This window comes from Hyperoodon ampullatus, assembly GCF_949752795.1.
Source record: "Hyperoodon ampullatus genome assembly, chromosome: 2".
Taxonomy (NCBI): domain Eukaryota; kingdom Metazoa; phylum Chordata; class Mammalia; order Artiodactyla; family Ziphiidae; genus Hyperoodon; species Hyperoodon ampullatus.
The window spans coordinates 58,853,928-58,926,016 of NC_136915.1; the positions used below are offsets into that span (position 1 = coordinate 58,853,928).

Consider the following 72,089-nt stretch of genomic DNA (forward strand, 5'->3'; position numbering starts at 1 on the left):
GAAATCTTCTAAATTTAGATCTTCAGCTCAAACTCTCTCAAGTTTACCCATGTCTCCAATATCCTACCAGTCTTCTCTGAACATGCTGTAAGCTCCTCCATATCACCATGATCTGAACCAAATTCATTACTTCCCCACCCTCACTCCTCCTTTTGTGTGCTCAGTTAATGCTGTTATCTGCTGAGTCAGCAAAAGTAGCCACAGAGCCAATCCTTAAGCTCCCAAATTCTTAGCCCCACACAGCGTTGTTCACTGCACAGCTGTTGAATCGGCCTCCACAGAGCTCTCAGGTGTGTTTCCTCCTCTCAGTTCTCACTGCCTTTGCTTTGCCTTAGGCTTTCATCAGACTTTGGTTTTCCATAGCCTCCTAACTGGACTCTACCCTCATTCAGTTCTCCACACAGTAATTAGAATTATCTTTCTAAAAATCCAACTTGATTATGTATTTCTCTGCCTAACAATCTTTGCTATCTCTGACACTTTCTGATAAAGGAAGTTGGGGTTTTTTTGTTGTTGTTTTGGTTTTTTTTCAGCTGTGTAGCCTGACAAGCAACGGCTAGGTGGCTATGTGCACCTGGGTGAATGGGAGGACGGACAGGAATACACAGGAATACAAAGCCCATTACATTCTGCAACTGACCTAATTTTCCAGCTCAAATCCTTTTCCCTTCAACCTGGAGAAACAACCTGCAAGTCCCAAACAATTTACTTGCACCTTCTGTTCTTGGTATGTGAAATGTTTTCCCATACCCTCGCCTTCACAGTTTAGAAAATTGTTACTGGTGATTAAAACCCAGTTGATAGTCAAAGACACTCTTATTCGTGTATTCCAGTGGTCCTCAGCCCTGGCTGTTCCTTGTAACTACCAGGAGAGGCTCTTTAAAAATATCGATGCACAAACAACCATTCACAGAAATTCTGATTTCATTGGGTACAATAAATTTGAGCATAGGAATGTTTTAAATATTCCCCCAGAGTATTCTAATGTGCTAGGTACTAAAGATATAAAAAATAAAAAGACAGTATGGAGTTTCTAACTTCAAGAAATTCACTGTGGAGGAAATGAATAAATTAATTGTCATTTACAATATAAAGGAGTACAAAGAGTGAAAAGATATTCATGTAGAATAAATAAGGAGGCAAGAAAAAGTGTGTCGCAGAAGTCTCCTGGTGATGTTTACTATAAACCAACCAAATAATTTGATAATTATTTTATTTGGTCGTAGGATCCTGCTAAACCATGAACAATAGATCAAAGCCACTAATCTGTAATTTTGTCATGTAAACAATACAATAAAGCAGATTTTCTGTGATTAATCACCATTATATCTTTAATGCCCCGAACAATACCTGGCACATATTAGATGCTCAAAAATGTTTGTTAAATAAATGAATGGTCAACAGTAGCATTTAAACTTTCTTTTCTTAAGAAATGGGTTTATAATGGATATCAGTGTTGGTTGCAAATGAAAACTAAGTATCATATCTTTGGTGTCAAAGATTTTGATAGATAAAGCATATATATGTGTTCTACTTCTTGGATGAGACAGATTATTTTAAATTAAGATGAGGAAAAAAAAGTACTGACAAAGCAGTTCACTTTCAGTAATCTGGGTTTTCCCAAATAGTGACATAAGAGCCAGTCATTTTGAATTGGACGGTTTGAGTTCCTCTTTGAGAATCTGAAATGTAGGTCGGTGCTTTGCTGATTTTTTCCATTTGCCTCATCACTGAAAACCTGAAGTGATCGTTGACAGGCAGGCAGTGAGGAAAGAAGATGTGACACAGGCGACAGCCTGGCTCTGAAGTGGAATTATGTGCTTCAAACACGTTGAAAGGTAAAGAGACAACGATCATCTAAATACTCAAAAAACAGCTATATTTTCTTTTGGAAATACATGGGCCAAGTTGTCTTCTCTTATAAGTTCTTGTGATATTTCATACAGTGGTCACTGATGGAAGTTGAATCTGTAATATTGTCTATCACATCACTTTAAATAATATTGCATATATTCTATTAGGTGAGTAGTTAACTCCTAACTAGGAACATTTTAGGGTTTGTTTTGCCTATTATTTATAAAGTGAAGACCTACTATTGTTAACAAACTATGAAAGGGATCCTTATATTCATAAGTCACGGGGACCCCAGTTTTTAAAAGTGTTATCAGATATCTTGTGCTATTTGATGAGTCATGAGTTTTGTTGTTTTACATGAAAGGCTCAGATTTTACTAAAGAGATAAAAATAACTGAATAATGTTGATTATTGAATAATTTATTCAATAATGTAGGTAACTGATTAACTGAATAATGTAACTCCAGTTGTAAACTAATGGCAATATTGTTTGGAATTTCTATAAGGTATTTCTTTTGAACTCTCTACAGATAAAAGGGCTTTCTGTAGATTTAACTGGTGATAGCACATAAGCCTTTGTCTCACTTTCTCTTTCTTCATTTTGAATGCTTTTTTTTCTGGAAGTTCTGACATTTTTGGCTTTTCCTGAGTTTTACTTATCAAAGACTAATATTTCTGGAGCTTGATAGGCATGTAAACCTGGTCAGGAAAAGAACTGAGCATCAGGGGTTAGAGCAGAAAGAGATTTCTGATAAGAGAGACAAGATTAGGAGGAATTATATTTTATCAAGGGCCAAAATGTCCTACTAAGGTAATTCATAGTGATTTTTGGAGGGTATAAAATTCCGTACTTTTGCTTTACTCCTCGACCTGTATTCTACCTCCTCGCACTCCAGTAACTCTTCTTTGCCCTGTTTCCTTTACCTCCCTCTTCCTTCCTTTTTTTCTTCCTAATTAAAGATTCTCATCACAAACAACTGTTAGAAAAAATGTTATGCCTTTTAGTATTTTATTGTTATTTTATTAAAATATTACAATTTAAACCTTTTTCATATTTTTTCTAGAGGGCGACAAAGAGCTCTTTCCTGCTTTCAGGCATGAATCAGGTCACAATTCAATGGGACGTGGCAATAGCTCTTTACATATTCTTCAATTGGTGTCATGGAGGTAGAGTGTTTTGAGTACCTATTGCTATTTTTTATTCAAATAAAATATTGAGTGTTTATTATGCTCATGGCATTATGCTAGGATCTCTGAAGAATAAAAACTTATTATGTTCAAAAAAATTATAAGCATATAAAATTATGTGGAATGAAATAAAGTCCAACCTCCCTCCTAATGCAGGATTCATTTATCAAGCATCCTAACAGACAGACGTCTAATTCTTATACCAACATTTCCATGAAGGAGCTTATTGTTTTGAGTTGGCATATTCTATCTTTGAACATATTTTTGTTTGTTTTTTGTTTTTTTTGTTTGTTTTTTTGTTTGTTTTTTTTTTTGCGGTATGTGGGCCTCTCACTGTTGTGGCCACTCCCGTTGCAGAGCACAGGCTCTGGACACGCAGGCTCAGCGGCCATGGCTCATAGGCCCAGCCGCTCTGCGGCATGTGGGATCTTCCCGGACCGGGGCATGAACCCGTGTCCCCTGCATCGGCAGGCGGACTCTCAACCACTGCACCACCAGGGAAGCCCTATCTTTGAACATTTTTAACTTATACGATAACTCATCAAACATTTCAACTTAATTCAATTCCACAAACCATTTATTGACGGTTACCGTGTGTCAGCTGCTGTGCTAAGCCTTGTATTCCTTTGTGCAGTAGTATTATGTGCTATTATTATTCCTATTTTGTAACTCACACAAACATCTGGCATTATGACAAAGGCATACACAGATTTTAGGAGTCCAGGAGAGAGATCATCAGAAGTTCAGGCAGGGCAGCCATCAGCATTTGAGAGTTTCTGCATAGCATCCTGGGCAGGCGACAGGGATTCATTTACTAGGAGATAAGCAACACCAAGGCAGGGTCCTAGACCTTGAAGGAAACTTTGCAAATCATGAAAGTTACTCAGAATAGTGACAAAAGCAAAACTGTCTTCTGTAGGTTGGGACACATTATATTAGAGATATAGAAGTACCCCACCTTGAGAACTAGAATCCTTCCAGCAGGATACTGGACACTTCCAGAGTCAGATCAACAGCTATCCAAGAAGATTTAGTAAAAATAAGACACCAGCTACTTTTTCCAGCTTCTGGAAATATGCAAATGATAAGTAGGACTTCTGTTTATATATCCAAGTGATTAATATAAAGCATAGAGAAATAAGACAAGCCCGTGTCATGTGGCATTAGAGACCTACCAGCTGTCCATTAAAAAATATTTTATATATTATTGTTCAATCTGCTATGAATATTTTTAATATCATCCAGACTATCTTTTCCACGTTTTCTACTAGAACAATATTTTACCCCTTTTTAACAGCTTTGCTGAATAAAAAATATACTATGTTTAGCATTCTTCTGACCAATCTAAAAAAAAGAAGAAATTAATGTTTTATATGACTTATTTTAACATATTAAAAAGAGAAATTGACAATTTTTCATATTTTTTTTTTTTTTTTTTGCGGTACGCGGGCCTCTCACTGTTGTGGCCTCTCCCATTGCGGAGCACAGGCTCTGGACGCTCAGACTCAGCGGCCATGGCTCACGGGCCCAGCCGCTCCGCGGCACGTGGGATCCTCCCGGACCGGGGCACGAACCCGTGTTCTCTGCATCAGCAGGCGGACTCTCAACCACTGCGCCACCAGGGGAGCCCTGACTTATTCTTATATAATCCATGTTGATTCCTGCTGATTACTGATTTTCTTCTATGTACTGAAAAATGATCAACTTACTAATTCATTCTTGAATATTGTGAAGCTCAGAGGTCCAGTGTTTCTGGGGTTCTTCTTTATTCCACTTTTGAAAACCAGGAGAATATTTGTCCAAATCTGAAGTCTTCTGACATTTTTGATATTTTCTGTATATTCTCAAACACTACTCGCAATGGTTTCATGAAAGTATTCACAGATTTTTTAGGGTGCTCAAGATGCAGTTTGTCTGAACTTGAATTGTTGAACTTATTTAAAGCAGTCAGATGCTTTCTTAAAACGTCTTTTCACGTCTTTGCCTTCAATTCCCTATTGATAATGATGGAATTATTTTTATCATTACTTCAACATTTAAATATTTATAACTTATATGTAAATGTTCATTACACAAATGGCCATATTCAATTATGTTTATATTATTAAAAAGTTAATTCTTTAAGTTTTGAATTCCAAAGATAAGAACCCTTAAAAATCAAATACTGACCTTTAATTATCACTATTTTGATAAGGTTTTAAGATATTCTGATACAGGTATTTCCAGAAAAAGCCTACAATAAATTTTCCTTGATGTGAATTTAATTGATATTGCATTGCATTGTCATTCAAGTTTATGAAGATGACTTTATTGTCTTTTGGTTATAAAAATAATACGTTATTATATAATTTTTAAAACACAGAAATATACAATTAAAAATAAAAAATTACTCTAACACACAGAGATTATCATTGTTAATATCTTAGTGTATTTCTTTTTAATTCATTCATCGAGTTATTTTTAACATTGAGCCTCCATTAAATATGTTGTTTTGAAACTTGCATTTCAACTTAAAAATGATGAATTTTAAGTGGTTGTCAAGCAATAAATTTTTGCAGTTAGTAATTAGTACTGATTTTACTCATTAAGCTCATAGTTTTCTGTTAAAAGTAGCCTTTATCGGGCTTCCCTGGTGGCGCAGTGGTTGAGAGTCCGCCTGCCGATGCAGGGGAAACGGGTTCGTGCCCCGGTCTGGGAAGATCCCACATGCCGCGGAGCGGCTGGGCCCATGACCCATGGCCGCTGGGCCTGTGCGTCCGGAGCCTGTGCTCCGCAATGGGAGAAGCCACAACAGTGAGAGGCCCACATACCACAAAAAAAAAAAAAAAAAAAAAAAAAAGTAGCCTTTATCAAAGAGTGAAAGATTGAGTAGCTGGTGAATGGGGTTTGGATTCTGCAGTGCCAATTCTTATTCCTAATGTTACCTTTGAAAAATGAGGTAGACTCAAAATGTCTCAGTCCTCACCTTTAAAATAGGAGAGCTAATCATATTTGCTCTTTAGATGCTAGAGAAACTTAAAGGCTGAAAGCTGATTCTAGTCTTGTGTCATGCTGATGAACATCAACAGAACACGGTAAAAACACACTTTGCTAAACTAAACAAATGATACTCTGAGTCCTAAAACTCTTTTCCAATGGAAATTATTCAATTAATCAAAAAATTTTTTTAAATACAATAGCACATTCTTCTGAATCTCTGGTTTTAATGCTTTACATGGAATTTTTAATTTTATCTATTTGTTTTCCAGGAATTACAAATATAAACTGCTCTGGACGCATCTGGGTAGAACCAGCCACAATTTTTAAGATGGGTATGAATATCTCTATATATTGCCAAGCAGCAATTAAGAACTGCCAACCAAGGAGACTTTATTTTTATAAAAATGGCATCAAAGAAAGATTTCAAATCACAAGAATTAATAAAACAACAGCTCGCCTTTGGTATAACAACTTTCTGGAGCCACAAGCCTTTATGTACTGTACTGCTGAATGTCCCGGATATTTTCAAGAGACACTGATATGTGGAAAAGACATTTCTTCTGGATGTAAGTGTTGAGGTGCATTCAAAATCCAAAAGAAAGTTAGTCTAACAATTAACTGGTAATTACCAATCTTGTCTAAAAATAGAGGCAAATTAATATAGTTCACTTCTTGTATTAGTTTAATGTAGGAATTGCAAATTCAAATGTCTCCAGGGGCCAGGCTGGTGAAATGTGTGAGTTAAGGAGGCTGGTGGGATCCTTGCAGAGAGGAAAGCACAGAGATGGTCTACTGGGCTCAGCCACTGCCCAGCTTCAGCATCTATGAGGGCCCAGTATCCCTAGATCTTTGGACACTTCAAAAGAAGACAGAAGTGTAAATTTTCAATGTGAACTCTACAAACTTTAAATGTTTGTATGCCAACGCACTCAAAAAATAATTTTCCAACACTAGTCTGGCCAAACACAGCATATGTGAAGGGCAGCATCCTCAGATTTTCACTGTTGCTCTTTTCATCTGTTTTTTACTTAACATCGTTATCTAAACTATTCAATAATATCAACCTTGAAGCAGTTCCCATTGAAAAATGTTGAGGCTAAGATTTAGGAAGGAAAAAAACATTTGCAACATTAGCTTTGTGTCCCTGCTATACTTCTTACCAGCTGTGTGACCTTGGGCAAGTTGCTTAACTAGTCTGAGGCTTAATTCCATGTCTGTAAAATGAGGCTAATTATATTGGCTATGTATGGTAAGCATCAAATTTCAATAATTTATTTGAAAGCATATTATACACTTTAAACTACAACTTTTTTTTATTAGTTTCTGCTTTATAACAAAGTGAATCAGTCATACATATACATCCGTTCCCACATCCCTTCCCTCATGCATCTCCCTCCCTCCCACCCTCCCCATCCCACCCCTCCAGGCGGTCACAAAGCACCGAGCTGATCTACAACATTAATGTGCCTAAACCCTTTTAAATGCATCCTTTTGATAAAACATGGGGAGATTCTGATACAATTCCCTGCTCCTAATGTCACTGCCCCAATTGTGAATAATTGTGTTTATTATAATTATTAAGAAAAAAATTAATTAAGTTAATTTTTTAAATATTTGGTAAGTTCAATTTGTGTTCATGGTATTCTGAAGGTGTTTAAGTTACTATAGTAATATGGGCTGGCTTGTATAATTATATACTTAACTCTTGGTTCTACTATTATGAAGGAAAAATCAGTTAAGTTCAGCATGGTTTTAACACAGAGGTTCATTCCCTACAGCATCTGGGCCCATTTTCAGTGAAAGATAGAGGGCTTTGGGTTTTTGTCATGCTCCCTTTCTCCATACTTTTGAGAATCAAATCTGAGTTCTTCCTCATCTCCAGTCCTCAGCTAGACAGAGCAAGCCCACCTGGCCACCTCCACCTGCCCCTTGAGGGGATGTCTGAGAAGCAGGAGGCTTCCTTGTTCTCAAGTAAGGCTATCGTCCTGCTGGGCTCCTGATCTCTGTGATTTTCAAGAGAGAAGAGCCGTGGGAAGCAGTAGAGGTGAACTAAGGAAGGAAATTAGTAGGTTTTGGAGTCAAAGAAAAAATTTATGCCTTAAAATAATACTAACATGCTAAACTTGCCCTAAATTGTAGGAACTGAAACCACAAGTAGACATCTTATCTGATGTCTAAGGACTTCTTAGCTTGTCCACATCCTCAGGAAACAGAAATAACCCTTCATGCTTCAATACTTTCCTATTTATTCTTTGGGGCTGTGGTGGGGTGTTGAGAGAATATTTCTTTAGAGGGCAAATGAGTAACTTTCACAGTTGTGTGGAAAGGTTAGTTTTTAATTAAAGCCAGAGTAAGAAAGGAGGCAAAAGAAGTACGCCTCCTTCCCTCTGTTGCAGTTTGGGTGACAGGTTATTGCCAACCGCTCTCCCTGTGTTGCCTGAGGCCCTCTGCCCTCAAACACAACCACCAGGCGATGTTTAGGGCCAGGGAATGGCCTTTTCTCCCCTTCTAGGACAACATATTAGAAGCACTTACACTTTTTGCTGATGGCTGCTTAGAAAGAACATCACCCTTTCCACTTATTTACTTTGTGAGTTGGAACTTCTTACATAGACCTCTGGTTATGAGCGTGAAATTGTAACTGCCATGTAAGGGTGTACTCAAACTCCTGGATTCAAGAACCCCTGTGTTCTCAGGCTCTGCACTCTTAGCAAACAGAACTTTCTATTTAAGTAGGTCAAGCAAAGGTTTTTGAGGGGTTTTGTGGTATTCTAGAAATCACACTGCTTTCACTGGATCACTTTGATTACAGGATATTCATCCTGTGAGCTTTACTGTGTCAACTTATCATCACTGTTCTGAACAAAATGATTATGTGTATTTTTTAAACTGGAGACAAATCATAAAAGACAAAGAGAAGATAAATGAGTCGTTGCTGTTCCTAAAAAGATATCTAAACATATTAAAAAGGTTCTGTACCTTAATGTGTAATTTGTGAAATACAAACTATTATTATCACAGTTTTCATTTTTAGCCATAATCTTAAAAACTTCCTAGATTCTTATCTGTGATTAAATACATGCATATTATGAAAAGTGTTCTATCAGAGTCACACCAATCACGGAATAAAATACTATGTCTTTATTCGTTTAAAAACACCAGATTAAACTATTCATGAAAGTCATATTTCCACATAATCATTTATTTAAAAGTTTAAATATCTTTGCCTTAAATTTTAACCATCTTTGATCTCTACTTGTCATCATGTTATCTAGTAGAAGGCACTGAATATTCGTCTTTAACATTGCTACTGAGTCTCATTAGTGACACAATAGGCTAGTCTGTGTGCTCCTTAGGTAAGGAATTATGGAGTGATCTTTGCCAGAAGTATTGACTTTCTTTTAATTTAATTTAATTTAATTTAATTTTATTTTATTTTTTATTATTTTTTTTTTTTGCGGTACGTGGGCCTCTCACTGTTGTGGCCACTCCCGTTGCAGAGCACAGGCTCCGGACGCGCAGGCTCAGCGGCCATGGCTCACGGGCCCAGCCGCTCCGCGGCATGTGGGATCTTCCCAGACCGGGGCACGAACCCGTATCCCCTGCATCGGCAGGCGGACTCTCAACCACTGCGCCACCAGGGAAGCCCCTCTTTTAATTTTAAATTCTTCTCATTGTCATTTTATTAATCAAGCCAATCAAGTCATGAAATAAACTTTACTAAGTGGTTGGTATGCACCAAAAATGTGTTAAACGATAGAAATTCAGAGAAGAGGGGATCACAGACAGTGTCTTCAAGAAGCTCACAGTAGAAAATGATACTTGGCTAAACTCTGAATTAACAAGAAACCTGGCCTGTGAATAGTGAGGGACCCAATGGTAGGGGAGAGGTGCAATTAGTAGGAGAGAGCAGAGTGTTTTTTGCTATCTGGCTGTACAGAAGGTTTTTATCCATGGACATTTAATAACCTGGCAATGAGATCTAAAAACAATTCGGTCTTATTCTTATAACCATATTCACATTCCCTTCTTTACATAGCTTCACATTAACAAATAGTGTGTATATTTGCATGTGTGTATATAATCCATTTGATCTTTTGCAAAGTTAATTAGTTACCAGACACTTCAGAGAGAATGCTGTGGAATAACATAGCCCAAAAGACTGACAGTTGTCTTTTAGGATGGCCAAGTCAGTGATACTCTGTCTGAAACCAGAGGGAAAAAATAACTTCAGCACAGATCACTGAGGCACCCCAACTCAATCAATATCCAAAATGATTTAAATTTATGTTTTCACAGCTACCTCCTTCAAGGCTCAAAGAAAAGTTAAAGATTTCTTTTATCCTACTTGGAGTCCAGTTTCTCCCCATTGTAACTTGATACTACAACTCACCAAAATATTCTAAATTATTTTAGTGTGTTCTTGCTGTTTGAAAACACCTTTTTTTTTCTTTTTTTTCTGAGAAGGCCAAGTTAAAGTTTTATTTTTATTTCTTTTAACATCTTTATCGGAGTATAATTGCCTTACAATGGTGTGTTAGTTTCTGTTTTATAACAAAGTAAATCAGCTATACATATACATATATCCCCATATCTCCTTGAAAATGTTTTTTAATTGTAAAATCAAATTGTATTCATGCAGAAAGTTTTTAAAATTTTGGACCAACAAAAAAGAAATACTCATAATTTCTATATTCCCATAATCTCACTACTAACAGACTCCCTCTTTAATAATTTGGAATATGTCTTTTTCAGTTTCAGTCTTTTTCTCTCTCTCCCCTTCTCTATCTCTCTGTTTGTCTCTCACATGAGACCACTATACTATACTATTTTTTTCACTTTATCATATGGCCAGTACTTACTTAATTAATTAAACATATTTCTAGTGCCTTCCAAAGGCCATATACTTAAACTGTCTTCTATAACTTTGTTTTTGGATGTATTTTAGGAGTGTATTTTGGGGTGTTAAGGTGGTCTCCAATACTTCCATTATTAGGAACAACACTTTAAGAGGCAAACCCTTTTTAGCCAAATATTTTTGTATATCTATGAACATTTCAATAAGGTTGCATTCCTAGATTTAAAATTGCTGGGTCACAAGATATTACTCCCACTTTTAAAGATTGTGATATGTAAAGTGCTCTCCATAAAGGTTGTATCAATTTGCATTCCCACCAGCAGTGTGTTAGAGGATTTCCCTGAGTTCATTCCAATACTGTGGATTAACATTTTTCAAAATCCTTGCCAATTTGATAGATCTAAATGACATCTATTATTGGTTTAATTTGCAATGAGGACAAATTTTTCACATATTTATTTCTTCTTTTATAAGTAGTATTCTTGGTAGATGATTTATTTACAGATGAAGTGCAAGAACATATTTGTATTTAAGATAAAGCTTTGGGCATAACTTCAGGTGCATAAATGTCTGTATTTTTATCCTTTCTGAGCCCCCATCCTTTCCTTTTTTTTTTTAATGGGAAAGAATTATCATTTTCTTTCTTTTTTTCCCCCCCTTTTTTTTCGGACGCACAGTGAGGCATGTGGGATCTTAGTTCCTCGAGCAGGGATCGAACCCGTGCCCCCTGAAGTGGAAGTGTGGAGTCTTAACCACTGGACTGCCAGGGAAATCCCTCTTGTCATTTTTTGAGTCGTCAAGTTTCCCAGGCAGTATTGCAAATGTAGGCCCAAGCTGAAAAGTGAACATATGGTAAACACTCAGTATTTCCATACTTCTTTTTTTATCTTGAGTCTTGGTAATTTATTATTGGATGATGCATCTGAAATTCCAGATGCAGTTCTACAGTTGCTGGGGTTTCATAGGTTTCAGAGGTTCCAAGGGCTCAAATGATGTCATTAGAACTCGCTCATCTTTTCTCATTTCTTGGGTTTTGTTTTCCCCTGTGTTGGCTTCATTCTTTTTTTTTTTTAATTATTATTTATTTATTTATTTTTATTTATTTATGGCTGTGTTGGGTCTTCGTTTCTGTGCGAGGGCTTTCTCTAGTTGTGGCAAGTGGGGGCCACTCCTCATCGTGGTGCGCGGGCCTCTCACTATCGCGGCCTCTCTTGTTGCGGAGCACAGGCTCCAGACGCGCAGGCTCAGTAATTGTGGCTCACGGGGCCAGCTGCTCCGTGGCATGTGGGATCTTCCCAGACCAGGACTCGAACCCGTGTGCCCTGCATTGGAAGGCGGACTCTCAACCACTGCGCCACCAGGGAAGCCTTGGCTTCATTCTTAAATAGACTGTTTCACTATGACAGCAAGATGGCCATCAACAACTCACAGCTCACGTATTACTCAGAGATAGCAGTTTCAGCAGGGGAGAAGCACCTCTTTTACAATGGCTCCAGAAGAAGATCCTTGGATAACTCTGATTGGTTCATCTTGAGTCATGTGTTCATTCCCAAGGGAAATACTCTGATTAGTTAGCCTAGGTCAAGGGTACACTTCTGTGTGATTGACAGCCCTTGGCATAGGGGTGGAGTGGGGATGAGGTTGGGAGTGAGGGAGATGTCAATTCTCAAAGGGAAAGATGGTAGCAGACAAAAACTAACAATATTCCCCATAATAGGGTCACTCAGAGAAAGAGTTGAGGGCATGGGAGAAGGGAAAAAGAGAGAGAAACCAGAAATAGAATTCTGTGAATGCCAGAAATTTTTAATCTTTTTTTATTGTAGTAAAATGTACCATTTTAACTATTCTTAAGTGCACAGTTCTGTGGCATTAAGCATATTGTACATTAACATCACTGTGTAACCATCACCTCCATCCATTTCCAGAACCTTTTTCATCTTGCAAACCCAAAACTCTGTACCCATTAAACAACAACTCCCCATATCCCCCATCTCCCCAGCCACCATCATTCTACTTTCAGTCTCTGTGTGTTTGACTGTTCTAGATACCTCCTATAAGTGGAATCATATAGTGTTTGCACTTCCATGTCTGGCTTATTTTATTCAGCATAATGTCCTCAAGGTTCATCCATGTTGTAGCATGCCAGAATTCCCTTTCTTTTAAAGGCTCAGTAATACTCCATTGTATGTATGAACACCAAACTTTTAAAGTGGGTAGTGGAATAGGTGCTGGAGAAGTAGATAGTTGCCAGAGTAGAAGAAAAACACCATGGAGAACCCTTTCACAAGAGCCAAAAGGCAGAGAGATTTCAAGGTGGGAGTGACCAAAATAGCAAATGCTGCAGAGGTCAAGCTCAATGATGACTTCACAGAAATCATGGGATTTGTGGACTAGAAAGTCACGATGACCTTAACAACAGTGGTTCTTGTGGAATTGCTGGTCTGAATCTTCATTGTTTGGGGTTCAAGAGTAAATGGGAGTTGAGGAAAAAGACCAGTATAATGGACTTTTTAAAAAAAAAGCTATTATGAAAAGGAGAAAGATACGTTGGCAGCTGAGGGGAGACAATTTGGAGAGGAATTTTCTTTTTGGATGGGAGGAACTTGATCACCTTAGTATCCCCATAGGAGAGGAGAATATAGTAAAGTATATGGAGGAAAGTAGCAATGTTTGAGGGCAAAGTGGGTTGCAAGGTGAGCTGGTAGGGATGGAATGGGGCAGGTGTTGTGTACCAATTGGCCTGGTTTTCCAAATAAAATGGAAAGTTTATCAACTAACTATAAAAATCTTTATGTTTCTATGCTCCTAAGTGATATATTTTGTTGCAGATCCACCAGATGTCCCTGACAAAGTAACCTGTGTCATTTATGAATATTCAGGCAACATGACTTGTACCTGGAACCCTGGGAGGCCCACCTACATAGACACCAAGTATGTGGTGTACGTGCAGAGGTAGGTTCCCTCCTAACAGTCTAACCTGAGCAATTCCACTCCAGTCCAGCCCATGCTGTGCCTCCAGCAGAGATCCAAGAAATCAACTTTAAATATTAAATGCATCCTTTTTATCACCAACTCCCTAATTATGATCAAGGAAGCTACCAAAACCCTTTTCAGGCCATTAATATTTTCACTCTGTGGGACAATGTTTTCCATAATCTTTCTACTCTTTTTACTCATTGGAGGTAATTGGGGGCAAGGGCCTGATGGGATACAGCACAGCACAGTTTTAAAAGGATCTTTGCTCAAATCCCAGCTCCATTCTTCTTCTAGGGTTTAGGCAATTTTAATCTCTCCAAATTGCCATTTCTTTATCTTTAAAATGGGTTTAAAAATAAAACCTAATGCACAAGGTAATTTTAATTGTTTAAGTGGAATTTGGCTTCTTAATTGTGTATCACTGTGCCAGGTCCATAGTCAGCACTATATTCATGGAAGCTATTATTATTAATAATGACCCCCAAATCTTAAATTTGGTGTCTGTGTAGGCTGACCATCTTCCCTGGTTTGCCTGAGACTAAGGGAGCTATCAGGACACAGGACTTTCAATTTTAAAACTGAAAGTAATAATTGAATGAAAGTAATAATTTTCTAATTGGAGTTGAGGAGGGCTTTGTGGAAATGCTCTTTTGTTACATTCTAATAATAACCAGACTTCAGGAGCCAGACAACCATGCAGCCAAAATCTCTTAAGTTTTATGCTTAAAGACAAATAATTGATCATAAAAGTTATATTACTTCATACTAAATTAAATTGGGAGAAATGTGTCTTTAGTTTCTGCTATTCAGAAACTGCAAAATAGGAAAAGGTTGATGTGAAAAAAATATTTTCCTTCCTGAATGTACATAGTTCAAATGTTTCACTGTTAGAGCAGTTCCTCAGAGCTACTGAGGCTATCACCTGGGCTATAGTCCTCAGTTTGGCTTGAATAAAACTCTCTTTTATCCCTTAAAAAAAAAAATGTTTCACTGTTACATCTAAACTATATCCACGTATGTCAGTCTGTGTTGGACTCCTTTGCTAGTGTTAAAGATGGAAATAATACCATTAATTTGGGGGAAAAATTGTGGGCAAACTGGGCTACGTTGGTCACCCTATCCTTGCTTTGTTTCATTTATTTATTTTTTTTAAAGAATATCTTTAGGGCTTCCCTGGTGGCGCAGTGGTTGAGAGCCCACCTGCCGATGCAGGGGACACGGGTTCGTGCCCCGGTCCGGGAGGATCCCACGTGCCGTGGAGCGGCTGGGCCCGTGAGCCATGGCCGCTGGGCCTGCGCGTCCGGAGCCTGTGCTCCACAGCGGGAGAGGCCACAACAGTGAGAGGCCCGTGTACAGCAAAAAAAAAAAAGAATGTCTTTAGTTTTGTACAATTGATCCTTGAAAAACGCAGGGGTTGGGGTGCTGACCCCTTCGTGTAACTTTTGACTCTCCCAAAACTTAGCTACTAATAGTCAACTGTTGACCAGAAACCTTACTGATAACATAAACAGTTGATTGACATATTTTGTATGTTATATGTCTTATATACTGTATTCTTACAATAAAGTAAGCTAGAGAAAAGAATATGTTATTAAGAAAATCATAAGGAAGACAAAATACATTTATAATACTGTACTGTATTTCTTGATACTCTAAGTTAATGTTGTCTGTTTACAAGATTAATCATCTCTTACTACTGACATCAAAAATGAAAAGATCATGTGAAAAAGAAATTCATGTTTATTTACAGGTGTCACAATTCATGCACTGATAGGGAAGAAGCAGCAATATGATTGCTTTATAATAGCCTAGTATAACTGATATGATTGCTTCATAGTAGCCTAGCCTATACACTAATGAATGAATCATCATAAAATTTTTATGGCATACAATATTGCAGTCATATTCATAATACAGCATTGGAAACTGTTACATTTTTTAAAAAAACACTTACCTGTGAATGATAGGCCGATACGCAGTTTCTCTGATTAGGAAAAACAGGCATACTGTACGGTAATGTAATTCTTTGAAAGCAAAGTTATAGAACAGTAAGAAAGTAACACATTATTAATTTTATATTAAATATCACTCACTTTATGCCTATGTAAGGATAGACTAGTATCTACTAGCATCTACAAATATTTTATGCATTTATGACATACCTAAGTTTTTCTTAATTTTTTGATATCTCTAGGCTATGCAGTTCATCTGTGAGTTTTTTCAAATTGTCACAAATCTCCTAAAATTTTTCCAATATATTTATTGAAAATAATCCACCTATAAGTGGACCTGCGCAGTTCAAACCCATGTTGTTCAAGGGTCAACTGTATTTGAAGTACACGTTTTCTCTAGTAATTCTCAAAAGTTTCACAAACTACTTTTTCTTTTATACTTAAAAAAATTATTTATTGGACTCCTACTGTTTGCCAAGCACTGGGCCAAAAGCTTTATATGTGCTACCTCATTTAATCCCCTATACAACCTTGTGTGGTACATATGATTATTTTTCCGATTTTTGTAGACAGGTGACTGAGGCTTAGCGAGGTTAGGTGGTGCATCCAGGGCCACGCAGCTATGAGAGGGAGAGGTGGGATTTAAATCTGGGGTGGCCTGACTGCTTTCTTCCTAGTTTAGTCTTTTCTGCTGAAGGTGCATGGGAACCCAGATCACAGGGCATAGTTGAGAGATGCTATCCAGGTCTCATCATTATGGGAAAGAATAACCTTCCAATCTTGCTCTCTCTCTCCAGTTGTTAGGTACTCAGAATAACTTTGATTAAGTGAAACATAAAAAGTAACACCTCTATGTTCCAGACATTTTGGGTAAAAACTAGACAGATTTTATGAATACATTGCTAAGCCTGGGGTTACTGGCTACATGTCATGGGCAAGAAGCTCACATCTTTCGCTAAGTAGAGGTATGGTCAGGTAGCAAAGGGATGATGGAAACACTGAGATCAGTGATGGGTTGTGTTGTCAAATATATAATATACTAAGCACTGCGCTCCATACTTCATGTGCCTTACATCTGCAATCCTCAGCTTAACCTTGCTCAGTAACTATTAGAATTGTCCCCTTTACAGAGCTTATGTTACTTCCCCTTAGACATAAGGGAGCCAGGGTTCTAACAGGTGTCCAAGACTTAACCAATCCTCCTTGCCTCTGGGATAAAGTAGTCCCCTTGAGATGAAAAGAGTCCATGAGGACAAGAATCTCATTGCAAAGGCAACTTTAGGAACGTGAAAATGAGGGCAGTATGGGAACAAACACCACAGTTTAAGCTCAAAGAAAAGTAAGGTAGTGCCAGATTGACAGAGAATGCCTAAGTTTTGCTATATCCTGCAGCTTTTACTATCTCATGGATCCACTGATCTTGATTAGTTGGTTAATTCTTTTTCTTTTAATATAACAGCTTTATTGAGTATAATTCACATACCATACAATTCACCTTATTTAAAGTGCACAATTCAATGATTTTAGTATATTCAAAGAGTTGTGCAACCATTACCACAATATTAGCACATTTTCTTCATGCCAGAAAGAAACCCCATCTCCATTAGCAGTTGCTCCCCATCTCCCCCCAACCCTCCCAGCCCTAGGCATCCTCTGTGCATTTGCTTACTCTGGACATTTTATATAAAAGGAATCATACAATTTCTGGTCTTCATGACTAGCTTCTTTCACTTAGTATAAGGTTTTCAGGGTTCATCCATGGTGTAGCATGTATCAGAACTTCATTCCTTTTTATGGCTGACTAATGTTCCATTATTGTATGAATATATCACATTTATCTATTCATTAGTTGATGGACATTTGGGTTGTTTCTATTTTTGGGGTTACTATGAATAATGCTCTACTAACATTCATGTACAAGATTATGTATAGACATATGTTTTCATTTTGCTTGAGCATATATTGATACTTAGGAATAGAATTGCTAGGTCATATGGTAACCCAGTTTAAACTTTTGAGGAACTGCCATACTGCTTTTTTTAATTGAAGTATAGTTGATTTACAATATTATGTTAGTTTCTGGTGTACAACATAATGATTCAATATTTTTATAGGTCATATTCCCTTTAAAGTTATTGCAAAATAATAGCTGTGTTTCCCAGTGCTGTACAATATATTTTTGTTGCTTATTTATTTTATAAATAATAGTTTGTATCTCCTAATCTCATACACCTATCTTGCCCCCCCCACTAGTAACCACTAGTTTGTTTTCTATATCTGTGAGTCTGTTTCTGTTTTGTTACATACATTTGTTTTATTTTTTAGAGTCCACATATAAGTGATAACAGAGTATTTGTCTTTCTCTGACTTATTTCACTAAGCATAATACTCTCTAGGTCCATCCATGTTGTTACAAATGGCATAGTTTCGGGCTTCCCTGGTGGCGCAGTGGTTGGGAGTCCGCCTGCCGATGCAGGGGACACGGGTTCATGCCCCGGTCCGGGAAGATCCCACATGCCGCGGAGCGGCTGGGCCCGTGAGCCATGGCCACTGAGCCTGCACGTCCGGAGCCTGTGCTCTGCAATGGGAGAGGCCACGGCAGTGAGAGGCCCATGTACAGCAAAAAAAAAAAAAAAAAAAAAAAAAAACCCAAATGGCATAGTTTCATTCTTTTTTGTGTCTGAGTAATATTCCATTGTGTGTGTATATATATATATATATATATATATATATATATATATATATATATATATGTATGTATGTATATATACCACATCTTCTTTGTCCATTCATCCGTTGATGGATACTTAGGTTGCTTCCATATCTTGGCTATTGTAAATAATGCTGTTATGAACATTGGAATGCACGTCTCTTTTTGAATTAGTGTTTTCACTTGCTTCTGATATATACTCAGCAGTGGAATTGCTGGATCATATGGTAGTTCTATTTTTAGTTTTTTGAGGAACCTCCATACTGTTCTCCATAGTGGCTGCACCAATTTTCAATCCCATCAACGGTGTACTAGGGTTTCCTTTTCTCCACATCCTTGCCAACATTTGTTATTTGTAGACTTTTTGATAATAACCATTCTGACACGTGTGAGGTGGTATCTCATTGTTTTGTTCTGTTTTGTTTTGGCCATGCCGCACATCTTGTGGGATCTCAGTTCCCTGACCAGGGATTGAACTCAGGCCCTCGGCAATGAGAGCGCGTAGTCCTAACAACTGGACTGCCAGGGCCCCTCTCATTGTTGTTTTGATTTGCATTTCTCTAATGATTAGCAATGTTGAGCATTTTTTCACGTGCCTGTTGGCGATCTGTTGGCTACCCCTAATTTCCTATTTAGTATCATAAAAATGTTCTCCTAATATTTTATAAGATTATTATATATCTCTTTTAAAAGCTATTAACACATTAACAATTATATCTGTCTAAATTATTTACACATGGTTTTTGAGGGACACATCTTCTTTATCAAGTGAGGAATACTTGCAGTAGTTATGAGTACTGAAATTGTTCTCAGTACCCAAAAAGTCACTTTGAAAGTCTTAAGAATAGATTTATTAAAGAGCAAACTGTCAGAAATATCCATTGGAAAGAGTGCAGGCTTCAGAGTTTTATGTCTGAATTCCAGTTCTGAGACTTATCATTTAGATGTCTTTTATGGTACAAATATCTGAAAACCCAAGTGCAGTGACTTAAACAGACAAGGCCATAGTGGAAGGTAGTACAGAGCTAGCATGTTAATTTAATGATACCCCAAGGAACCAGGCTCTTTCCACCTTTCTCCTCTGCAGCCTTAGTGTGTTGGCCTTAATCCTCAGATGCTACACATCCAGGCTTCTCATCCAAGTTTCAGGAAGGAAAGAGGTGAAGGGAAAAGGACATTCTCCCATGGACTTCCACTTGCATTTCATTGGCCAGAATTGAGTTACATGTCTACTCTGTCAGGATGGGAACCTCAGAGAGGAGTGTTATGGGTGAAGTTCAGTACTGTCATCTAATAGTATCTGCCACAATTGCTAGCTGAGGGATCTTGGTAAATTTGTTTAGCTTTGCTAAGCCTCAGCCTCCTGAGAAATGAGTATAAGTAATACCATACTGAGTGTTATAAAACTTACAAGAAAGCAAATTATAAGAAAAGGCTCACAAATAGGAAATGCTTAGAAACTGACAAAAAGGCGATGTTAGAATATTAGAACATTAGGGTGAAACTCAAGGCTGGTTCTCTAGATTTGTTTGATTTGTTCCTAAATCAAAACCTAACTGATTTGGGAGACAAGATTAATGTAAAGCCATAAAAAATGATCACTTACAGGATATTATACACAATAACTTTATTTATGTTATTTTCTAGTAACAGTAATTTTGGACAGATGACTATCTAGGAAGATTGTTAAATGTGCTCTAATAAGTAAGACTAATTTTCTAGCTGTTGTACATATGTCAGTAGTAAAGTCACTCATTTATTCAAACTAGAAATGTAAACCCAATGTGGGCAAGAATTTTTGTTTGTTTTGTTCATTGCTATATTGCTTGAGCCCAGGATGAGGCCTGGCGCATAGTAAGCGCTCAATAAACACTCGTTGAGTGATTATTCTGATAACTAGAAATAAACATTTCCTGCATCCTCCCTTCACAATCTAGTTAACTAATAATACTACAAGGTCCTATATATTAAAAAAAAGTCTTTTACTGGCTTTTCTGAAGCCAAGAGCAAATTATAGCCAAACTCAGGCAAACCTAACCCAAATTCTGACTTGACTGAGTCCAGATTAATGGAATTTTATCATTTTTTAAAAAACTTTATCATATGTTATCAGAAAAGATGTGAAGGGTTACCATAAAAACAAATGTTCTCCTCTAGCAAATTCAAAGAATGAGCTCCTATAAGCACAGAAAAATTGGAAAAGAAAATGAACATCTGTTTGTCTTACAATTAATTAAAACTGCACCCACGAGTTGAGAAAAATTAGAGAAATCCATTTTTCTAACTTATGGTTAAGAAGGCCTTTCCCCCTAAGAAAAAGGTGAGTTATAATGAATTTTGTGGTTGAAGTGGTATCAGATTTTAAAAACCTTTTCTAGATCCTGGGTTCTCAGGGTATTTTCCACTTGGGCAGATATGTAGAGATCAGCATTTGCAAGGTTTCACTTCCAACTCATGTGGTTCTGTTTTCCAGTAAAATCACGTATAGAGAGAGGCATTTCACCTAAGCCCACCCACTTGTTTCCACAGTGGCAGAAAGATGGCATTCCCTCTATGGCAGCATAGGGGCCATCAGGGCCTCCGTCTGGTGTTGGATTGAAGTTGTAAAGTAGAGGAATTGTGTCTGTGTTGCTTCAAGAGTCTTCTTTCTCCCCAGAACCTTTGTGGTGACCCCAGCAGCAGAGCTACATGTCCATTCACATACACTCCTCAACCCCTTTGTATTTTGCTATGTACCAGTGGGTGGTGATAGAAAAAAAAAAAAAAGAATCTCTGCTAATAAATATCTACTTACTGTTGTCCCATTATGCTCAATAGCTTCATGTAAATATGTTCTTTCTTTATCTTGGATACTCTTACAATGTCTGGCACAGTACCGTCTACTCAACAAATAACTTGTTGAATGAAAATAAGTGCATGATGGCCCTTCATTCTATTTTATTCAAGTCAATTTAACAAATATTTATTTAGTATTTCATGTCTTCTTGGAACTATGTTAAATGCTGGACAATTTTTTAAAATATGCAACATGTCTGTGCATGACAAGTTTATAAACTGTTTAGAACAGCACCAATGGTAGAATTTTCAGGTACTATGAAAGACCAATAGGGTCTTTTAGTTTTAATGAGACCCCTAAAAACAACTGCCTACTCTTCCAGTTCATAAGGCCTGCTTGTTTTTGCCACATCTCCCTCTCCATATGCATATTCATTATAACCAGAGTTCTTAGATATAATTCCAAATATATTTGAGGCTGTGATGTTATATTTCTACTGAGTTCAATAACCAGTTCATATGTTAAAATCCCTCTCCTCACTGATTCTGCACCAGTGCTAGGAGAGCTAATTGTGGCTGGGGACAAACACAAACTTACTGACTGATATTACTTTATATTCATGACCACTCACCTCAACTGGACCCAGGTATCCACCCAGTAGTCCTACTACACTTCACTGGCCAAGTCACTCCCCCACTAACCGGGTAATTATTTCATTACTCTTTATCTCATCTCTGGTCTCTAACATCTTCTCGCCTTCTTCACTCTATTGATGACCTGCTTTCTATTTCATTGAGAAAATAGGAGTAATGAGAAATACCACAGCCTCCCTCATCTGCTGACACACTGACATCTGTACCCACATACTTGGTCTTCCCTTCTAGTACTGTGGATGAACTACCATTGCCCTGATGCCAGCTCTCCACTGTGTACTAGATCTTACCCTGCCTGCCTACTAGAGGACATTGTTCCAACAATACTCCTCTCTTTCTTCTATATCATCACCTTTTCTATCTTTACTGGATCTCCTCATCAGCTTTCAAAGATGATGTAGCATCTGCTCTCTTGAAAATACAACCCTCCCTTGGTCCTTGCCTTCCACTAATCTATTTCTCTGCTCCTTCTATGGCAAACTCCTCAAAAAAGTTGTTTGTACTTTCTGCCTGTACTTCCTCTCTTTTCATTGTCTCTTTAATCTAGTCAAGTTTTTGCCCTTCACCTCCAGGTGTTAGCAGTGTCACTAATGACTTCCCCATTGCCAGATGCAATGGTTTATTCTCAGTCCCCACCCTCCTTATCAGGAGGATTTACTATCAGGAACATTTAACTTAGCTTTTTACTTCCTTCTTTTGGCTTCCAGGACAGCACTCCCTTTTGGTTCTCCTCCTACCTTCCTGGATGCTTTTTCTCAGTCTCTTTTGCCAATTCCCCTCTATTCCAGTAAAGTAATGGTGACCCAGAGCTCTATCCTAGGACCTCTTATTATCTCTATCTACACTCATTACCTAAAAGATCTCACCCAAATTTATGGTGTAAAACTCCCTAATCTATATCTCCAGTCCAGATATCTCTCCTGAAATGCAGCCATCATTTATTTAACATCTTACTCAATATTTCCTCTTAGATGTCCAAAAGGTATTTTCAAGCTAACACTTTCAAAACCAAATACCCAGTTTCCTTTCCCCAGACTCACATTCCCTATCTCAGTAAGTGGTAACACCATCCTTTGCAGTATTCAGGTTAAAATCATTGGAGTCCTCCTGGATTCCTCTCTAACACGCCCCCCATTCAACTGATCAGCAAAACCTATTGGATCTGTCTTTAAAAAACTGACTTCTCGGGCTTCCCTGGTGGTGCAGTGGTTGAGAGTCCGCCTGCCGTTGCAGGGGACATGGGTTCGTGCCCCGGTCCGGGAAGACCCCACATGCCGTGGAGCGGCTGGGCCCATGAGCCATGGCCGCTGAGCCTGCGCGTCCGGAGCCTGTGCTCCGCAACGGGAGAGGCCACAATAGTGAGAGGCCCGCGTACGGCAAAAAAAAAAAAAAAAAAAAAAAAAACAACTTTGTAACATACAGTTGTATGCAAAAATTGTCCTAAAGTATATAGTCAGTCATTACAATTACATTCTTCATCTAAAATAGTGCTTTGTGGTCTAGGTGCTGATATGAGGGGTAGACTTTAAAAGAAGAATTAAATTGCCTAGTAGCTATGGTTAATGTCGGTTTGAGAATACACTTACATTTTGACTTGTGGTCTCAATACGTGTGATAAAAGAATTAGCCACAAACAAATTAACAACATGTATGTGGTTTTCTCTAACTGGAAAATATTCAAAGATGCCCTACTTACTACTTACACATAGTTGCCATTCTCTTATTTTCACATTTGAATACTTATTTACCATGAAGTTAGCATTCCTTATTACAAAGTCCTTGCATGGAACCCCTGTGCAATGCTCCTTCTCAGAGGGAGCTCATTTACTTCAAGCCATGTCCACAGCTGCCCTTCCCAAAGAGGTACAGTAGGCACAGTACCCAGGGCTCACTATACTTTCAGGAGTCTACAAGATGTTTAACTGCATTTAAAATCACAGGAAAAAATGAACAATTAGGTCAAAGAAAATGGTTTAATATGTGATATTAATATAGTTGCTTTTATATCAGCAGTTGTGAAACATAATCTATATGAATATATGTGTGTGTGTGTGTATATATATATATATATATATATATATATATATATATAAACATAAACATACCTACACACATATAAACTTTTTTATGTTAATGGAAGAAGGGGTCTATGAAGGCAAAAGTGCTTAGGGCCCATGAAAGTCATACTGTGGCCCTGGATGGTCTTGACTTTGTTTTAAAAAATTCTAAAAGTGAAACCAATTCTGATTCATTTTTAAGTAAAAGGTTGCCTTCTGAAAGCTAGCTAAAAAGATAGCATCAAAAAAATTGAGGAATAATGAATTCAAACCAACATAACTGGTGATCATAATCTTTTTTTTAAGTTTAGAGACAGAAGAAGAGCAAGAGTATCTCACTTCAAGTTATATTAACATCTCCACTGATTCATTGCCAGGCGGCAAGAAGTATTTGGTTTGGGTCCAAGCTTCAAATGTACTGGGCACGGAGAAGTCAAAACAAGTGCAAATTCACCTGGATGATATAGGTAAAGAATAAGAAATTCTGTAATGGCTTTACAAATAAACAACTAATTTGTTCTGACCTAATCAAATGAAGTTGAGATCTGAAAAAAGTATCCCTAAAATTCCTGAAGATCATGATACAGAAAACAAGAATTACCCATAAACCATTGCCTGAGACAAGCCAAAGATAAGTAAGGCTGCCATTGTGTTGTATATTCTTCCAGTCTTATTTCTACATGGGGTATGTCTCACAATATTTACTGAGAACTTCTTATGTTTAACCATTGTTCTAAGGGCTAGGGAGAATGAGATAGACAAGGAAGATGCTTCCTGTCCTAAATATCTTGCAATCTACCAGGGAAGAGGGAAAGAAATAAGGATTATAATAAAGTGTGATGAGTCTTATGTTGTGAGAAGTACAGCATACTAAAGCATTCTACTGTATATGCTATTTTGGAAGTTATGTTTTTGTTTGATGTTGTTTGAAAAGTTCTACAAAAAACATAGAAAATTGTGGAGAATTATGTAGACATCTCTATATACACCAGCCAGATTCAACAAAAGTTAACACTTTTTGCTTCAGGTATTTTAGAACTTGCCTTTTAAAAAAATAATAATATAGAATACATATTTCTATTAATTTAATCTATAATCTTATTTTTAATTAATATCTTTAATTAGTCCCTTATTATTCTTCTCAATGCTTCACCATCATAAACTACACTTCCATGGACAACCTTTTGGCTGAATTTTTGCATAGTAGTTGTTTTTTTCCTTAAGATAACTTCCAAAAAGTGATCGCCCTTGAGTCTTTTACAACTATATCCTAGTCCTAAAGCCAGAGTACAGCCAAAGAGCACCAAGTGTGAATCACCTTCTCTTTGGAGATTCTAGTGCCAATTATTCCTGTTTTTATTATTAAAGATGATTTAAGTAGCTAACATTTATGGCACACTTTGTTCAGTGCTAACTGCTTTTACATACATTATCTTATTTAACCCTCACAACAGTCTTATTTTGTAGAAGAGATTATAATTTACACATGAGGAAACCAAGGCTAGGTGGCATTAGAAGTTGAGTTTGCAGAGCTAGGAAGCCTCTAGTTCTAGTATCCTCAACTCCTATCCTCAGTCTTTATTTAAAGCACACTGCAATGTGTCTGACAACTTTCCTGCTGATTAATGTTCTAGGGGATGTGACACCTCTTGGGGCACAACACGGGTATCCTTTGGGGACTACTGGGGTCTTCTATTGGAACTAATATCTCAACGTCTCAACTAAACTGAACTATCTCAACTAATAAGATTGGTCTAAAAATCTGTCCTTATGCTATGAATATTGGCTTTGAAAACAAACACCGCTGACTATGGTGATGAATAGTAACTCCATGGTACTGTATATTCTTGGAGTTATAGTTCTCCACATTTTTGTAAGTTTACATTTTGAGGTAGGATATAGCCATAACATGCCCTTATCTTAAAAACAGGTTCCCCTCAATGGATTAATGACGTTTAAAGGCTATCGTGTTCAGTATCATTTTGGCAGTATCATTTTTAGGAACTAGATTATTACTCTTAGTATTACTGCTATTATTACCATTGTTATCTTATTATGATCTTAGTGTCATTGCATCCATTTATTGAACACCTATAGTGTTCCAGACAATTAACATGCAAATCACATTTAATTCTGAAAACAATCATGCATGGTACTACTGTGCTCATTTTATAGACGAAGAAAGAGATAAAATAATTTGCTCAAAGCACATAGCTAGTAAGGAGGAGAGCCAGATGTCATCTCAGACTTGCCGGCTTGCTGTAGTTAACCACCACCCCACCTCCCATAAAGGGAAAATCTCATCTGGCTGTCACCTCCAAATCTGCTTTCCACACTGAACCAGGGAGCCTCTTGTTTAGAGTTACTCCACCTCCTCCTCTTCCTCCTTTCTCAGTATCCCAAAATAGACTCTTAGAAACTCAGGTTGAAAAGCACAGGTTGACAGTGTAGGAGGCTACTTCCAGCAGAGCCCCTAGGTTATTAACGGATGAACTATATTCATTTCTGGCACTTTAAGAATGAGAAATTGCAAGTTAGATATACGAACTGTTCTACGAAACTGAAGACAGAGGACTCTGCTGGGAGCAATTTCCACATAACGGGCTTTAATTAAGTTAGGAAGATATGCTGAAAGGCAGGGCTGAATTAATAGTGCAGTAACACTGCCAAAATGACATGTGAGAGGAATGCTTAAACCTCTCTTATAGAGAAATAAGTTTCAATACGGAAAACGCAGTGCCTTCTGGCTGCCATTTTGAACATTAGTTATCCCCACTGAATAATTATAAGTAAATACATGTTGTTAGAAAGACACCAAAGAACTACAATATGGTTCTTTATTTCAATATAAGTGGAAACTAAAGATATGGCATCTACGATGGAATTGATGGTTTTTTAAAAAAATGTAAGATCTAATGGGAATGTATGAAACCAAAGCAATGAGAGCAAAAATTCAACATTCTGAGTCTTGTGTAACAAACTAATGTTCAAGTACATATTACATAACATGTTTTTATTTGAAAGATATAAGCTCATTCAAACCTAAACCGTCAGGTCTCTATTGCATTGATCTGCTCTGTGCTAAGACTCTATCTTAAACCCAACTTACTGTTCTATCTGCGTTTCTCATAGGACTAAGCAGACTTTTGCTTCCTCCCCAGAATATTTCTTTCTGCAGAAGGGTCTTGGAATGCTTGTGCTGTTACATCTGTGGCAGGTCACACTCAGAGGTGGGAGACAGGAGGGAGTAGGTAATTTGTAGCCTTGAGGGTGCTTAAATGGTCCCAAGTGGTTTCAGAGCCCTGGAGATCCACTTCCTTGACTCTAGAAATCTCTGAATTCTGATTCTCATTACAAGAAGCTTAAACTAGCAAAAGGAAACCACCTATGGAATTCAGATGATAAAACTTCAGTATGGTAAGCTCTTTAATTAGATTAACCCTGCTACTACTACTTATGTTCTATACTGGGTTTAGCCCAAGGATTTTATTTTAGGTCAGTGCTACTAGAAAGCAAATCTTAAATTTTTATATTTTTCTATAAATCATATATCTGTGCACATAATTTTAGATAATATTATTCATTGAAAATAAAACAAATTTCCCAAAGAATACTTTATAAACTTAGAATAAACAAAAAGGAAACTAATTCATAGAGAATATTAAGCTGTAATAATGGCCTCTAAAAACACACATACAGGTTCTTGAGTTCTTTGTTAAGTAATACATCTAACAAAGTTATAGGTTTTCGCTGTTCTACTATGCATATAGGAGAAATGGTAAGTGCCCGTGATTTTATTCTGTTCAGACAGAACAAATTTACAAGAATTTACACAGTTTAGAAATACAGAGCTTCCAGTTACACCATTACACCTAGTACAAAAAATAACTAGTAAGATAACCAATCAGAATGTCAATTTCCTTTTGAAAATCATAATCATAGAACACAGCAATAATTTGTAAAGTGTTAGAGTCTTCTGAGACTCCTTGTTCAAATCATACTTTCAAGTACAGATTTATTTTAATAGATAACGAAACAAGTTAGCAATAGATATAAATATTCATACAAGTTGCCCTATGACACAAGAGAATAAAAATATTATTGTGAGCGATCTTAAATTTACATCTTACCAAATTAGATTCTCTGAACTAAATTTAGGATGCAAAACATCATTTCTCCCTAAACAGATGTGGGAAAGAAGAGATAGCTTCTTTACCTCCTTTTTACATTCTTTTGTTAATAAGCCAGGCTTCAGAATTTCATTAGTTCGGAATACAGGAGAGTATGAGGTGGGAAAGGACAAGATTTTAAGATTCTCCATTTAACAGAAATGGAGAATGGGTGGAATAGAATTTTACTTAAGAACAGCAGTTTTCTCCTACATAATAGATTAGAAAACAAGAAAAATTTCACGTTAATTAGACCATGAGATTTTTTTTTTTTGGTACTTTGAGTTTTAACATGTCTAAATATTGATGAAAAAATATTGATTTCTCCCTAGGCAAGTTTTAAGCTGCTGTATTTCTGTTTTTGTTTTTCTTTAGTGATACCTTCTGCATCCATTATTTCCAGGGCTGAGGATATAAATACTACAGTGCCCAAAACCGTAATCCACTGGAATAGTCAAACATCAATTGAAAAGGTTTCCTGTGAAATGAGATACAAGGCTACAACAAACCAAACTTGGAACGTAAGCTAACTTTCACTATTCTTTTGCATGTAAGTGAGTGATAGAAAAGCCAGCCAATAGTCAGTGACCACAGTGGATGTATAATGATCTATTTTACATGTTTTTATCTGATTGTTCATGTAATATTCAAACCACTCTACTTTTAATAATGATGCTTCCAAATAGAGAGGTGTTTCCTGAAAAGGTCTCTTGCCTTTTGTAAACTGCTAAATAGACAAATGTCCAACTAGGACGGATTCATCTCTTTCATCTCTTTAGCTCCTTGTAATTCACTGTCTCTTAGGGTGAAATTTATATCAGTGATTATGAATATAAAATGTAAGTATTCTGAAATTTAACAGCCACCCAGGGAAATAAAATCTGTTCAAAAAGCTTCAGATTTAGGGGTGTCTCTTTTTAAATGAAAAATGTGCAATCCAAAATGTAAAATTTGTTACTATAGTAGTCTTAGATGAGCATAAGGTAAAAAGTGAATGTCTAGGCAAACTAACCATCCTTAAATACCAATGGTAAGTTAGTAAGCATCTTAGGAGAGGCATAGGTACAAGGTTCATTAATAAAATCACATCACATGACAGCACCTGTGGACATTATAATAAAAACTCACTAATTTGAACTACAGGGTAACACTAGCCTGGCTGAAGAAAAAGTACCAGTTTTACTGTATTTGAAAACAAATGCCATTTTATTATTTTTAAGTCCAATGAACTGCCATTTAGTCAAAATAATTAAGGAATGGAGTTTATGGCTTTGCTTAATTAATAGTTATGTGTCATGTATGAATTTACCAGTTTTCAGAGAGTTAAGTGAAATGATATGTATTTATTCTCTGGTGATTAGCATGGCTCCAAAGTCTTCATCATTCTGAACATGAACAATATTGGCTTTGCTGTAGAACCATATGTTTAAAGAGTGTCAAGAAAATGAGGGTAAAACTATACTGATTTCATGACATACTCTAAAGACTGCTCTTTAAAAAGAAATCCCAGATGCCAAGTTGTTTATTTACCCTTGTTAATGTACATGAGAAATGTGACCTTTTAGTTGTTTAGATTACACTTGGATGCAAGTCCGTGTTCTGCAACATTTGGTCAGTAACCAAATGAAGATCCTGCTGGACTCGTTGACTAAATAACTGCGGCATTTGTGTGCACAGCAACCCCATGCTTGAAGCCTAAGACAAGCAAGATTAAAAACTTCACAGCCAATCTTTTGCATATGTGGAATTTAGGTAAATTTGAAAACAACCCAAATGAAACTCTCATCCTAGATTTTGAGTGGATGAGGCTTTACTCTAATAAGACACCTGGGTAGTGTCAGGGTCATAGGATGATATTGAGAATACGAAATTTCTTTATTTGGCATAATTAGGAGGAAGTAATAAGCTATAAGAATGTTTAGAAAATAGAAAGGAGTTACAGTATCAGTATCTCTGAATAGATTTTCAGAAACCAACTGTTTTCTTGTTGAAATTCTTGTTCTCTGCTCCCCTTGGTGGTGCTACATATGCCACTGTGAGACTTGGTAACTCAGAGGTAAATCTGAGCTCCCTTTTCAAAACCTTCTCTTTATCAGAAGCAGGCAAATGAAGGAGCTGAATTTCATCTTCATGACAATCTTTTGTGATAGGTAGTATCAGCTCCATCATCGAAATGAGGACATAGGGCTTGAAAAGAGCTTAAGCCAGGTTCTCCAAGCTTACAGCGCTAGTAACTTAGTGCCTCTTACAGACCCTACATCACTTTGGGCACCCCAAAAATGTTTGGAAAATGAAGAAACCAGTTTCAATTCAAAATCTGTATCCTATCCCTTTTACCATGATTCCTCCAAATGTAATTACTCACACAGATGACTCAAGTCCAGTTGGTAACAGCCAGAATGATGCTTTGTTTTTTACATTTGTTACCCATCAGTTTCATCTGGATCATGCATAAAATGTTGCCTTTACCTCCTTGTAAGGAGACAGGAAGCGAGAGTCATGAAGAGTGGGCAGACACAAAGGACTACTGATTTGCTCTTCCACCTCAGCTCTGCCTGCATCAGATAACTGATGGAGGGAAGCTCTTCACTTCAAAGTGGCAGACAGCTATGCAGAAAGCCTTGTGGCTAAGCACATAGGCTCTGGAGTTCAAAGCCTGGCTCTACCACTTTCTGGTTGTGCAGCCTTGGGCAAGTTCCCTAGCTTCTCTGGGCCTCATTATTACCACACCTAAAAGAGGGATAAGATAAGCACCTACCTCATATGGTTTGAGGGATGATCAAATGATGGAAGAAGCTAGCCCAGAGCCTGGAATAGAGTTAATGTTCAGCAAATGCTGGCTGTTACTGTTCCTCTTCATCTTAACCTCCAGGAGAGCCATGCAGCAGGTGTGGTCGAGCCAAGGATGCCCACCTGAAAATCAAAATCAGTGCATTGAGGGTGTTTTCAGCTGTTTTTAGCTAAGCTGCATATAAATTATGAGGTATCAGCCAGTCCTTCAGGTGAATCTGCAAGGCTGACACCATGGGGAGAATATCTACTTGTTGGTTATATTCATGGACTGTCTCCCTACCTCCCTGGCATCCTTGCCCACTTCTGTGGACCTTATCTCAGGAACATTTGCCATGTTGTTTGTATTTACCTGTTTACACATGTATTTTCCCATCCTTTAACTATGAGCCCCTAGAAGACAGGACTGTTCCATAATCATTTTTGTATTTCCATTGATATTTATAATGTCTGGTACACACAGATAATATTTTGACACATTAGCTATTAGTATTATTATTATTTGCCTTTAATGGTGCCAACAGCAGTGATAGTAAAGTAGGGAAAGCTTGACTAGAAGTTCAGGTGAATGGATTAACATTGACTCGAGTCTCTGATTAAGCTAGACCAGGGTACTGGCAAACTTTTTATTCAGGGGCCAAATAGTAAACAATTTAGGCTTTGCAGGCCATAAGATCTCTGTCCCAACTATTCAACTCTGCATTTGTATCATGAAAGTAGCCATAGACAATATGTAAATGAATGGACATTGTTGTGTTCCAGTAAAATTTTACTTTTGGACACTGAAATTTGAATTTTATATCATTTCCATGCATCATTGAAATAGTCTTCTTTGGACTTTCTTTCAACAATTTAAAAAATGTAAAAACTCTTCTTAGCTCATGGGCTGCACAAAACCAAGCATTCACTTTTTTTCCTGGAATGGCTAATAGAACAGCAGGCAGATAGCCAAGGTTCAAATCCTTGGCCTTTGCATTTCAAAAGTGTAAATGCTAGTATAGGACAGAAGACTTGTAAGAACATGTGATTAGTCATGACTGGCTTTCTCAATCCCCATCCCCCTTCCCTCTCACACCAAAGACTAGATAAAGATTTCTGAGCAGAGAGAGGGGGAAATGGGTGAGGGGAAGAGGTTGGTAAGGGGGAAGAACAAAAAGAGTTTAGACTTGGGTGGTTACTGAGCAGGACCCCTCATCTGGGCCATGCCCCAGGTTAGGAGTCAGAGGAAGTTGGGATTATAGAACTCTGAATAGGTTGAGATTTTCCCCTTCACCCAAGGATGCTCCCAGAAATTTAGGTGTAACCCTAAGAAAAGAGGTACCTCAAAATGATGGAGATTAAGTTTCCAGGCCTCATGCCTTCAGAATTGAGGCTCTAAAAAGAAAGCAGCTGCTATAAAAATAAAGTTATATCTCTGGCCCTTGAGGCCATACCCTCTGCATAGGAACACAGTTAGGTCCAGCTCTCTCAATGTCCATTGTAGCCTCTGAAAGTATCATTTTGAAGGTACCATCTTCAGCTTGCAAGGCCCTAAGCAGGCACCTGGTTGGCCTCTTAGTAGAAACAACTGTTAACAGTTCCATAAAATTCTTCTATTTTAGAACTCTGGCTGTACTTTAGGGTATTTCTCTTCTTAGAGGACTTATCTATAAACATAATGGCAGGAGACATATTGGAGATCAGCAACTCCCCTACAAAAGAAGCTCATATGAAGCAGGGTGCATATGGAAGTCAAACTTTTGGCACTAATAAAATCTCTCCTGGCACAGGGAGATCAGCTTGGTGCTTTGTGACCACCTAGAGGGGTGGGATAGGGAGAGTGGGAGGGAGGGAGATGCAAGAGGGAAGAGATATGAGAACATATGTATATGTATAACTGATTCACTTTGTTATAAAGCAGAAACTAACACACCATTGTAAAGCAATTATACTCCAATAAAGAGGTTAAAAAAAAAAATCTCTCCTGGATCCCAGTAGACTCTAGGGGCCTTCAGTCATATTTAGAAAAGCAGAAAATTTCAAGGGCCGTGGGTAGAAATGTGGCTTATGGAAACTCTGAATGATATCTTTCAGGAAACGCGATATCCAAAAACATATTTTTATGATTTTTACATTTTCAATGCATGGCAAGTTTTAAAGATTTATGTTAAGACTGGGTTTTAACATTAGAATCTCTAAATGACGTGTATACCTTGTTGTTTGTGTGTGTGTGTGTGTGTGTGTGTGTGTTTTAATTGTGATAGTTTTAACTTTCTCTTTCGTGGTGACTGTTTTCTCCCAGTTGCTGAATAAATGCATTTCTAGACTTTTTTTTTGTTTACGTTTCAATTGTGCTTCACTTTTTTCAGTAGATCCACTATTACAACACACTAAGGCACTGTGTAAATGCCTTGGTTTTTCTCTCCCATCTGAACCAGCTTGTCTGGGGGTCCTTTTTCATTATATTATATAGCAGGTTGTAGTCCCAGAAAAATGATTTTTAAGTTTATCTCTGAGCTATTTTCTTGCTTATCTTCCATTGGATTTTCACATTTCAACAGTCTTAAATGTTTTGTTTTTTCATATATATATGAGAAAGGATATATATATCCTTGTAGAATGCATAGATCTGCAATAAGGACCAATTTAACAGCTTAGTTTGTAGGTAATTTTTTCCAAAAGCCATCATTCACAAGTGAAATTATTTCATCATTCAGGAAGAATTATTGATCTAAATATGCAACTGCAGAGAGAGAGAGAGAGGAGGGAAGACTGAATTCAAACAATTGCTAATTATGTCCCCTTCTCCCATCCTATTAAAATCAGCTGTTCCAAAATTAAGAATATATTACATTTTGGAATTTCTTGATATTTAAAAGCTTGAAAGAGTTGTCAAACACTAAGCAACATTTATTTCACTTTTAAGGTTAAATAACATGTATTTGATTATCTTTGGCCTTCTTTTATACAAAGTAGCCTATTCCTCTCTGTCTTCCCAGGGTCCTGGAACATAATAAGTGTTCCATACATTTCTGCTAAATGGAATAATTGTTTTAAAAGCATGCCGCATCATTTCTTTATGGTATTTCACTATGGTTATTCATCCATTTTAGGTTAAAGAATTTGACACCAATTTTACATACGTGCAACGGTCAGAATTCTACTTGCAGCCAAACACTAAGTACGTATTTCAAGTAAGATGTCAAGAAAAAGCTAAAAGGTACTGGCAGCCCTGGAGTTCACCCTTTTTTCATAAAACTCCTGAAATAGGTGAGTGTATTTATATATTTAATCTCTTAGGCTTCTCTTTTGACTTCTGTCTCTTTTCTAAGTATATATTTGTTTCTCCTTAATTTCTATCAAAATCGACAAAACTATTTTAGGGCAGGTGATAACATTTAAATTGTCATTTTCCTATGATTTTGTTAAGGCTGACCACAATTTATGTAATGGTTCTCAAACATTCCAGGGCATAAAAACCAATAAAAACCACCTGGGGGTGCTTGTTTAGTATGCATGGGATTACATAATTCTCTTCTCAATAAAATCTAGCTGAGCTATTATCTTTAGGTATTTTCCTGCTCTTAATATTATTCGTTTAATTTTCTAGTCATTTACACATCGTTCAATAAAAGCCAAATAGACTCAATTGTAAGCAAATAATAAAATAAATCTATAGTAATTTTCATAATACTCCATAGTGGCCCCATTATCCTGAAGATGTCTCCTTACTGCAGGTAGCTTATACACTAGATTAAAATTTTTTTTTCAGAACTGAAGTACTTAATTGTAATCACAGCATTATTAATATCATTCTTACTATAATACAACATCTTGGAATTGTGTTTTATGTTTTCAAAACACTTTGACATACATTATAAATATTGATGGACACCAAATAAGTAGAAGATGCCAAGAGCCAGACAAGCTAAGAAGTTCTTTTGGTGCCCCCTACTGCCAAAATCTCAGAAACACATTATTAAGGGAATCATTTACAATACTGGTTATCAGTTCTCTTTTTTTAAAGTAATTTTTAAATTTAAGGTATTCTGTTTTAAGTTGATATTTTTAAAATTCTTAGGACTTTAGATGCCATTTTAGAATAGTCAGAATTTAGTTGATAATCTATTTTAATGAAATCTAGAATTGTTTAGCAAGATTATTCAAATTGATAATTAACATTTACTTACCACTTACAAAGTACTACTATATATAAGCTTGTTTGACCTTTACATTAGTCATATTTGGTAGTGTAATTGGCATCATTTTACAAATGAGGAAACTGAAGCATGATTTGTTTCATTGCTAGTGCGTAAACAGCAGTTAAAGGAGAACACGAGTTTTCTTACTCACCACCAGCCCTCAGTAATCTCATCAATTTCTTTCTTTAACCAATTACAGTTGACCCTTTAACAACATGGGTTTGAACTCTGCAGATTCACTTATACACAGATTTTTGTCAATAAATGCTACAGTACTACACAATCTGTGGTTGGTTGAATCCATGGGTGCAAAACTGGGATGCAGAGGAACCAAGAGTACTGAGGGCCAACTATAAATTATACGGGGATTTTTGGCTGTGTGGAGGGTGAGCACCCCAACCTCTGTGTTGTTCTAGGGTCAACTATACATCAAAGTGGAGGAACAGCTTACTAAAATATCCTACAGGTTAAGTACAGTCAGCTCTCCATATTCATGGGTTCCACATCCACAGATTCAACCAACCATAGATAGAAAATATTTGGGGAAAAAAAGTCTGGAAAGTTCCAAAAGCAAAGCTTGAATTTGCCTCACACCAGCAACTATTTCCGTAGCACGTACATTGTATTTACAACTATTTATATAGCATTTACATTGTATTGGGCATTATAAATAATCTAGAGATGATTTAAAGTATATGGAAGGATGTGCATAAGTTATGGGAAAATACTACTCCATTTTAATTACGGGACTGAAGCTTCCTCGGATTTTTGTATCTGCGGTGGGGGGGTCCTGGAACTAATCCCCCATAGATACCAAGGGACTACTGTATAGGACCACAAATGTTCTCCTTTAAAAGTAAAGGCCGTAAACCTCACATAGAAGGAACAGGAACATCAGCTACCCTGCAACAATTCTAAATGTAAAGTCTTTGTTTCCTAAGGGGGAGAAAACCACTTAAGAGGCAAAAATGCCAGTTAAAATGAAATATCCCTGAAAGCTTGCATCCATGTTTAACATGTTAGCTAAGAGGAACCATAAACTATTCTCTTGGTACAAATTCCTTTCTAAGACACACTAAAGAAGAAACAGGAAAAGTGTGTTAGGGAAAGTGCTAGTATTAAATCTTTTCAAAAATTTATCTCTTTTTTTCTATTTGTAAAAGCAATGCAAGTCTGTTGTAATATGCAACCTAGAAATAAGTGTTGTTAACATTTTAATGGATTTAATACTAGTTTTTTTCCTATGCACATATTTTTAAATGGTTGATGCTGTGGTATATGTACTGTTTTATATCCTGATTTTCTTACTTAATCTACCTTGTTGAATTTAAAAACCTATTAATGGGTGCATTCCAGTTTATGGATGTAGTATAATTTAATCATTTCTCTATTTAAACAATATCTAGGTTATTGCATTTTTTCCGTTACCAATAAACTTCTTTGAATAGCTTTGTATATGAACTCTCCTTATGTCTTTAGGTCTTTTTGGATCAAGAGTTAAGCACATTTAAAGATGTTTGATGCAAGTTGCCAAACTGCTTTTCAGTAAATCTTTAATATCAATTTCTTTTTAAAAAGGTATCCATGAAAAGACAGTAATTCATTTAAGTTGTTCATGAAGTATTCATATATCCTCTACCATGCACCAGACACTTGCTAGGTACTTGTAGAACCTCAGTGAGCAAAGGAGACAAAGATCCCTTAATTCTAGAGAAGATAGTCAATACAAAAGTATAATAAAAAGTATATAACATTATAAATATAGAAATCAAGCAGTAAGAATCAAACCTCACAACTGAAGTTTGAATTGTTTCATAACCAACTTGTTTAATAATGGGATTTTTTGGCTAAACTTTCCCAGTAATTAAGGTTTATTTATTTATGAAGAAACACAGCCCAGGCAATACTTCACCCTCCATGCAGGAATTTCCTGTTTTTGTTCTCTAAAATTCTCATATGTGTATCAGTAAATTGATTCATCCTGAAACAATGTGTTTTCAAAATTATGCCCAGATGGCACAGCAGGACAAATCATGAAGTAGGTATGGCTTTTCCTGCAGGCCCCTAGCATTCTTCTGTATCACTTTCCCTCTGGATAGTGCCCTTCCTTGGTCTTTAAAAACCTGGTCTCCAAAAGAAACCAAAGGAACTCAATTATAATAAGGGTTAAATGATGTATTATCTTTTCCTTCCTTAGAGTATTTAGACTTCAATGGAAAACAAAGCCTTACACAGTAGTCCCCCCTTACAGGTGGGAGATATATTCCAAGCCCCCCAGTGGATGCCTGAAACCATGGATAGTATCGAACCTTATATATGTTATATTTTTTTTCCAGTACATACACACTTATGATAAAGTTTAATTTCTAAATTAGGCACAGCAAGAGATTAACAACAATAGCTAGTAATAAAATAGAACAATTATAATAATATACTATAGTAAAAGTTATGTGAATGTAGTCTCTTTCAAAATATATTGTGGAAATTTAATGCCTTTTGCATCTTAACTAAGCACTTATCACACTCTATAGCTGTAACTTTTGCAGTTTCAGGTATGACAGCAAAACTAGCACAAATTTCTTTTTCCCTCCTCACAATTTCAAGGATAGAACATACATTCTTACCGTACAAGTTAGCAACCTCAGCATAGGATTATTTTTCCTTCCTTAATAAGTCGAGAACTTGCATCTTTTCACTTCCTTTTCACTTAAAGGAAGCACTTTACAGCTTCTGTTTGGCATATCCAAATTGCTGGCATCACTGCACTTGTATTTTGGGCCATTATTATGTAAAATAAGGGTCACTTGAACACAAGCACTATGATAACCAAGACGTGTTCTGATAACCAAGAGAGCTACTAAGTGACTAACAGGCCAGATCCGTGGATGATTCCCATCTGGGGCGGGACAGAGCTGGACAACGTGAGATTTCATCACACTACTCAGAATGGTATGCAATTTAAAACTTAAGAATTATTTCTGGAATTTTCCATTTAATATTTTTGGACCCAGTTGACCAAGGTAACACCCCAAGGAAAGCAAAACGTTGGATAAGGGGGGACTCCTGTACTAAAAAAGAAAAAAAAAAATCAACCTTAGTTGATTACTTCCTCTTGGGCTTTAACAATCCCATAGGAGAAATTTCTCTAGATTAGAGACTCACATTTTTCTATACTGGTATAATAACAAGAGGCTAATTCAGTGACTGAATCCAGGTGACTTCAGGATAATAAATAATATAGCTAACATTTACTGGATGCTTATTGGGAGTTGGGCACTGCGATAAGGATTTTACTCATCACTGCAGCCCTATAAAACTGTTATTCCAACTGTGCAGATGAAGAGATGAGGCTCAGGGAGGTTAAGCAGTTAGCTGAACATTATAAAGCTGGTAAATGGTAGGGCCAGGGCATAGCTCAGGCTGTAGGATTCCAGCACTCACCCTGTAGCTCTACTGGTCTCCTTCCTAAGAGACCTAGGAGGGTCCCATGTCAACCTTCCCTGGGCCACCTAACCATATTCTCCTCTACACATTAGCTAATATGCCAACATAACTTCATTTAATGTAATGCTTGTTATGAAATGCAAATAAATGAGAGAAGAGGGAACTGTAAGATGCTATCAACTATTTCTACTTTGGCAATGAATACAAGATGTGGAAGCACATTTGGATTAAAGTGATGAGAATGAAACAATAGAAACCTTGGGATAGGATAGTGCAGTCTGAGATGAGGACAAAGTATAGATGGGAAAGGTGACCTTGCCCAAGACAAGGCACCACAGGGAAAAGCATAGTGTGTTTTTCCAGCTGGCCCTGGCTCAGGAAAATGTCTTGAAAGCAATGCTTCTCAGAGCGGGGTCTGTGGACCATCTACATCAGAAATGCTTGGTACTAGTTTAAAATACAGATTCCTCAGCCTCTAGTCAAGTGATACTTCTGCAGCGAAGTGTAAGAACCAGTGTTCTGGAAGTTGGACACACCCTTTAAGAGGGAGAAGTGTCATGAAGGGTGTGGGTAGGAAATGTGGACAGAAAGGGGGAGAACAGAGTGCCCAAGTCATTGCCTTGGTAAGAGTGGTTCTGGGGGCGAGAAAAGGGTGGGTACATGAGAGTCTCAGGCCACTCTCTCTAGTACTGTCCGGTTCCCTCTCTATTCCTTTTCCTCCTGCCCACCGCTTCCTCAGTCACTGGGCACCCCAACTCTCTTGACAGCCCAGGATCCCAAGAAGCACGGGATGCAGGACCTAGGCTCCAGTAAACCATCACATCCCACATTACCCCCTCTGCCTACACCCTCCCCTGCCTCTGGGTGTGAGGTTTCAGCAGAGGCTCTGAAAACCTCCAGGGGCTGCTGAAATGGCAGCTTCTAGACCACCAACCTGGATAGTCACTGTAAAAATTTCTGGGGTCTTTAAGCAGTACAGAAAGAGCCCCAAAGGGGAAAAGATGGTTTGTCAGCATAAAAAACCAACACTGAAAATGTGAACATGAATTCCCTACTACCAATATGAGAAGAGGTCTTCCAGGCAGGAATGTTTTTCAATTCTGCATTGTAATACAGATCCCTTTGTAATGAAGAAAAGGTAGAGGCTTCTCTAATCCCTTTAAAGACAAGTCAGAAGCCTGAGGGAAGGGCAGTCACATTTCATAATGACTAATTAACTTGCTTGAATTGCAACTTTCAGTAGAAAAGTTTCCCAGAGAAATCATATTCTTTTTTTTTTTGACAATTCTCCAGAGGAAAGCAAGTATAAGCAAGATATTAAACCACATCGTACTTTGTTCTCACAAAATACTGTTTGTTGTTGCATTACCAGTGACTCAAAGATTCTCATTAATTTTCCAGGACTTTTAGTGGCTTTTTAGCCACTAAAACAAATGTTATATCAATGGAACCAAATATAGGTGGTATTAAATATAATGCAAATTAGAAGTGGCACACAGAATGGACTCTTGCAAAACTTCTGTTATTTGTAACTAGAGATTTCTGATTCATTCATATTGAGATGGATTATAAATTTGTAGATTTGTGGTTACTAAACTGGGTTAAACATATACACAATGTTCCTTGAAATACTAATCATTTTAGACACTTCATCTGGATTTATTTAATCTTTGGGTCCTGTCCCTAATAAACCACCAGGGTTTTGTAGAATAAAAAGCAATTCATAAGAGTTTCACAATTTCTCTGAGGTTTGCAATCCGGTAATAGAGAATAAAGATTATGCTTTTTCATGAGGAAGTAATAATCTCCTGTATTAGTTTCCTATTGCTTCTGTAAAATGTTAGCATAAATTCAGTAACTTAAAACAATACAAAGGTATTATCTAGTAGTTATGGAGGTGAGAAATCCAAAATAAATATCACTGAGCCAAAACCAAGGCATCAGCAGGACTGTGTTCCTTCTGGAAGCTCTAGGAGAGAGTCAGTTTCAGTGCGCTTTCCAGACTCCAGAGGCTGCCTGTATTTCTTGGCTTGCAGCCTCATCTTTCATCTTCAAAGCCAGAAGTATAGCATCTGCCAATCTCTTTCTCTGACTCTGACCCTCCTGCCTCCTTCTTATAAAGACCCTTGAAATTTCATCCCTGTAATTTAGGATAATCTCTCCATCTCAAATCCCTTTTGCCATATAAGGTAATCTATACACAAATTCCAGGGATTAGAGCATGGTCATCTTTGTGGGGTCATTATTGTCCTACCATGTCTCCTCACCTAACCACCCACTACCAACAATTGCAATTTTTACCAACTACGCAAGTTTTCACTGCGATTAGGTGCAAGCAAAAGAAATAAAATCTGGTTCTCTTAAGCAGAAAGAGAATTATGGGAAAGATAGCTGGAAAGTAGTAGAAAGGCTGGCAAAATGATCACAAGCAGGATCCAAGGGCTGCAGGAACTAGAACCACAGCCAAAATCCCAGCCTAGGAAGAATCTGGTGAGAACTCTGCAGCTGGCACCGTGGTCACTGCCACTGCCTGCCCTGTGCCCTGGACACTCCACTGGTGTTGCTGTTACCAGACCCTGGATATAGCTGTTGCACCCATATTGGATTTTAAGCGATTTCCTGGAGCTGTGTGTCCTGTGCGAGGTGGGGAGGAGGGCATCTGATGAACTAGGCTCAGGTCATCTGCTTGCAGCTACTTGCTGGCTGTGGGGAGAGGGGGCCTCTGCTCCATTGAGGCTACCACAGTGGGAAGCCCTACCGGCCTCCTACCTACCCTAGGATGCCCACAGAGTAAGTCCTGGTGCTGGGCAACTGAAAAATGGCAAATGTCCACTAGACTGTTCAGACTCAGGAACAGGTACATGCTGGCTTGACAGCAAGGTTGCATCTTTGAAGAATCCTAAACCACTGGGTAAAACTTGGAAGCTGCCTATTCTTGCACATAGAATTTTGCTACACTTTGGCATCAGACCCTCACCTCTGTGTGGTCCATGTCACTCAAGAAAATGTCTAGATGGCTGCTGCTCTTTACCGTTTCCTTCTCTTATTCTTTCTCTTTAACAATATGATTGCCATATACATATTTCTTACCTTCTTTACTCTCTGTGTACCAAGTACTTACAGCCTAGGAATATAAGCATGAAGACGGTCCCTTGAATATGCCTAGGCATGACCTCCTATCATTAATATACAAGGATAACATGGTAACTCATGAAATGATTCATCGTTTGACTTGTTTTTCGAGGTGTGATAAAGAGTTTGTTCTGATGTATTGTTTTCTCTGCCCTGGGCTTCTGGTGCATATTTGATAGGTCTGGCCACTGTCTTTTGCTTTGCCAGCTGACATGGACGGGGGTCAAATCTTCAGCCTTGGCCCAATAATGTTGAATTCCAACCACAGAGCTAAATTGGCCTAGGGAGATAGCATGTAAATGCTGTGAATAGCTGAGATTATTAGAAGGAGAATAGAAAGAAATCAAAAGGAGATGTTTATGTTTTAAGAAAAACAAGATGGAAAAGAAACCTTCACTTACTTGAAAAACACACCTTTAATATGGCTCCTCTTTCTTAAATATCTAGAAACTTCTGAAAGAGAAAGGTCTAGAAAGGTCCCTGTGTCAGCTCTGGTCAAACATCTAAGATACAGGCCTTGATTAGTGTGGCTCTGACACCAAGACTGGCAAGGACAAAAATAAACAAAGGAGCATTATAAATGTCCATACCCTTTGGCCCAGTAATTCCACTTATAGAAATCTAGCCTTAGGAAATAAGCAGAGCTATGGAAAGGAGTCTTATGTACAATTATATTTATTTAAAAGCTAATTATAAAAGTAAGAATTTGGTAACAATCTTAAAGTCCAATCATAGCAATAGCTAACGCTTATTAAGCTTTTAATTTGTATAAGGCATGGTACTAAGTGCTTTGTATGAACTATCTCATCAAACCTCATGAATGAAGTGCTGTTATTACCCAATTTTACAAATGAAGATACTGAGTCACAAAGCAGTTAAGCAACTTGTCCAGGGCCAAGCAACTCCAAGTGGTAGAGCCAGGATTTGGACTGAGTATCATCTGAATCCAAAGCTGGTATTTGAAATCACCAAGCCATACACTTTCTCAATGGGGGATGATTGAATAAACACAGTACAAACATCATGAAATATTAACTTGCCATTAGTATGATGATTTTGCACAATTTTTAATAAAATTTAATTTTATTAAATTTTTAATATTAAATTTAAATTTAATATTAAATTAAAAAATCCCAGACACAACATTTAGTAAAGAGCATGATCTCAACTAGGGTACAGATATACACAAAAGACTGTTAACAAATGTAAAAAAATGATTGTTTCTAGTTTGTGAACAAATGTAAAATTGTATTTTCTTTTTCATACTCTTCTATACTTTTCAAGCATCCTACAGTTAGCAAGTATTGCTTGTATAAAAGGGAAGTAGTTGGTGTTCAGAAGAAGATAACTCTAGGCTGGAAGAGTCTGAGAATCAGTGCTCAATGGGTTAGCCCAACCATCGTCCATTGTGGTGGGTTCCAAGCCCTACAAGGCCAGGCAGCTCTAACACACTGGCCAGCCCACAGGGAGCAATGGCTAAGTCTCAGCATGGGAGCACTGCTCGCACGGCTGACTCAGCTGCCCCATCTGGAGCCATCCTGCTACAAAAGTGAGATTATTAATTAATGGAGCCAGTGACCAGCACAAATTACATGCCAGAACCAGGTAGGAATTTTCACTCTTGGACCTCTACCTAGGTGACTTTGGACAAGTCACTTATCCTTTTTATGCCTTTGTTTCCTCATCCATAAAATGAGGACAATAGTACTATCTACCTGATTGGGTTGTTGTAAGGATTAAATGAGAGAAAGCATGTAAAGTCTAGTACAGTATCTGGAACATAATTAGTACTCAATAAATCATCACTTTAAAAGAATAACAAAACACACTTTGCCCCATGGTAGACGTAGAGGGAAAGGCTGAGGAGACTGATTTGACATTATCCCTAAGAAACAGATGGAATACATTATTGCTAAAACTAATTCCTTTTGAGTGGATTTGATTAAATTAAGCTGGTATTGGGTAGGCCAAAGAATGTAGTTATGCTTCGAGTTTTGTCCAAGAACAAGAAACTACATTTTTTTTTAAAACCATTCTAAACTCCCTATAAACATACTGCCTTCTGTTAAGACTAACTCTAGTGTCCAATGTCAGTGTGTATAAGTTATATAAAAATTCTTACCAAATTAGAGATGATTTGGGGTTTCTGAGTATACTCAAATATATGCTGTGAGAGTAATAAAGCATAATTTAATATTCCGCTGCAGGGACAGAAGCGTCTCTTTACAGACATAACATTGCAGATATTAAATAAATAACAAAAATACCATGAGATTTTTTTTCTAGCATTTTAGGCAATACACTGATGATTAGAGTTGATATAAACAATGTTTTTCAGTCATGGCAGGTGGATTAAGGGGATGTATTAGAGTTTTTTCCCCTCTCTCTTTTATTTTTCTTATTAAAATTATTTTTTCCTATTATAGTTACTGCTTTTATAATGAAAAATATTAAGTATGATTTAAGAAGAAATGACCTAGCCACTTGGTGGCAGTATGTCATGAAGATAATAGTCTATATGGCTTCATTTCAGTCCTTCGCGTAAAAATTTTGTCATTGACATATATACACTACCATGTATAAAATAGGTAACTAATGAGAACCTGCTGAATAGCACAGGGAACTCTACTCAATGATCTATGGTGACCTAAATGGAGAGGAAATCTAAAAAGAGTGGATATAGGTACAGCGTATATACGTATAACTGATTCACTTTGCTGCACAGCAGAAACTGACACAACATTGTAAAGCAATTATACTCCAATAAACATTAATTAAAAAAATTAGTCATTGGCTTGATTTCTTCTCTGACAGTTTTGTTTATAAATTGTCTTACTTCAGATATCTGATTCTTTGTGAAATTACCCTCTTACAATTAAGCATGTCTTTAAATGACTTTAATTTAATCTAATTTAAATTAATACACGTGGTTGATTTGAAACTATGATAACAAAAAGACTCTAAAGGAAGATTATGTTTATTCTCTATTAGGGCTAATAAAGCCCTAGTCAGATATGAAAATTATTTTTATGTGATGCAAATTAATAACTGACGTTTCATGCCAAATAACCACCTGTAGTTTATACAACAGAATTATATTAACCTGTATTAAAAGCCAACAGCACCATATATTTTTTTAAATAAAAATGCTAATTTTAAAATAATAAAGGTGAAAACAAAAATAATCCAGCAACATATGTTATAAACCCATGATTTTGCAAAATTGAAAGTTGTGTTACATTTTAATGTAATATTTTTCTTAAAATTGTAAACTAATGTAGATGCAGACTCCTGCTTGGGCTCCCTGAGAATGAACATAAGCCTGTAAAATACTAATTTAGATGAAAAAACCTGGCTGTTGACCACTGGGGATGGAACCACATGCTTAGGGAAAAAAGAGACGTAGTGAAGCATTGAGGAGCCAGAAAGAGCTTCTGATTTGTCACAATCCACAGTGAAACATTTCCCTCTTGCTGTGGAGAAGTGAGAATAAAAACACAGGAAAGAACTTTTGGCTTTTCTGATGTTTTCATCTTCTAAAATTCCCTACCCATTGTTCTTAGAACACTACTCTTCAATCGAGCCTGTGTTTGCACCCAGATCAGCCTTTTTAAAACATTTCCAAAGACCCATAGGAATCTTTTTATCAGAACTCTGTGATATTTTTCTCAAAGAGAGTTGCCCTGGCCACATAGCTTGTTATACAAGCCTATGATATCTCCGTAGCAGTTAAGGACACCTCAAATTGTGATTTCTCCCTGGCCCCCAAAGTGATTCTTTTAATAGAAGAATTTGAACACTGAAATCAGAATGACTGAATAAATAGGGCTTGAGGCCCTCTTGGAGATCCAGAGCTTAGAACCATTTTCAGGAATATCTTCTGTCAGCTGGGAGAATTGTGCCCTTGAAGTCACCTCTGGCAGCTTTTAATTATCAGGAGGGAGGAGGTGGGTAAGGAAACTCCAGGACTCTTTTTTTTTCTTTTATAAATTTATTTATTTTATTTTATTATTATCATTATTATTTTTTTGGCTGCATTGGGTCTTCGTTGAGGTGAGGTGCGCGGGCTTCTCATTTGGTGGCTCCTCTTGTTGCAGAGCACGGGCTCTAGGCATACGGCCTTCAGTAGTTGTGGTGCACAGGCTTCAGTAGTTGTGGTACGTGGGCTCAGTAGTTGTGGCTCACGGGCTTAGTTGCTCCGCGGCATGTGGGATCTTCCCCGACCAGGGCTCAAACCCGTGTCCCCTGCATTGGCAGGCGGATTCTTAACCACTGAGCCACCAGGGAAGCCCATCCAGGACTCTTCTGAGTTCAGGCTGAAAACAAGTTAGCTACCAAGGCAGCTGACCCCACCCTGGTCAGAAGATTTCATTAGCAGTGTTCTGACAGGATTTACGGGTAGACAGGGCTGGCCAGGGTCCTTGCCCGCCGGGAAGGAGCAGAGGAAAGTCATTAATGGCATTCCACCCTTATGTTATAACCTCAAAGTGTCTGCTAATCAAAACTGGGCTTCTTATATGAAGCCAAGAGGCTGTTCACGAACAGCATCTCTAAGACCGTGCAAAGGCAAAAGTGACATATCTTGGAGGCTCTTAAGGAAACCTAAACTTTATTGCATCATCTATTGGAAGGAATCAAGTAGAGACCAGTTGTGTGTTTTTTTCTGGCTCGGTGAATGAAATAAACCTCCTTGGAATTTGTTGCCTAGAAGCCTCATGAAATTAGTGGACACAGCTTCAAGTCTTACAAACCCTAGGTAGTTTTATTGTCCTTTGAATGTTTCCTCCTTTAGGATTTACCCAATTTAATAAAAAGAAGAAGACACACACACACACACATACACACACACACACACAGAGGTTTTTGCTTTTACTCCATCTTTCCAGCCTATTAAAGTTACTGGTTTACTTTAATCATCTCCAAACAAGTGAAGAAACTCTCTTAGGAAATTGGGTAACCTGAGTGCAAAAAATAAAAAGCTGACACTATTTTCTTTTTGTTTAAGTTCCCCAGGTCACACTGAAATCATTTCAACATGATACTCAGAATTCTGGGCTTCTAATTGCTTCCATCTTTGAAGGACACCTTACTTCTGGTAAGAAAATACTGCTTAGGTTTGTTGAGTAGTCTTTACTAATCATCCATTTGAATGCTCCATACTGAAAAACCATTGTCAGGCATAAGTTTCTTGACAGTAAGATATGCCACATGCTTTCCACAGGAAAATAATCAAACAAAAATCTGCTTAAAATTTAATTTAAGGAGTGGTTTAGGTAGATTTTGCCAGCTTTGCTCTGGGTTAGATACATGTTCAGTTCAATTGGTGCTGGGGCTCAAGACCTCAAAAATTCTTCCTAGAAAATACCATTATTTGAGTGTCTACCATGTGCTAGGAATTTCATATACATCATCTTTTTCAATCTTCAAAATCTTCATCAATCTTCAAAACAACCTGTTGAGGTAAGTGCTATGTATCTATTTTACAGATGGGAAAACTGGAGCTCAGAGAGGTTGAGGAACTTGTTTGGACTAAAATTTAAATCCAATTTTCAAATCCTGAAGTCTGTGCTCTTTCTTTATACAAACCAGCTCCCATTTTATTTGTTAGTATGACTTTGTATTTTCCATTGATAAGCATATCTAAATGTTTTAGGCATAAAAAAGATATTAGATCAGGTTGTAGAGCATTTATCTCCTTGCATAGAAATCTGGCAAGAATAGTATAAAAACTTTGGCAGGTGATATTGACATTCTTTGGACTCCTGTTTATTTATTCAAAAAATATTCTATGTTGCCAGGCACATATTTTATGTGCCAGGCACTATTCTGAGTACTGGGGAATCAGCAGTGAAAAAGATGAACAAAGCCCCTGTCTTCATGGAGCTTCCATTCCAGATAGACAGGGTGGGGTGGGAGTGGGGGAAACCACAAACAGAAAAAGAAAAGGAAGGTAGCAGCAAGTGTTATAAAGGAAACGAAGCAATGTAAGGATACTCTGAACTTGTGTTATGTGAATCAATTATGGGCCAAGTGTTTAGGTTCAGCACAGATCCCTAATTACAAATGCCTGCACAGACCTGCACCTTGATGTTTCTGTGGGAATTGTGGAGGCTAGGAACTCATGGCTGCTCTGTTAGATAGGTATTATTTTACAGTAGAGGAAACTTGAGCTTCAGCAAGTTAATTATTATGCTCTGATGTTACAGAGCTGATAAGCGGCAGCATCTAGTTTGAACCCAGGTATCTCAGGTTATTCTCTTGGTGACTCTGCTCTACTCCTCAAACCCCTTTACCTGGCCCCATGTTAACTTGGGAATTATTCATCCTCCTCCAGGACTAATGCACAAGGATATGTGGAAGCCAGCACCTCCCATTAGTCGCTTGAAATCCTTAGCAATAGTATTTTAGTCCTAGGAAAACACTAATTCCATACCCCACTGGGACTTTGGAGCGAAGTAAGCCACACTGGCCCTGGCCCACCAGTGGCTTTAGGAGAGGGGCTGGACAGCGTGGAGACCCCCAAGTGCATGTTAGGTGCAGCTGGGGAATAACTAGGGCAGGGCCAATTCAGTGTCTGACACATGGTAAGTATCCGATAAACGTCTGCCAAAGCGTGGGAGGAAGGAGGATGGAAGGGGCCAATACCCAGCATGGCTCAGAACCAACTCCAGCATGACAGGTCATGTCCAAATTAAAGTTTACATTTGAAAATAGAAAATAGGGTTTTTCATGTACTAGGGAGAAAATGGGATGAGCCTGGTAGGTAACACATGCTGAATATAATAATTATTTAAAGATTACAGGTGATTAATTCCACTTCAAAATTCAAAAAAGCATTGTTTTTAAAATAAAATGTCAGTGTAAGATATATGGCAATTTGGATTTCTCTCTTATAACATATATTGTTCTAAGTAGAGTGAATGTTCTTTTTTAGCAGGAAAAAATTCATGAACAATAAATTTCGAAGAATGGTGACAAGTTGTACATAACTTCTGTCTTGTACAAAAGGTTAAAAAAAATAAACAACTCAGTTGTGATTGTGGCCAGCTTTAGACTCTGTCGCAAGCAATTGGGAATTCTCACTCGTGTCGAACAAACCAAATTATGTTTATCACTAAACCTTTTTTATATAAAATATGCAAGCACAAGCTCAGAAAAATGTCTAATGCTGACCACATTTGCCAGAGGCTCAATTCACTGACATCAGATATATGCAGCCCAATTCCCTCAAACAAAAGGTATTGTCGTGCAGTTTCGAAGGGCAGTCACTTTACAGCCCAAGGTAAAGGTTAATTTTATTTCCCCTTCCTATTTCCTTTGAGATCAATGACCTTCACTTGGAGCAGAGTAGAAGAACAATGATTCTGGCGTCACATAGATGGAAATTATACCTAAAATTATTTTTCTTTCCTTTCAGACAATAGGCAACAAGACATTGGGCTTCTATTGGGAATGGTCTTTGCTGTTATTTTATCAATTCTTTCTTTGATTGGGATATTTAACAGATCGTTCAGAACTGGGTAAGTTTTTGTAGATTTTGTTTTCTCATTTAGACATATATTGGAACCATCAAAATTTAGTCAATTCTGTGATTTACTAGAAAAATTCATCAACATTTTTCTTGAGAGAAAGACAAAACAAAAGAAACTGCTTAATGAGTACCCACCCATGCCAAACTCTTTACAAATATCATTCATTTAATCTTTGCAAGATCCTGCCAGAAAAGCTCAGTGGCCTATTTTACAGATGACTTACACGAGGCTTAGAGAGGTTAAGTGCTCAGCCCAAGGTCACCAAACACTAAGCCAGGAGTCCAGACACAGCTGACGTCTCAGCCCATGTTCTCTCTTTCCCTACGCAGACTTCTCATTGTGCCCTCAAGTCTGTCTACGGTGCCTGAACTCTTCACAGTACTTAAGTCGTAACCTACCTCAAGTTCTACCCAAGCAAATCCCCTGAATCAATGTGAAGAGAAGTGTGGCAATGTGTGAATTCATCACTTTGATACCAATCGTGTTAGTGTTTTAGCATCCAGACCCAATGCCCATTCCCCTTGGCCTCCTTCAGTCATTTTTTTCCAATATGGTATTAGTATAATAAAGATCAATGCCTAATTATTTTAAAATGAGACTTTGAGGGAAGCAAGGCCTTTGACACCCTAAATTTTACCAGATGCACTGAGTATTTCTAATTGGTTAATAGAGTTGTTTGATGTGGCAGTCCCCCAGTTCGTCCAGTGAGGCACAAATTTAACACATGTGAATGTTCTTTGCCTAATTTGCACTGAGTTTCTATTTCTTGCCATCACTTGCTTCATGAGATAATCCTTCTTTCTTTGAAATTTATAATCAAAATGCAGTAGAGAGATTCAGAATGAGCTATTGTGAATAAAGTACACTAGTGATATATTTTTTTAATTTACATAGGCTTTTTCCTCAAAACCTAAGCTTTTAAATTACACATTAATAAATATATCCCTGGTACCCTTGTGAGGTGAGAAAACTAATATGGAACTTTATTTTAGGTTGTTTTAAAATATACTTGGTTATAAAACCCTTTGAAATATCTTAATGTTCCAACTTGTAGTACATAAGCATATTAATATTTGTGTTATTATCCAAACATGTCCTAGAGAGTGTAAAATTTTAAATAACATTGTTTGTTATGAACTAAAACTTAACTTCCTACTGGTAACAATAAATAAGAAAATAAAACAATTCTTTGCTAATTTAATTATTTAAATAAGCATTCTTTTTAAAAAGATAAAACTAGAGATAATTCCAATATTACTATTTTACATATGAGCAGATACTGTTTTTACTATAACTTTACATTATTTATAAAAGCCTTATTTTAGAAACAGAACTGGAAAATGGAGAGCAAAACAATTTTAAGTATAATGAAAACAAGAGTGGTATCTATCTATATATATATATATATACACACACACACACATATATTTTTCTCACTGTATCAGTATGCTGTATAAAAACTTTTCTTCAATAGCATGAACTTATTAATTTGGTCTAATTTTAGGTATACAAAGGGAGTGTGAATTATTTTAAAAACTGAACCATAAAACATTGTATAAATATGTGTAAAGAAATTATTTTTTACCCTACAGTTCAAGGTCAAATTGGGCAAGCAAAGTCCATGCAGCCAATTTGGTTGTTACTTAGTAAAAGTTCTTAGAGAAGCTGCATAAACAGATACAAGAGTCTGATCTGTTGTGCTGCGTTGTTAACACATAATAATGTGCCAGAGATCAGTGTAGTCTCTTCGAAGCTCCCGGGATAACCTTTTTGCTCAAATCAATTTTTACATAAATGCAGAAAGTGCTTTCAACACAGTGGCAGTGCCAAGGGGTAGCTTAGGAGGAAAAGTGAGGTGTTCACAGCTTCTCACTCTTCCTTCCATCATCCGATCCCAGAGATCCGTAATAAGTACACAGCCTAAGTAAAAACTGATGTCCTCACCATGCCACACAACTGCAAGCCAACTTCCCCGGACTCCTGCTCCAAGTACATAAGGAAAGTCTGGAGCCACCACTATCATCTCAACCTTATTTAGAATCATTACAATTAGAGGAGCTCAAATATTATAGTTTTATTATATGACATTCTCTTCTTTAATATTTCTCTGTGGTTATGGTCCCCTTGGAAAGTTTTACAAAATATCCCTTAGGTTTTACAAACTTTTCCACACTGACATCTCCACTTATAATGGTTTGCCATATTTAACATGTATATAATTTCACTTCCTGGGTGGTTCTCCCATTTATCTTGAATCTAGTGTGAGTGTTTTGTAATGTTCTGGCTTATTAGAGACAGGCAGAGCAATAGAGAGAAGAGGAAAATCTGAAAAGATATTGAATCAACTTCCCACGTAACTTTTTAAAGTAAGAGATGGAAATCTTAGTTTCTGCATCGGAAAGTTTGGTTTTAATTATGCATTCCATTCTAGTTGATTTCCTAATCTCCTAGATGATTGCCTGCACCAATCCTCAAGTAAGATGCTTATTCTTAGTCATTTTTTGTTTTTTAGAATTAAAAGAAGAATCTTATTGCTAATACCGAAGTGGCTTTATGAAGATATTCCTAATATAGAAAATAGCAATGTTGTGAAAATGCTACAGGTAACCAAACACCATCAAATACAAACTAAATGGCAGCTGAAACCAAGAGTGCAGTCCAATAATTAGAGTAGAATTTCCATTCAAATAAAGAGATATGTGTGCATATTTGCACAACTGTACAACTTATGTAGAGATAAAATTATACATATTTCAAAACATACTTAAGAGAGATGAGAGAATGGACTAAGGGAAGAAAAGAGAGATGAAAGAGAGAAGCAATGCCATTCAAAAAAAAAGAGTGAATGGAAGATTGTAAGTCAGGTGCTAGAGCCACTTACTTGGTGGCCAAGCAATTGGAAGGTGTCTTCAGGGACAAAAGGAAGAGGGAAGAAAATCTCAATAGATCGAGCCTCAGAGACACAAGGGGGCTTCTGTTTTACATGAGACTGGAGAAGCAGGTGGAGCCCAAGGAGGACACCACTTTGCTCCTGAGACTCAGTGGAATTCGAGAAGATGAATGTGAGGGGACTATGGCAGATGGCGTCACCAAGGGTGGGCCAGGTATCCAGTTTAGCAAAGAATAGAAGGGTGCCCCAGGAAGACCCTGAGGCTATAGGGGACTTTGTCAGTTATGGAGGAGCTGCTGCTGATTATGGAAGCGGGGAAGTAATCTGCTATGTGTGCTCCTACACTTTCTGGCTCTCTAGCCTGGCTGTCGAGGGGTTCAAAACTCAGTTGATGGGACAGACACATCATTCAAGCATTGCAATTCAGTGACGTAGTACAGTAACAGAGATGAGACCAAACATGATGAGAGTATAGAGGAAACATATTAAAAGACAGGAAGGAGTTGCTCAGGAGAAACGGAAGACATTCAAAATAGACAGCCTACATGAGCAAAGGCACAGAGGTGAGAAGAGCATGTTGGGTGTTGCTTTGTGGAAACACTTGATGTGAGGAGTGGCTGGAATAATGTGGGAATGCAGAGTGGGATCAGATCACAGGAGGCCTTATTATGTAGCTCAGACTTCATTCTGCCAATCAATAGTTTTCAAACTTGAAAAAAAAGTTATTTTTAGCCTAGGAAACCTTTGTTCAAATGATGTGAGGAAGACAAGTATTTGTAAAACAAGAAAAAGTGGCTCTATTTGTAGATCTAGTGAGCCCGTTAATCAACTCCTTCCCTAGCGCCAGGTGAGTCCCTAAGGCAACAGTTCTCAGCCTTGGTTGCATGCTAGAATCCTGATTCCCAGGCCACAACCCAGGGTCTTTGGGGGAGGGAGGACAGGGGGAGACCCAGGCCTCAGCATTTTCCAAAGCTTCCCAAGTGATTCCACTACACAGCCCATGCTGAGAACACTGTTAAGGGGTTGAAAACTATTGCTAAAGCCAGTGAGGAGTCAGTGAGGGGGTGTCCATTGGAATAGGAATGGTCCTAGGAAAGAGGCAGAATGGGAAGGTAGAGAAATGAGCATCGTGAGTTGTGGGCCAAGTGTCGAGAAGCAAGGGTCCTTGGTGCTGACTTTGTAGAGGGTCTGTAACATAAGAAGTGGAATGCATCTGTGAAATGTGACAAGGAGCAGGTCACTGGTGGTCCAGGTCCAGGGGTTCAGTTAGAAGTGAATGGAAGGGGACTGAGAGTGGAGACATCTTTTGATGAGTGTAGACTAGAAGGGAAGTAAGAAAGGGGCTATGCCTGACACATGATCAAATACTCTCAATACTGATGCAATGAATGTATTAACAGCTCCAGAGCAGTATGGACTCAGAAGCGTGTTTGTACTAAATTGAATGGGCTTGAGAGGACTAGTATGGGGGGGAGGGGAGAGGGAGGAAGAGGACTGATCAAGCATGACTATGAAGGGATGAGGAGGAAAGTCTCACCTGGAACAAGAGGAAGGATCCTTGTCTCTGGATCCTTGAAGGAGAGAAAGGGTGTGGACGTGGTTGATTTTGAAGGAGGTAATGTTGCCTACACAGTGGATGGGTGGTCTGGAATAACTGAACCCACATATAGAATAAAGTACATAGCTAACAGCTGACTGAAGGCCAAGTACATAGTCACCAAACTACAACTAATAAATACTGTGGTCTTGATATACATTCCACTTAGTCATTCTGTCTTGCTCCCCCACTAGTTATCCTAGGGAACTGGGGACATTCTGTGATTTGGAGCATTGTCCCTGCCCTCGTTGTGATCAGATCCTCCTCTTCCTTTACTGTCCTCACACTGGAATAGTCCCTGTTGCTCTTCTATGTCCTTCACTATGGTCTGACTCCCATCCACTTCTCCACTCAGCTGCCAGGCTGAAGAGGGGAAAACACCCCCTTCCTCTCAGTTTACTATAGCAACTCTAGTTCCTTTGACTTTATCTGACCCATGACTACATGTTTGCCCTTCCCAACCCAAACCTGGCAAGTGCCTTGGGGAGGCAGAGCCGAAGAAAATTTGAATGACCCTTCATGCTGCTTTATTCAAGGTCTTCGTCTTTGTCAAACTTCCTTCCCATTCTGGGCTCCTGGAATTAGAAATGAACCTTAGGGTTTCCTTCAGATGAGGTTTTGTTTTCTGCCCAAAGACTAAGGGGTACTGTTCTAGTCAGTTCAGGCTGCTCCAACAGAATACCATAGACTGGGTGGCTTAAATGACAAACATCTATTTCTTACAGTCTTGGAGGCTGGGAGGTCCAAGATCAAGACACCAGCAGATCTGGTTCCTGGTGACAGCTCTCTTGCAGATGGCTGCTTTCTGGTTGTGTCCTCACATGGCAGACAGAGAGATCAGCTCTCCTGTGTCTTTTCTTATGAGAACACTAATCCTATTCATGAGGGCTCCACCCTCATGACCTAGCTACCTCCCAAAGGCCCCACCTCCTAATACCATCACATTGGGGGTTAGGGCTTCAACATATGAATTTTGGAGGGACTCAAACATTCAGTCCATAGCAAGTGGCTATAATTTTGTAATTGTGTTGGGTGGGAGTTATTTGCCCTGGGAAGCCAGCCATCAGCTGGAAGGCCTCGAGTCCTTTTCTTACCAGAAGAGTCATCAGGCTTTTATACAAATAAAAACTTTCTTCACCCACCCTCCTGATTGATCATCACAGACATGTCTGAATTGTGAACAGCTAGCTGCACACCTTTAGAACCACAGCACAAAGCATTTACTACAACCTTATTCTCAAATGGAAGCAAAATAGGATTCTCCATGCACTACCCCCACCACCAATTTTCTTTTATTTAAGCAACAAAGAATTTTCTTGTAGAAAGGAACTATAATATTAAGAAGTAGTCCAAAATTTTAAAAGGCCCTGAAATAATTTGCAAGTTAATATGAAAGAGGCGTCTTCCTCTTTAAAATTTTTAAATAAAGGCATGTGCTTACAGCATGGATTATTTTTATTACTCCTTTCCTTCAGTCTCCTCCTGGGAGAATTTAACAAACGTTTGGAATGGAGCAGGGTAACAAAAGACAAAAGGAGGAAATCATATGGGAAGAGAAACACTATGAAGAAAAATGAGGGGGAAAGGAAAGTTGAGGGAAAGCAAATTCCAGTCCTTACTCAATTATCCAGTTGGCTCCTTTAAACTTCTTTTGTAAAATAAAACAATGTCTTTTCTTTCTAGGAAAAAAGTGAATTTATGAATAATAGTTCCAGCGAACAGGTCCTTTATGTTGATCCAGTGATTACAGAGATAGAAATCTTTCTCCCAGAAGAAAAACCCATGGACTACAAAAGGGAAAAGAACACAGGATCCGTGGAGACAAACAACAGCCTGCAAAAGTCACTACTCACCAACACTACAATTGTATATATTCCTGATCTCAACACTGGGTATAAACCCCAGATTTCAAATTTTCTAACTGGGGGAAACCATCTCAGCAATAATGATGAAACAGCTTCCTCAACTCTGGAACCACCAGCTGATTGCTTAAACCTGGGAAAGAATGCCAGGTTTAAAAAATATCCTAATTTTTCTTTCTCTGTCTCAAGTATGAATTCGCTAAGCAACACACTATTTCTTGAAGAATTAAGCCTCATTTTAAATCAAGGAGAATGCAGTCCTCCAGACATGCAAAACCCTGTAGAGGGGGAAACCACTATGCTTTTGGAAAATGCATCACCAAATGAAACTATTCCAGAACAGACCCTGCTGCCTGATGAATTCGTCACCTGTTTGGGGAGCATGAACGAGGCGTTACCATCTATAAATTCTTATTTTCCACAAAATATTTTGGAAAGCCACTTCAATAGGATTTCACTCTTAGAAAAGTAGAGCTGTGTAGTCAAAAGCTGCCTTGCAATTTGAAGATGGCTCTCTCCCTCAACACAAATTTAATTCTGCCCTATTTTTTTTTAATTGGAGAATTAAGATCTAAAGATAGAACATAACTCATGGCCACAAAAGCAGCAACAATATTAGGGACGCCTCCTATATTTTAGAAGATGTATCAACTATATCTTTTTTAATTTTCCTCATTACAAGGCACAAAACAGATCTGTCTTTTGTATGAAGGATAAATAATACAAAACATGTGGTAGTGAAATAAATGCTGAAAATCGTTCTTTGAAATGGAGATATTAGTATTCTCTTACAAGAGGAAAAGCAAGTTTAATTTTCATTTTATTACTTAGTGTTCTCTCGAGTACATAAAAATACAGCCCACAGACAACAAAATAGGTAAGGGATGGAAACAGAGGAACAATTAATTGCATGTTTACTGTGTTGGGCTTTTGCCCTACTACTTTCTATTAAGATGTTAAGAATTTGATCTTCCTTATTTTGATTTTGGACTGAGAGAGTTTTAAAACAGTGATGTGTGGAAATCATGAGATAGCTGTCTTCATTCCAGTTCAGAGTGATGGCATTGTTCTCCTGTGGTGTAGATGGTGTATTAATTACACTGTAGTAGATTTATTGAGGTAGAAGATGCAGGATCAACAAGGTGTAATTATTTCTTTTGTATTAGATATCTGTCACAAAATTATTGTTAAACCAGGTATTTTTCCAAGTCTAGGATGGCAATACTTGCCACACCTGTCACTGCCCCATAACTTATGTCTCCTGTAAACATCACCAACTCATCACCACGTGCCTTTCTGCTGAGCCCTAAGGTGGCCTCAGAATCCTCGCACCACAGTGCTCCTCATGGCCACAGTCAATAAGGGCTGGGGCTGGAGATGAACGCTATCTGCCAACCAGGTCAATATTGGAAGGGGGTGATCTTAAAAATATAAAATGCATATTTTAATTGAGAAATGGTACCCAGCAGACGTCTCTATTATGATTAATTTTTACATCAGGGGGAACTTTTTTCTAATGATCAGAACAATTTGAAAATTGAATAATTACCCATTGAATTTCTCTTCCTCTTCTAACAGTTGTCAGCAATAATTTATATTCAGATTAAATAGCTTTATTTTAGCAAACAAAGCAGTTAATCAAAAAAGGACCAGTTGTTAGCACATGAGCAAGCTATTTTGTTTTGTTTTGGCTTTTGAAAAAAAACAACCCACAAAAGCAGTTTTGTTGTCATTAAATGTCCCCATGAGGAGGATGAACACACATCCTGGTTTGTCCTGGTTTTTGTCTGTTGTCCCAGTGTTAATTATGGCCAGTGTGCCTTTTCTCTCTCAGAAGCATCCCTTTGGATGATAAATCATTTGGTCACTCTATCTATGAAGACTGTTTAATGTCCAACATATAAATAATTTATCACAATTCATCTCTTTTTTTGCCTTGATGGTCCTCTTTATTTTACTTTATATCATTTACTAAAGCCACTGTGCTCCAAAATGAACATACTATTGGTGTAAAAAATGTATCTCCTCCTGTGAAATTCTATTCTGTTTACCCTAAAATATGTATATATTTGTTGTACTTCACATATTCTGAAAGATGTATATTTTAAATCACTAATGAAATGCTAATATTAAATATCTTGACTTGTAAATGATCATATGCCTTTATGTTATTCCTTATCCAATGGGAGAATATAATGAAGCAAAGAGGCAGGTAGTATTTGAGATAGAAACAACAAAAGACCAAGATGAATCTTTGATGTTTACCAATCTGCTGAAAACATCTGTTAACAAGTGAAAAATATTTTCATAGTGTATTTCAGTATAACTGTAACCTGCCACACATCAAAAAAAGCTTTTATCAGGCTTATAGGATTGCAGCATTATTTGATCTTCTGTGTGTGCTTTCAATGCAGTCAGTGCTTCCTTTAGAACATCTCCTTCTTGTCCCACTGGAGCAGAAAAGGGGCTGCTTTCTCTTCCTATAGTGTCCTTCTCACACCCACATCACGTTAAGAATGGAGGAGACCCTTCTAGTTCCATCCATGCCATTGGCCCTTTTTGGTCCCAAGGGACTAAAATTTGAGGCTATACCTATAAACAAAGCAGTATGCTTACCATTGCCCGAACTCAAAGAAAATTTCAACTGCTTCATCACAATGCAACCTTGGTAAACGGCAAAGGGTTTTCTTTCTATGATTCTTCTTTTTTAATAAAGTTATTTATTTTTGGCTGCATTGGGTCTTCGCTGCTGTGCGTGGGCTTTCTCTAGTTGCTGTGAGCAGGGGCTACTCTTTGTTGTGGTGTGCCTCATCATCGTGGCTGCTCTTGTTGCAGAGCATGGGCTCTAGGCGCATGGGTTTCAGTAATTATGGCACGTGGGCTCAGTAGTTGTGGCTTGTGGGCTCTAGAGCACAGACTCAGTAGTTGTGGTGCACGGACTTAGTTGCTCCACAGCATGTGGGATCTTCCCGGACCAGGGCTCAAACCCATGTTCCCTGCATTGGCAGGCAGATTCTTAACCACTGTGCCACCAGAGAACCCCATCTTTCTATGATTCTTATTCAACAAGTATTCACTGAAGTGTTGAATGCCCCTACTATGTGTAAAGGCACTTTGAACCAATATAGATGTTAACAAAACCAACCAAGTCCCTGCAGCCTTAGAGCTTATATTCTAAAAGCAAGAAGCAGATAGCACATGGAACCAAATCACTGCCCTTCAGGGAGCTTTTGGTGGGGAAGAGGGTGAGGATAGGAGATGGAGAGAGGCAGAAAAAATAAAGAAGAAAAATGCCAGATAATGAGTGCCATGTAGAGAGGTAAAATGGGATAATGTGATAGAGAAGGACTTGGTGGCCACTTTGTGCTGGGCAGTCAGGGAAGGTCTCTCCCAGGAGGGGACACTGCAATCTGAATCACAGGTAGGAGCTGCATGTGAGAATCAGCTTGCCACTGATAAGTCCCTTTTATAGAAGAATTCTCCAGAGCTAATGTCTCTACTTCTTTCCCTCCTGGACAAGTTGCCCCTAACCCCAGACCTCTGTCACCTTTCCCTTCCTCAGTCAGAATTTTCTGTAGCTTTAGGGGACAACTTTGTATCTTTTCATCTTTCCATCTAGCCCTTGGGCTTATTATTAACTTTCTTTCTCTGAGTCTCACAATCTAAGTTACTGCTTCCTAAATGAACGTGTCATACTTACTGGTGTGGGTTACGGAGAAAGAGGAAGAAAGGGAGAGAAAAAGCCCCTCGAGATACCATCGAGAGGAAAGAAGGGGAGAGAAATATAAAGAAAGAAAGGTAGGTTAGTATGCAGTGATGCTGAAGCAAAATGGAACACCTTGGTTCTGGACAATACTGAAGCTGATTAAGGGACATCCAATTTCCTCCTGTTCTTGAATCTTCTTTGCTCCTTACCTCTCTTTTCTTGCATAGAAGCAATATGGGGAGGAAAAATTGAATTACAATTTGGGGGTATCTTCTTGGTTTGTGTGTGTGTTTTATCCTTTTTTAAATTAGGAATTTGTTTTTGCCAGAGTTAGAAATAATACTGATGCTATAAGAGGGCTTTAGAGTTTTAGCATGCAGTTTTTGGGTAACATGGGTTGTTGTTTGGCCCTCCTGGTTCAGTCAGAAGATGTTCCCAGCTTCTTTTCTTTCCTTCTATTTTCAGTCCCTTTGACATAGAGGCAGAACATGACTATGGCATAGGGCAGAGGTTTTCAAAAATAAATTTTAGCAACTGATCCCCTTTCTCCAAATGAAATCTATTGCAGAAGCCCCAAATATAAAACAAGTGAAAGCAAATATTCTGTTGAAACAGAGGGTGACGTTCATGCTGGTCCCCGCTACCCCTCCTCTGTAGCTGCTGCCGAAGCAGCCTATGCATCCATGCATAGGCTTGCATATGAAAATCCAAGGCTGGGGAATTTCTAGTCCACACCTGGGTGATCCGGGTTCTAGCCCAGCTTTGAGATGCCTGTACCTCAGGACTGAACTAAACTCCCCATCTCAGCCACAAGGTTGCCACCAGGCAAAGAGTACCAGAACTCCCTCGAACCTCCCTACACTCTGAATGACTTTGTAAAAAGCTTTCTCTCGGAGACTACTAATAGAGGTGGTACTATATGCAATAATTAACTTGTTTCTTTCCAATTACTTCATCATAAATGTCTGGGTTTTGTTCAAGTTTATGTTCTTTTTGTGATTACTAAGAATAAAATATTGTGTTGTGAATATAATTAGATTTTATAAACCCAAAGACTGCCAAATTGTGCTGCAGTTTATCTCTTTATGAAGTAATCATACCAATTATAGGGAGATGATGTTTTAATGGAAAGCATTACCCACTTGGCAGACACTATTGATTTAAGATAAAAGAAGCGATTAAAAACAATTTATGGATTTCTCTTGGGTAAAAGCATGAAACCAATATAAAATAATTGGATTCTGATTCATGGAGTGGATTGTGTGCAACTTTCTTGGATGCTATCGTTAAGGCAATATTACAAGGATATCTAACAAAGGTTTGATAGAATGTTATTATGTCTCTTTCCTACTGCTAAGACTATCACCATTAAATCCCAATTAATGTTTCATGTTAGGACTACCCTAGCCATTTTGCTAATTTCACTTTTAAACTTAATTTAGGATAAATAATCTGTATCTTTTATATACAGAATTTCCATCGATTTTCTGAAGATGCATTTCCTTTATGTTTATGGTCAGGAAAACAACTTATTATCTAATTCTCATAATTAGCATTTGGCAACAAATTAAGAACTTATTCTTAAATGCTCCCTTTTTGTTTGGGGTAGGAAGAAGATTCAGGCCTAGCTTTATGAGGGAAAAAAATATATATATATATATACACACACACACTAAGTAAGTGTTGCAGAAACACAGTTCTTGAGATCACTGGTTCAAAAATTCAAGCAAAACAAAATGCAGTTTCTAACCATAAAGGCATACCTAAAATTAGTGACTCTGTCAGAGCACAGGAAGGAAATCATAAATAGTCAAACACTGGAACCCAAGTGTGAGATGCGGAAGTCCATAAACCTGACTGTTTCTTTCTGTTCACATCCTGCCTGAGAATTTTATTAGAAGTGAGTGAGAAAGATAGAGTACAGTAGTAAAATATATATATAGTTTTAAGCTATACAGTTACACATGAAAAAAACAAATCTAAGCAATACCAATGTAAATGGAATGAAAAGTGACAGTGCCTCTTCCCACCCCTGCTTCCTATGTGTCATCCCCATCATCAAAAATAGTGACTCTCAACAAGTTAATGGTGTTCTTTCCAATATGTTTTCTACCTAAGTGGTTAACATATAGTATTATTCTGTGACTTTTTATTTTCACCTAACAATGTATCTTGGAAATTTTTACGTCATTATATTTAACCTTATCTTACTCCTTTAAACAGTTGCATAGTATTCCATAGAATAAATGTGTTTTAATATATTTACCTATTCTCCTGTTAATGGACATTTGGATTGTTTCCAATTTTTCACTAGTATACCCATTCCTGTAATGAATCCTCTTATATATGCCTGTACACACATATGTGAGTCTGGGGGAAGGGATAGATACTTAAATGGAGACAGCAAGAATGGGAATATGAGGTACCTGAGAGGAGAGGCAGGAAGTGTCACTAGACTTGTGGACTGAAGAGGAGGAAAAAGGACTAGAAAAGTTGAAAAGCATGCATTTTAGGTAGTGCAGGCTGCTCATGTCCACCTAGTAAACAACACCAACCCTAAACTCTCATCATACTCCCGCTGTTTTCTTTCAGTGTTCAGGATTTCATGGTAAACATGCAAAATTTGATATTCATTGGATACTGGCTGATGTGATGCTTATTTAAAACCTCTTCTCATCTGGATTTAAACAAAGTTCAGCACTCATTTTACTTTGGTATTCAACGTAGAATATTATTTTAGTAGCTAAAATTGAAAATCACTTGTATTTCATTAAATGAAATTAGGATTTTAAGAAGCTGCCAGCTGCCAAGTATTTGCAGGTTCATTTTTCCTTTTTTAGTATTCATTGCACATTCCACCCAGCATGCTACTTCGGAGATTCCACTTGATTGAATAGAGGCAGCATATGTAGAACCTTGTGAGGGATGGGGAAGGAGCTCGTGAAAGCCCAGAGTAATGCAGAAAAGCAATTCAAATGCAACAAACAAACAAACCCAGAAACACTTTGGAAAAATGCTAGATGTTGGTTTCAGCCTATCCTCATAACTTTAATGAAATGATGATTTTTAAAAGCACTTTTTAAAACTCCTATTTTTTCTCCATTTTGTTTCCTTTGTTTTACTAAGCATGGAAATCCTTCTGTTAAAAATCCAAATTTTAACAAAAAATTTGCAGAAAAGCATGTAGAGCTACAAATACAACTGATGTTGCAAATAGGTGGACTACACTTTGTTTTATTTTCTCTTTAAGAGCTTGGATTAAGGTCAAACAATCAGGGTTTTTGAATCTTAAATCTCCCACATGCCAAGTGTGTGACCCTGGGCAATCACTGGAGTTTCATGTTCTCTCTCTTCATCCTATTTTCTGGGACAGGGACACGGATCTTGGTGTACCTTGCAGAAGAAGATTTGACTGAGTTGACTACTCTCTCCTTCCTGAAACACTCTCTTCATTTCACTCTCAGGACACCGCTAGCCCATGACCTCTTTCTCTGGCTACTCATTCTCAGCCTCCTTTTCAGGTTTCTTCTAGGCCTCTCTGTCACATAAATGCTGGAGGCCCCACAGCTCAGGCCTTTGTTTCTCCTTTGGTGATCCCGTCCATTCTTGTGGCTTAAAGCACTATCTACATGTCATGAAAACAGATCAGCCCAACCTTGACCCTGAACTCCAGACTCACACATTCAATTATCTGTCTGACATGTCCATTTGCACCTCCTCACAGGCTGCAAGATCCAATACAAGATGATCTCCCAAGACTTCTCTTCTCAGAGGCATCCCTATCTCAGTAAATAGTACTGCTCACAAATCTTGGTGTCATCCTTGATTTTTTTTTTTTTTTGCTCTTACTCCTCATGTCTACTCTTTCAGGAAAACCCATTCACCCCACCTTTAAAATATATCCAGAAATTAAATCACTTCTTACTACCTCTGCTGGACCACCCTAGTTCAAACCACCATCATCCCTTGCCTGGGTCACTGCAAAAGTCTCCTACAGATCTTCTTCAATAGAGTAACTAGATGATCCTGCTAAAACAATGTTGTCTGTTCAAAACCTGTCAATGGCTCCCCATCCCACAAACAACAGTAGTCCAAGTCACTACAGTGACCTGTGAAGGCCTAGCTGGTGTACCTCTCTCTGTCCCCTGGCCACCTAGCAAACACCTCAGGGCCTTTGCCTTGCTGTTCCCTCTTCCTGGAATGCTCTTCCCCAAGGTTGTTGCGTTGCTCACTAGCACACTACCTCCGGGCCTTCCCTGGTCACTCTATCTAAAATTGGAAACCTGCCCCCCATACTTCCTACTCTCCTCCCCTCCCTTTTCTTTATTTATTGTACTCACCACCATCTAAAATCAAACATACTGCATATTTCATACATTGTTCATTGTCACCTACTACAATGTAAGATCCAGGAGGGCAGAAATTTTGTCTGCTTTTTTCCCCACCAATCTTTAATGCTTAGAAGAGTGCCTGGCACATCGTAGGTTCTCAATAAATATTTGTTAAAAGAGTAAATAAATAATAGACAATGACACAATTTATTAATTCCATCTGTTTCCCATGAGAAGGAAAACAATATTACATGAAGGCATCAGAGAACTTTCAGGCCTCAGTGTGTCTTCTGAGGCTCTTCCATATAGTCTATTATTCTATAGTCTATTATTTTATTTTATTGTTTGTCTCTAAGCTGCCATAGTATAACTGATGAGAAAGCAATGATACAATGTAAAAATATGCATTTTTCTTTCCAACTCTGCAGTTTTCTTTTATTTCCTTGGATCATTTCAACATGGCAGTTATTTTCAACCACCTTTTTAACTTTTGACTGAATTCCTTACTTCAAATAGATTCATATGGCAGAGTTAATAACACCTCAGTGAGCAAACAATACTTTCCATTTCTTCAGGAGAAAATGTTTCTAGCTACCACACTAATTAGACAGCTTTCTCTGATAATCAGGAGCAGAAAAATTGTGTGGTGTGTTAAAGAAAATGAGCAAACCAACAGGTGTGCTCACCTTACAGGACATTCATTAAATAGCTCACTAATAAAAACACCAGATGAATTCTGAAAGACCAGGCATTCTCGTCAATAGGAACTTTGGTGTAAAAAAAAATCACTATATTCTACTAAAATAGTAGATATAATACGTAGAACATACTTACTTACTTATTACTTTTCTAAATGTCGTCTATTTTGTTTCAATCTAGCCTGTTAATTTTTTCAATGAAGCTGGGGTCGGCTTGGTGATTTATGCAGTGTGGCAGAGCTGGGGGCACATCCACTTTCCCGACTCCTACTCCAGGGTTCTTTTACCACCTAAGCCAACTTAACCGCTTAGAAACAGACCAGTAGCATGGACTTGGAGGGCATTATGTTAAGTGAAATAAGTCAGACAGAGAAAGAAAAATACTGTATGATATCACTTACATGTGGAATCTAAGAAATACCCAAACTAGTGAATATAACAAAAAAGAAGTAGAATCACAGATTAAAGAACAAACTAGTGGTTACCAATGGTGAGTGGGCTGGCAATAAAGGGGTAGAGAATTAACAGGTATAAACTACTGGGTATAAAATAAGCTACAAGGATATATTGTGCAACACAGGGAATATAGCCAGTATTTTATAGTAACTATAAATAAAGTATAACCTTTAAAAATTGTAAATCACTATATTGTAACCTGTAACTTATATAATATTGTACAGCAACTGCACTTCAATAAAAAATTAATAAAAAAGTAAAATATTGATAAAATAAAACCATTAATCAATTCAGAAAAAGAAAGAAATAGACCAGTAGCTCTTACCTGCCTAAACATTAGAATCACCTGAGGAACTGAAAAATCAAACAAAAAAGGAAACCCAAAACCTCCTGAAGCCTGATCACGGTCGCCAGCCTCATCAGTACCTTTTTAAAGGTTCATCAGGGGTATCTTGTGTACTGCCAGGGTTTGGAACCAGCCACTTAAATGTTTTTCCTTGTAAAAAGGAGCTTTTTGCCTTTGTCCATTATTATTCAGCATCCCCACTTCTTCCATGACGTCTTCTTCTCAGGGACAACAGACGCCAATCAATGGAGCCCCTTCCTCACCACCACCTCACCTACAAATTGCTTTCCCCCATCCTCTCTCCTTACTTTCATAAAGCAAAAGAGGTACACCTTTCCCTTGTTAAGCTACTTTCTCCACCTGGCACTGGACTCGCCCCCTCATCTTGTGCCTCCTTAGGGACTGGCTATAGTTAACTGTTTATAAATCACACCCACCTCGTTCTTGTTTACCAGTGTCTGGCTCATCGTAAATGTGGTAGTTGTCTCTTCAGCATCCATTCTCACATTCTTACTTACTATCAGGACCTCTCTATTATTGAAGCAGCAATGTACCCCACTAAAAGCCATTTTCCAGCCTCCCTTATGACTACGTGTGGCCATGTGATTGAGTTCTGTCCAATGAGATTTACATAGAAGTTTTTAGAGGGATTTCCAGGAAGTCTTTTTAAAAGGGAAGACAGACACGTGGAGAAACCTCTTCTCCTTTCCACCCCCCCCTTCCTTCTTCCTGATGACTGGAAAGTAGACATGATAGCTAGAGCTCCAGCAGCCATCTGGGGCTGTAAGATGACCTGAAGGATAGAAGCCACACACTGAGGACGGTGGAACAGAAAGATGGAAGGAGCCCACGTCCCTGATGATTTTGAGGGGCTGCCCTGGAGAACTTACCTCTATTTTTAGGTGAGGCTAATATTTTTAACTCACTGTTATTGGTAGTCTAGATATTTGTATATGAGTTAATCATTATGGATGCAATAAGTAATCAGAAATTAATTTTTCTAAGAAAGGATGGAGTACACCCCTATGGTGGCCATCTATCATCTGCCCAGTTCCCCTTCTCTGGGAACTGCCCCTTTCCTCCCTTCCACATGTTCCTTCAGTGTCACTCTGGTCAGCAGGCTGCAGTTGATTAGTGTGGGGTACCTTAATCCAAGGCAGGCCAACCAAATGCCCTCCTAGGACTTGACTCTGGTTATAACAGTTGGGCTAGAGGTACACACTTGACCTAAGCTGGACCAATGAAAGGCCTTCCCGAGAAATTCTGGAGAAACAATCTCTCCAGTGACAGAAGTTTAGATGCAGAGTTCAGAAGCTGTTGTTAGTCATGTTTTTTTCCTCACATGACCAGAATTTAAAAAGGAGGATGGTTTGCAGAGAGCAAGAAGAAAAAACAGATGAACAGAAAAGGGCAAAGAGGAGAGATGGAATGAGAACCCCAAATGTATCAGAGTCCCTGGTTTTAATTGTTAACAAGGTTCAATTACATTCTTCATGACCTACAGTATAAGAGAAAACTTTATCATACAGTCATCTTTTTGCATAAACTACTTAGAGTTGTATTTCTGTTATTTGTAATTGAGAGTCCTAATACAACCCTCCAGAGTTATAGGTTTGTATTTTGCTCCCAGAATCTATATAGTTTTTTTTTTTTTTTTTTTTTTTTTTTTTTTTTGCGGTAGGCGGGCCTCTCACTGTTGTGGCCTCTCCCCCTGCGGAGCACAGGCTCCGGAGCACAGGCTCAGTGGCCATGGCTCACGGGCCCAGCCGCTCCGCGGCATGCGGGATCTTCCCAGACCGGGGCACGAACCCGTGTCCCCTGCATCGGCAGGCGGACTCTCAACCACTGCGCCACCAGGGAAGCCCCAAGTACCAAGTTTTATGTGGTATAATGTGTAAAAGAGAAAGCACCTTATCTGTGTTTGTGCAGAAACCAGGTAACCTTGTCATAAACTGGGGAAGAAATGACTTAAGTGTCACTGCCCACTGCTGCTGTGAATAGGCTTAAGAGCTACTAGGTGTCATAACCATTAACACAAACTTGACAGAAACTAAATCTCAGTGCACAAACTAAAAACAAACCCTATCTGCTCTAAATGAGTTCTATGAATTCGTATGGGGCTATTCCCAAACATTGTTTAACTTCCCAACTTGTGAGGTATTATCATCACCACTTTACAGCTGAGGAAACTGAGTCAGAGAGCTGCTGCATTGTGCCAGGGTCACCTAGCTTGTAAGATTTTGAACAAAGGTCACTCACTCCCACCATATGCCTAACTCAGCACTGTGCTCTACTGTGAATTTCTCAGCTGTGGTTTAAATTGTTTCTTTAAATTAACATTTGCTACGCAAGACTAGAGTTTTCTTCTTGGTAGTAATACTGTACACAGCACCAAGAATATAGCAATTATACCAAGAGTATATTAAAGTCAGCAGGTGTGTGTAATAGAGCAATTACAAAAAGCACACCTGTGAAACATGTTCAGATGCAGCAATAATAAATCATTTAAAAACTAGGCTTGACCACTAAAACCGACACATGATTCTGGACTGAATCCTATGCCGAGGGCAAGTATGGGGGGCAATTTACTATCAAGACTATTACTGGGACATTCAGCAGAATTTTAATATGAGCTGCAGTTTATTTTTAAAATGCTGTATCAATGTTAAAATTTCCTCTATTTGATACCTGCACTGTGAATATTTTAAAAAATATTTATATGTAAACACATTGGAGTATTTTAGCTAAAGGGCAATAATATATGCAAGCAACCTCTCTCAGACGGCTTAGTGAAGAAATTGTGTCTCAAGAGAGATAGGAGAGAAATGACAAAACAAAAGCGACATGTTAAAAATATCCAGTAAAGGTATATGTGAATTCTTTGTGTTATTTTCATGGTTTTCCTGTAAGTTTGAAATTTTTTAAAAATATAAGATTAATTTAAAAAGAGCCCTATGGGCTTCCCTCGTGGTGCAGTGGTTAAGAATCTGCTTGCCAATGCAGGGGACATGGGTTTGAGCCCTGCTCGGGGAAGGTCTCACATGCTGAAGAGCAACTAAGCCCGTGCGCCACAACTACTGAGCCTGCGCTCTAGAGCCTGCGAGCCACAACTACCTTGCCCGAGTGCCACAACTACTGAAGCCAGCGCGCCTAGAGCCTGTGCTCTACAACAAGAGAAGCCACTGCAATGTGAAGCCCGTGCACTGCAGTGAAGAATAGCCCCTGCTCGCCACAACTAGAGAAAAGCCCGCGTGCAGCAACGAAGACCCAACGCAGCCAAAAATAAAAATAAATAAATTTATTAAAAAAAAAACCTTACATACAAAAGAGTAGATATTAAAAAATAAAAAAAATAAAAAGAGCCCTAGGTTTAGACCAAGGGGTTCTGGATTCAGGCTCAGATTTCCCACTGTTCAACTGAGTGACATTTGCCATTTCACAAAACCTCTCTGGACCATGTAAAATACAGAAGTTACTTGTTTTAATTATGGATTGGCATTCCATTATATGAATAAACCTCAGCTCATCCATTCCCCTACATGGGGTAGTGTCAACTTTTTCACCATCACAAATAGTGCTGCAATGAGCAGCTGTATACATGCTTCCTTGTGCTCACATGCAAGCTTGTCCCAGAGCTGATCCACATTATCGACAGGGATAAATTCAAGAATATAAGAGTGAGTGGGGAAAAAAGCACACTGCAAAAGGATACATCAATCTGATTCCCTTTATACAAATTTTCAGACACTAAAATACATCATAAAAGTACAAAAACATACACTGGATTGATGTATACCAGCTTCACCATAGAGCTAACCTCTAGGCAGGAGGGAGGAGGAAGGGAAGGATAGGGTGGGCTTTGGTCATATCTATAATTTTCTTTTTTTTTTTTAACTTACTTATTTTATTTTATTTTATTTTTAGCTGCATTGGGTCTTCGTTGCTGCACGTGGGCTTTTCTCTGGTTGTGGCAAGCAGGGGCTATCCTTTGTTGTGATGTGCAAGCTTCTCACTGCAGTGGCTTATCTTGTTGGGAGCACAGGCTCTAGGTGCACAGGCTTCAGTAGCTGTGGCTCACAGGCTCAGTAGTTGTAGTTCACGGGCTCTAGAGCGCAGGCTCAGTAGTTGTGGGGCACGGGCTTAGTTGCTCTGCGGCATGTGGGATCTTCCCGGACCAGGGCTCAAACCCGTGTCCCCTGCATCGGCAGGCGGATTCTTAACCACTGCACCACCAGGAAAGCCCTATAATTTTCTTTTAATAGATCTTTATTGGAGTATAATTGCTTCACAGTGCTGTGTGAGTTTCTGTTGTACACCAAAGTGAATCAGCCATATGCATACACATGTCCCCATATCCCCTCCCTCTTGAGCCTCCCTCCCACCCTCCCTATCCCACTCCTCTAGGCGGTCACAAAGCACCAAGCTGATCTCCCTGTGCTATGAGGCTGCCCACTAGCTATCTAATTTTCATTGGGTAGCGTATGTATGTCAATACTACTCTCACTTTGCCCCAGCTTCCCCCTCCCACCCCGTGTCCTCAAGTCCATTCTCTATGTCTACATCTTTATTCCTGTCTTGCAACTAGAGAGAGAGAGAGAGAAGCAGAGGGAAAGAGACAGTGAGTGAGACAGAGAAAGTGAAAGGATTCAGCTAAAGAATCTTTCAGTCCTTTCCAGCTCTCATGTTCTATATTTGAGTTAGATTTGTAACCTTAAGAAACTTTATAACCTTTAGCCTAGTAGACAAGTCAGAGACAAGTAAAACATAGTTTAGTATGCTTTGAAGGAAAAAGGACTGATGTTGTATTAAAGAAAAAGCTTGGTTAATCATTTCCTTGAGATAATGGAACTTAGGCTGCAATTAGAGGAGACAGTGAACATGCAGAGAAGGGCAGGCTTTAGCTAGAGAGGTGCTTTTAGCCATAGATTCCTGATGGGGAAAGAGGACCTTTTCATTCTTAGCATTGTTTGCTCAGTGAACCACCTAAGGAAGTTACACCCCAGATGGAAACCTGTTATTACACTTTGGAATTGACTGGTCCTCCATTAATAGCTACAACTGAACAGCATGTTTTGAAACAGCAGAAAAGCACAAAGAAAAAATATTTTTGATCCAGGACTGGTGTCATTTAAAGTAAACAAAGTGGAAATTTGGTAATTATCCAGTGAATTTCTGCAACTTGATTACTAGACTGGATAGTTCAAGCAAAAAGTGCATCTATTGGGACTTCCCTAGTGGAGCAGTGGTTAAGAATCTGCCTGCCAAGGCAGGGGACACAGGTTCAATCCCTGGTCCGGGAAGATACCACATGCCGTGGAGCAACTAAGCCTGTGTGCCACAACTACTAAGCCTGTGCTCTAGAGCCCGCAAGCCACAACTACTGAACCCGAGAGCTACAACTACTGAGCCTTCATGCCACAACTACTGAAGCCCACGCGCCTAGAGCCTGTGCTCTGCAACAAGAGAAGCCACAGCAATGAGAAGCACGCACACTGCAACGAAGAGTAGCACCTGCTCGCCGCAACTGGAGAAAGCCCGCGTGCAGCAACAAAGACCCAACACAGCCAAAAAAATCAATCAATAAATTTTTTTTAAAAAAGTGCATCTATTGGTGAGTACACACACTGCAGCAAAACTTATTTCTCTACCTCTGAGGGTCACCTTATATAAAATTAAACAGAGAGGGGTTACATCCATCAGGGCTCTTTTGGTACCAAAGAGCAGAAATCCTGATTCAAATGAACTTAAATGAAAATAAGAATTTATTGCATCAGGTAAAAAAAAAAAAAATCCAAGGGTAGATTTAACTTTAAGTACTTCTTGATCCAGGAGCTAAGGCAATGGCATCAAGACTTAGTTTTCCCCCATCTCTGGGCTTGTCCTTCTACACTGTTGGCTTCATTTTCAAGCTTCATATGGTGTCCACCATCAGGTCACTCTTACTGCTAGCAGTCCCAGGGAAAAAGAGATGGTCTCAGCTGAGCAGTTCCTACACAAATTCCAACAGTTAAGGTGCTTGGAATAACCCACATCACATACTTATCTCTAAGCTAATTAATCACTGTTGCTAGGGAGTGCAATGCTTTCATTGGCCAGGCCAAGTCACATGCCCAGGAGTCAGGGGTGGAGTTAGTTCCAATCTCAGCACCTAGGGGAGATGAAGTGTTATCAATGAACACTTCTCCCACTTTAATGTGCACTAAATTGCCAGCGAACTTCTAAAATGGAGATTCTGATTCAGGAGGTCTGGAGTGGACCCAGAATTATACAGACAGAGAGTCTGTATTCACAATAATCCTGGCCATATAAAACTCCCAAGGAGAATGCTAAACTACTGTTTAAGGATCTTGTGTTGTTAGTTACAGGCCAAGCCAGCTACATAAATTAAGGGGCCCAGTGAAAAATGAATTGGAGCTCCTTGTTCAAAAATTATTAACAGTTTCAAAAATTGGTGACAGCAGAGCATTAAACCAAGCGCAAGACTCTTTTGAGCTTGGGACCTGTGCATCCTTACAGGTCACACATCCATGAAGCCAGGCTTGATTGCAGGCTTCTGTTCTGATGAGTCTATGGCCAGAGCAGGATTTCTGTGAATACTAGCTGAGGCAGACCCTGACGTCCTTCTCTGCTCTTCCCCCAAAGAGATTCAGCCTTATCTTTGAATAAATGTTGAATATCTATTTGAAAATCATCTCCCTGAAGGAACACCAGTTATTAGGCTGCTTGTGGAGCCCACGAATCTCAGTCTGACTCTCACTAGAAGAACCCTGCAATGCTTACCCGTCTTCTTAATTGCCACTGATTTTACTCCCATATTAGGCTAGATATTCTTGCTGTGTGTCCCAAGGCATCCCACACTTTCACAATCATTGCACTTAGCACATATTATTTGTTAACTAATTTAGCTGTCTTCCCTCCCAGACCACAAGTTCAAGGAGGGTAGGGAAAGTGT

General features: G+C 38.2%; 1 protein-coding gene across 1 annotated transcript; it reads left to right on the top strand.

Moving 5' to 3' along the window:
• Positions 1-2,951: 2,951 nt before the first annotated feature.
• On the top strand, positions 2,952-56,072 carry IL23R (interleukin 23 receptor; the record flags this gene model as incomplete). The annotated part of the gene is made up of 10 exons (XM_079698092.1): positions 2,952-3,021; positions 6,291-6,587; positions 13,708-13,831; positions 24,310-24,470; positions 28,548-28,693; positions 34,055-34,211; positions 46,725-46,814; positions 49,137-49,239; positions 51,764-51,854; positions 55,422-56,072. 10 exons carry the CDS (start codon positions 2,952-2,954, stop codon positions 56,070-56,072), a joined length of 1,890 nt encoding a protein of 629 aa, XP_079554218.1.
• Positions 56,073-72,089: the final 16,017 nt, after the last annotated feature.